Here is a 72,089-nt window from a genome sequence, read left to right as displayed (position 1 = left end):
CAGTGAGGTCAAGGGCTGATGTTGGATGATTTGTTCTGCCACTCCAAAGTTGTTGGATGGAGCTCCATCAATCCGGAAAACACAGTTCCACTGCTCCACAGCCCGATGCTGGTGGCTTTAAACCCCTGTAGCCGATGCTTGCCATTGGGCATGGTGACTTTACGGTCATGTGTGGCTTCTCCAGAGCATCTAATGATTTTTTTTCCAGATTCACTCTAGAAAACGTTCTTGTGAATGCTAAGCTGGACCACATTTGTGTATTATCCAGTGGCTGAGACTGACACTAATCAACATGGAGAGATATGGACCTTTTGTGGGATTTTTGATTGTTTATTTATTGATTTCTAGATTAAGCATAATTTCTTCAGGTCGAAATATCTGAGCCTTGCCACTCTAAACAATGAGGCACAGTTTATTTGGAGCATGGACTTTGGAACGGCTAAAAATCAAGACAGATCAGATACTTTGGTAAACAAGGACACCGACTTTGTTCAGACAGGCAGCTCAAATCCGATTTATTGGCGTATCTGATTTTGGGCAGGACTGGTTTCCTGCGGTCTGAACACCATAAGGCCTCATTAAAGATCGTTTCAAATCTGATTTGCATCAGATTGCTGGAAAAGCGACCCAGTTGGACCAGTCAGATCCTTAGTTGGACCAGTCAGATCCTCAATTGGACCAATCAGATCAGATGTTGTATTTTCTTCTTGTGGTTCTAGCTGGTGGTCAAAGTTCCTTAAGGAGCTTTTGGAGGTTTGTCAATTTAAAACTGTGGAGGAACCTCTTAAGGTGCTTTGAGGAACCTTCAAGAAAAGGTTTTTAGACGAAAAAGATTCCTTGAAGGTTCCTCAAAGCACTTTAAGAGGTTCCCTTACCGTTTCAAATAGAAGAACCTCTAAAGGTTCCTCAAAGAACTGACCATACAAATCAGATTTGGTCACTTGAAGGATTTGGCCTACAGTGTGAACAAAGCCACCATGTCATTGATGCATAGCACCACGTTTGAGTGGAAATAGCACCCCCTGGTGGAGAATCTTTAGCCTGATAAATATGAGAGTGAGTCAGTCAGTCAGTCAGTCAGTTAGTAAGTTAGATAGTTGCAAGCCAGGAGAGTGAGATGCTTTGTATCCCAGTGGCAATAGGCGGCCAGCGCCACCCTGTGCCACCCCTTCAGACACGCCTTTGATGACAACCATGTTTTAATCAAGTGTTTATTTTATGAATTGTGTTTATTTATGATTGCTGGATTCAGATTTCTTTCTTTTAAGGATAAGGCAAGGCTGGGTTTGTAATGGAACGGGCATTTCTGATTTGTTTGACTGTTTATTTATGAGTTCTGGAGTCGGCATCATTTCGTCCAGATTGAAGGCTTGACTGGTTCATTCATCAGTGCCAAGAAACACAACTGAGAGGCTCGGTTTCTGAGCGTTTGTTTATCTCATGAATCTAAAATTGTTCATTTATTATTTCTAGATTCAACATCATTTTCTTGCAAATGAAACTGTACATTTCATCAGAGCTGAAGAAGATGGGAACAGCAGGGATGCATTAAGAAGGCTGAGCCTGGGAATGGCTAAATAAATACACTATATGGACAAAAGTCTTGGGACACCTGCTTAATCCTTGTTTCTTCCAAAATCAAGGCTTATGTAAAGCGTTTATCCTGCTTTTGTTGGAGTAACTGTGTCTACTAGATTGTGGAGCAGTGCTGTGAGAATATTATTGCATTCAGCATCAGTGAGGTCAGGATGTTGGATGATGATCACCACCCTACCTCATCCCCAACTCCCCAGCTCATCCCAAAAGTACTGTATGGAGCACCATCCATCATTCCAGAGAACACAGTTCCACTGCTCCATAGCTCAGTGCCGGGGGTCTATACCCCTCTAGCCCTCACCCTGCACCTGGCCCATATGCTGCCAATGCTTCAGAGAGCCCTATTATAATGGCAGTGCTTCTCTACAGGGATGTACAGCTGTATGTGTGTACATTTGCACATCTGTTTTAGCAATGGGTGCAACTTACAGTAGCGGAATGCATTCATTAGAAGGGGTGTCCACAAACATTTGGACATATAGTGTGTGTGTGTATATATATATATATATATATATATATATTCATTCCCAGGTGTTTGCACAAGTATGATATATGTATGATATATGTTATGATAGTTTTTTATGATCTCTTATGGATGCATTTAAACTATGTTGTTGTTGAAAATAATCAAAATAGAGACACATAGACATGTACATTTCTGACAGACTGTTCATTTATGATTTCTGGATTCAGCACTCCTTATTATTTCTTGTACATGAAATATCTGGTTTGACTAGGTTGGAATTATTGGTAACACTTTATTTGAAAGCTGCCTACATAAGGACTTTATAACACTTTTATAAAGCAGTGCTTGAGGGTTTATGAACAGCTTATGCTAGTAATAGTAGAATTAAATGACATTGTACTAACATAGAGGGCCTCAATCTAAAGCAAAGGATATTTGTTCCATTCATAGCACTGTTATAAGGCATCATTGCCATTGTTATAAAATCCATAGAATTATATAATGTTATAAAATTATACTGACAATTTTCATACATATTTTCCAATATGAATGTGGGATTGACGTTCCTCAATAATAGAACTCAGAAGTTCTATTATTGGGCTCATTATTAGGCTCGCGCATCTCCGGGTGGGTAGATGCGATAGTGATATATAGAATCATATATATCACTATATTTAGGAACAATTTCACAATACACGATATGAACAAAATGCATCAATAGCGTCTTAAAGACCGCTTTTCAAAAACTCTTCTCACGTACTGAGCACAGTGATTTGTATTCAAAATCAGCTTCACTTCTTCATTTGTTAAACAGCACTATTTACGCTCTGTGTAATGAAGTGTGCAATTGCTATGTGTTCTTTAAGCTCTGACGATATCCATGATACACTTGCTTGTATCACAATAACAAAATTGATCAATATTGCCCACCCTTATGTTCAGCACACATTTAACCAGGTTTGTCCAAACGTTCGACTGGTAATGAATGTTGTTTTGTTATTGTTCACTGGAAATTCTTTTCAGGAAAAAGGAACAGACCAAATATAAACAAATAGAAATTTTGGGGACGGCCACATCCGATTTAAATTTTAATATAGATAGAGGAACAGATATTTTGAACTCTAGAGAGGAACAGATAGTGGCACTGTATTGCACTCTTATGGATGTATGCACAGAATATTTGCTTTATAAATGTGCTATTCCATGTTTATTACAGAGTCCCTATGTAGGCTGTATATGAAGTTCAGTGTGTATACTGTTTATACTGATTATGCACTTTCTGTGGTTGAAATGCAAACAGATTTTGATGCTGACAGGTTCACACATCTGACCAGTGTGGAAGTACACATACAAATTTCTGATAGACTGTTTATTTATGTTTTTTTAATGGGTGTAAATGACATTTAGCCTCAATTAGAGCAGGGGAATCTATGCAATACTCAAAGAATCTCTAGAGTATAGGCGCTGACTGTTTAATAGGTGGAGTTTATTGAGTTCCAGTGGGCATGGGAGAGGAATTTCTGTGTATTATGTATTATGTGTTGTGATGATACACAATCACGAACACTGGATGGACCCTGAAATTGTGCTCAGTCTGCAGTATTTGTGTTGTATGGTTTATGATTTATGCCAAAAAGGAACAAGGCTGGATTGTAAAGTGCTGTAATGTGCTAGCTGTGATTGGGTAATGGTTCCAGATCATGCTGAAGTAGCCTAATAAAGAGTATAACCAGCTAAAATGACTTTATTTGTGCATGAAATGACTACAACTGTTATTTCTGTTTAGTTTAAATTGGAAACTTTGCTCCCTTTTTCATCTTTAATCAACAAAATGGTCAGATGTCATTTTCTAGCTGTAATCTGATGTGTGTAAACTCCAGTCTTACACCACCCTGAATGTCATTCCTGTAACTGCTGTGCTGTGCCTGTGCTGATATGACTATGCAGTGACTATGCATGCACTCCTAGTATTCATAGTTTCCCCTCTGACCTGGGTGTGTCTCTGAGTCATTCCTCTAAGCTAAAGGGATGCAATGTGATGAGCGATCCGTGCTAACACTGCAATCCTTTTGTTTACCCTCAGACAACCCGTTCATTTACAGCACATTTTTCTGTCTCACCACATAAACACAGCATGCTTGACCCTGTTTACATCTGGGTACACGCCAGCTAAAAGACGCCCAAGATGGATAGCATTGTTCTATGTGATAGTGGGGGGAGAGGGAGGGCCATGCTACTTATCCAGAAAGAGGAAAGCAGGAAAAATGTATAAAAAATGTGATGTGATCCAAACTGTGCTGGCTAGACGACTGGGTCAGAACATCTCCAAAACATCAGGCAGGTCATGTATGATTTTTCTGGTATGCAGTGGGCAGTGCCTACCAAAACTGGTCAAAAAAAGGACAACCAGTGAACCAGTGGGACACCTTCAGAGGATTTGTGGAGTTACAAGAGGGGCCTACTCAATATTAGGCAGACGGTACTAATGTTACGGCTGATCCGTGTATATTAAAGGTTCTCCATAATGGAGAAGAACCATTAAACCATGCAAAGAACCACTTATTCGTCCCAATAGTTCTATACAAGCTTTCTAAATAGCCCATAAGAAAGCCTGTTTTTAAGGCAGTGGCTGTTTAAAAGGCCTTTTTTAATAGAAATAAGATGTGTGGTAGAAGAACCTTTTAATTAAAGAACCTCCACATAATCTTTGAATCTTAATTCATTGTCAGAGAAGAAGCATATATTAATAAACCACCATATAAACCAGCTGTGCAGCACAATGTGGCAGCCTGTCCAGCAAACTGGACAAGCGCATAGCTATTTATGGGTCAGATAAGTCGTGCACCGCTGTGTGCGGAGCTAAGTTGAATGAATCAAGGCTCCTCTGGGTTTTCTGGTGGAAAAGGAGTGACATTTGTGGCATTTCAGCCTGCTGAAATCAATGCGCTGGGCAGTGGCGTAGCTTGCCTATTATGGGCCTCAGGGCAGCAAGAATTAACGCCTATCCCCTATCCAAAGATTACCCTCAGTCAGTATAGAATGAGACCTAGATGAGCCAGAATAGGTCCAGGCTTTGCCCACTTTATATAACTGCTACATCAATCAACCATAACATTAAAACCACTGCCAGGTTACGTGAATGACATCATGATTATCTGGTTTTAATGATACCTGTCAAGACGTGAGGCAGCAAGTGCACAGCCAAATTGTGATGGCTAGAGGACTAGGCCTAAGCATCTCACAGCAAAACATCAGGCAGGTCTTGTGGGGTGTCCCTGGTAAACAGTGGTCACTTTCTACCAAAAGTGTCCCAAGGAAGGCTGTCAGGTGAACTGGGGATCACAGGCACCTGAATCTTATAGATGCCATCCATGGAGGCTCCACCTCAAGTCTTACAGGACTTAAAGGATCTGCAGCTTACATTAGTCTCTGTGCCAGACTCCACAGGACCCCTTCAGAGAGCTTGTGGAGTCCATGCCTCAATGGGTCAGAGCTGTTTTGGCAGCATGGGGGTGACCTACACAATGTTAGGTAGGTGATTCTAATGTTACGGCTGATTGGTGTGTTTTAAGCATTAACCTTATGTTTGCTTATGACTCAAGCTTTTTCCCAACCGAGCTGGTGACCAAACAGCCATCTGAGTCAGTAGTGTAAAATTGCGTAAGTAGAGATAAAGACAGTGTCCAGTAAAGACATTACAGTCTGCTACAGGGACAAGTTCCCCACCAGGCCTATTAGGCACATGACCAGGGGCTCCAGCCACTAGCTGGTAATTTGTCCATGCTGTTAATGCATCTAAGTGTGTTACCAGGGGGCTCCAGCCACTAGGGGGCCCACAACCTGCATGAATATAGCCTCATGATCTATGTTTACATCTTAACCTCTTGGATGTTTTTGTTTTAATTAAAACACCTAATGTTCAGTAATACTAATTATTCAGTATCTACTAATTTTGTACGTAGTATTTATTTAGTACTATCAATTATTCTAATCTACTGATTATTCAATATGAAGTAATTATTCAGTACCTACTAATTTTGTACCTACCCATCATTCATCACCTACTAATTATTCAATAAATCATAATTAATTCAGTATCTACTAATTAGCATGTCAATTGCTACTAATTATTTAGTAACTAATAATTATTCAGTATCTACTAATTATCCAAGTATTAATTACTTAGTACCTGCTAAATATTAATAAGTACTACTGCTTATCTACTAATTATTTAGTAATTACCACTATTATTTATCATGTATTATCTAATTATTCCGTATGTACTGTTTTCTCAAGAAGTATTATACAGGGTTTTCTAATTATTCATTAAGTACTAATTATTTTGTACATACTCATTTACTAATTATTCAGTACCTATGAACTATTCTGTATTCTGATTACTTAATTTGTGCTAACTCTTCAGTACCTACTAATTTAGCACCTACTGATTACTCAATAATACTCAATACTAGTAACTACTAATTATTTAATAAGAAATCATTATTCACTATTCACATCTTCTAATTATTCAGTACCTACTAATTTAGTACCTCATTTATTAAGAAATTCAATATCCAGTCCTCCTGTTCAAGTGATTGCCCCTTTTCTTTCAATAGCTAGTTATAACCCCCCCAACACCCACCCGCCCCAACTGCAATCAATTGCTTTAGTTGTAGCTGTAGTTAATTAGGGGATTTGTGCAGAACTGCTTCTGCTACTGTATGGCTCCAGTGTGACGACTGTATCTGCACTACTGGTAGCTCCACTGCTGCTGCTGCTGCCTGATGGTAAGATATTATACATACATACAGCAAACATTTCAGGAAATCTCACAGCACTTCAAACACATGTTCTGGTGCGCCTGCCCTAGCTGAAGGACAGGTATGGGCCGAAGTCACGTTCCAGGCCCAGCAGGACGTCTCGATGGGGAAACTTTCAATTAAATGTCATCCCGCCACGTCGCCGTGTCCAGTGCCTTATTACAGATGCTATCTGCGCCCGGTTTGACATCTGATCAAAGTCAGATTGCACTGCGTTCTCCTTACAGGCGTGCAGGATAGCACATGACAACATGAAGAAACAGGGGAGTGTGTTTGCCCTTTTAACCTGAGGACGATTCATTCTGTCCTCAATGTTTTTCCCGCTCCCACGCGGTTCAATCAGCCCATGATAACACAGGTCAGCAATACAGGCTTACATATACAATGATCCCGATATACAAGTTTCAGGACGGTTGTCCATTTGTTCCAATCAATGGAATACAAGGCCCCTATATTACTGTTCATTGACGTATTGCTGTCTCAGGAAAAGCTAAACTCTTAAAAAAACACCTGTATTTTAGGTTGGGATAACATTTCATGTGACAAATGAACCAAAAGTTACAATAGATACACCTTTAAACCCTGTATGTAGGTCCGGTCTTCATTACTACTACATTAAATACACTGTTCTCACTTGCTCTAAGTGCGAGAGTGGCCTACATGGTATAGTTGGAGCTGCTCATCCTTGCCTAGAATAAAAGCCTCAAAGAATCAAATCAGATTCTGTGCTGAAAAGCATGGCGGTAGGTACAATTAAAGGAGCAATATTACAATGTCAAGATCCCTGGTCAATCACACCATGAGTATACACCAGCACAATCCCCTGAACCAGTGACCTTCTATACAATAGGTAGCATTTCATATTTGTTAACTATCATGAAAGATTTTCATGCAGGCTCATTGTCTTGTTACAAGGCCCAACTGCGCTTTACATAGCAATCTAGCATTCTGGTGTGAATGACCAGAATCTTGACATTTTAATATCACTCCTTTAACTGTACTCACCGCTGTGCTTTTCAGCTCAGAATCAGTCTGTCAGTTTCAGGCTTCTCTGATTTGATTCGTTGCTGCTTTTGTTCTAGGCAAAAGTGAGCAACCATGTAGGGCCCTGTAAGCCAAGATCCCTGTGAAAAGAATTAAGATGTACCTGGTGTACCTGGTTTTGGCCATAATAATGAGAACATAGTCATGCAGTTAGCACAATGCTAACTGACGTAGCTCCCATTATTAGCTTCATTAGCCTCGCAGCTCTAGTGCAAAAATGAAGATGCAAACTTCGGTCTTCACACCTATCCTGGCTGAGCGACTGCACTTGCGGTAAAGGGTAAACTGTGTGTCTTGCGCTGAAGCAGTTTTGTATTAGGCCTGCAGGGTTCAAATAAATTGAATAATATGAAAACAATCATATTAATTTTCTGCTTTTTATAAAAAATAGCCCCCGGCGCTTGCCTGTGGGGCCTGCTACTCCGCGGCGCTTGGCAGAAACCAAGCATAGCTAATTAGCACCCCCTTCCCACCCTCACCACCACCTCCTCTAGCATCAGGAGCCGTCAGTGGCGCCACATGACCCACTCCGCACACTCCTGCCTCACTCCTCCTCACACACTGACTGACGCTCTCCCCTCAGTGTTTCTGAAGGGAAATTTCATGCACAAATTGTTCCCTCTGGAGCTTTGTAAAAATAGCCCTTTCTCCATTACACTGTACTGCTGCAATCTCCACGGAGCCGAATTCATTTCCAAAAACGTGATCTGGACAAATGGAAAAGTCATACAAATGTAACCCGTGGAATTCTTAGCCATTCTCAAATGATTGAACTGAAGAGAGTAGTGTCTGATTTCATGTCTGTGGCCGTACAGGCTGAGAGACTGGACAAAAAGGGCACTTCAAGGTCACGGTTCCTTCCTACCTGTACACCTGTACATTAGATTTGATAATCAAGTAGTATCTCAGCAGGCCTGGCCTTTAAACTACAGTCAGAGCACCCTGAAAATACTAATATACATACAAGGCTGCAGACAAATCTGATGGATTTTATTATGGCAAAATTCGAATGTATTTTTTGCAATAATTTCGCTAATATTTTCTTCTATTTTTAAATGTAGGAAAAGCTAAATGGGTTGTTTTATTGGCTATATTTATACCAATCACTATTCTAAATCATATAAAATATTTACATGGAATTATACATATATAGGTTATATTTATAGATTATATTTATATTTATATACAATTATATCTTGTTTTGGGACAAAAAAGACCCCTTTCCAACACAAAGCAAAATAATAAAACAAATATTTAAAAATATATTATTATAATATAATATTATATAATATTATAATTATTATTATTATTATTATAATAATAATATATATTATTATTATTATATTATTATATATAATATAATAATATAATATATATTATATTATTATTATTATTATAATATAAAAATATTATTTTAAATTATATATATATGACTTTTACAATTACATATGTATATATTACTATATTGTCATATATACATATATCAGGTTATCCTAAAAATACACATCTACATGAATCAGATGAAATTAAATGAATTTTGAGATACTGCAGTATCTGTTAATAAAGTATACAATAATTTCTCTGGGCCACATTTAAAGGAAATATATAAAGTGTGTGCTTTAGCATTAGCATTAGCCTCCTCCTCGGTTCTGAGTGCGCTGTTCAGAGCTGGTTTAGAACCAAAAAGAAAGGAGCGTGGTTCTCTCGCTGGTAGGACAGGGCCTTTCCACCATAGTTTGGTTTCTAACCAGCCTTGATTAAAAAGCAAGGACGGGATGGGAGGAACGTTAGATCTTCCTAAATGGATCTAATTTAACAATTAAATACATAAATAAATAAATAAGCGTGGACAAAAGCGGCAGAATATAGAGTAAGATTTTCTGGAAGGGTGACGATCTGTCCGATTAACCATCACACTCCTTACCTGCTGCTCTGTGAGCCGTCTGCTGTTGCTGCATCACGCTTACAAGGCTCACTCTAAGCTAAAGTCTTCCTCTTCCCCAAACTTTCCGCTCCACCTTAAATAAAGCAGCAAATAAAGCTACGCTGTGCTGTTGAAATGTACGTAATGTAACTGCGGCACTATTTAAGGTGGAATGGAGAGTTAGCATTAGAAGCCAACTTTAGATTCTGTTTTGGCTGCTAACTGGTAACGTCTCCAAGCTCATCAGCTCAAAAAAAGCTAGTGGACACTCTGCTACAGCAAACCTAACGATCAGAAATAGATCTGAACCTTAAAAGCCGATACTCAATCCATTAAAATGGCCTGGATCGGATCGGGACATCCCTAAAAAATACCATCAGATTCAGGATCAGCACAGTTAGCTAGCGTTAAACCAGCAGACAGGAGAGTTTTAGGGTTAGTATAAATACAGCTAGGGTTAAGGTTAGATGTACGGAGGGTTAGGTTTAGGTATAGGTCTTAAGGTTAAAGTAAAGATTACGATAAAGGTTAGCGGGGTTAAGGTTAGCGTCATGTTTAGGGTTAGACCAGTTATGGTCAGTATTGGGCGTAGCTGTAGCATTACTCGGCAACGCCTGTGTGTTTATACACTGATCACTACACATCTGCAGGCCCCGATGTGTCCATGTGTCCGCCGTCATGAAACCACAGCGGCAGCAGCACAGCTCATTAATCCGCATGCAGCTGAACTGCACACACAAGCACAAATTCACGCAGAAGTGGCAGGCCGCAGTGTGAGTGATTGATGGTGTTGTCTGGGTGCAGAACTACGTGTCATTTTCTGCACTAACTTTGTTAAATCACCTGTATAAAGGCTGCTTAAACAGACCATTAACACAACGCACACAGACAGTCTGTCCTGACAGGCGCAGGCAGGCCCAATACATTAATAATGCATTAATTATATATGTGTGTGTGTGTGTGGGGGGGGGGGGGGGTATGTCAAGGTGGTTCTGCAACTACGACACTTTCAAGTCCCAACAGTTTTGTTTTTTTGGATTCAACATGTTGGTGAGAACTCCAGCAGCACTGCTGTGTCTGGTCCACTCCTACCACCAGCACAGCACACACTACTAACACCCCACCACCATGTCAGTGTCACTGCAGTGCTGAGAATGACCCAGGATACCTGCTCTGTGGAAGGTGTTCATTATAGAGGTTAGCCGCTCCACAGTGGTGCATTGATTACTCTGCACTACTAACTGGAGTCATCGTTCCCTTTTGGCATCAATGACCTGTGGGGCACCACTGTCATGCCGTTGGAAGGCCCTCAATGTGTGAAAAGTCCATTCTCTGTCCACTATCACTAGAACATCCTGAGCATTTTGCCCTCTGCTGCAACTGCACGTATAAATAAGCAAGCACACCAGTCAGTCGTAGCAGTCGTAGAGTCCAAAACTACTGTCCTAGGCAAAGGATGTGATTTGACGGATGCCCAATAAGACATGGCAATAGGGTACTGGGCGAAAGGATGGTGGCATCTCGGAAACCGTGAACTTGGTGGGATGTTCTATAGCCATCGTAGTGAAGTATACTGAGAATGGAGTTCTAGCACTTTAAGGGGAATTATGACTCCAGCGAGTGGTACAAGAGCAATCGACATGCCGCTGTGGAGCAGTTAACCTCTATAAGAACACCTTCCATCATCTGATACGATCCATGCTACAACGCCTCGCTAGTGTCATCCGAGCCAAGGGTGGTGTCCAAGTTGCCTTTCCTGTGGTCTGGGTGAGGAGCCGGACCCCCGTTGGTGTGGTGAATGATGGAGAGATGGGGTGGAGGAGGGTGCGACGTTTGTTCAGCACGGAATTGGACTGAAAAGCATGGTTACATAAGGGGTTTGTGGACCAGGAGGAGGAGTTTGGGGCATAGTCCTTCTCCCAAAATTCAGTTATGTGTCAAACCTCACTATATATATTTATATATTGACCACAGAGGTGCAATCTGCATAGCTGTCACCCATCTGATGCTGCAGAATTTATGAGGCCCTCTGTAGTCCTTAAGGATCACCACAGAACCATGGCTGACAAGATATTATGATGGGCCATTCTCAACACAGCCATCACATCGAGCCCACAATCCTGTGGCCAATAATCCACTAACAGTAGTAGCCTAGTGGAAGCAAATTTGAGTATGGAACCCACAACCCTGTGATTAATATCCACCGACAGTGGTATTTTAGTGGATGGGGATTTGGTATCAAGCCCACAAACCTGTTATCAATAATAATCCAGTGCTGGTGCAGTGTTTTTGTCGCAAGCTTGTGGGTTCAATACCCCTATCCACTGGAATAGGGGTATCCAGCTCTAGCCCTTTACCAATGGTCAATTTCTGGTCACGCTCTTGGTTAAAAGTTTTTGTCATTTAGCAGTGACACTGACTACTGTAATTACTCCAGGAACACTATTGTTGCTTCTAGGTAACCCATTTAGTAACCCATTTAGTCACAAGGTTGTGAGTTTAATACCCCTATCCACTAAGCTGCTGGGCCCTTGAGCAAGGCCTTTACCTGTACCTTTATAACACCTTTGCTGCTTTTAGGAATCAAATCCCTTTTGTCTTTTTTGTCTTGTGAAATACTGAAAAGGGATCAAGGCCTTATAGAAGCTAATGGCAGTATTAAAGCATCTACTATGTCCTTCAGCAACCATTTGAAACCCCTGGTTGCAGCCTTCCTCACATGATGCAACTCCATTCTCATTTTACATCAAATCAAATAAATATGTAGGTTAATATAGAGTGCAGATACCCCTGAGTGTCATTAATCATACTACAGTGCAGTGAATTCAATCAGAAGAGTGTTTCTCAAGGCTACCCTCTGCTGACCAGCCGACAGAAGCACATGATCAACATGCACACATACTTAAAATCAGTACACTGTAAAGGTACAGAATTGCACCTTAATGGTACAAACACAGACCCTGGTGGTACCCTTATGGGTATGCCTTTAGTATATTTAGCTAGGGAGCATTATTCTACCACAGTCTGATCACAGGGCTGATGGCTGAGACCCAGGGCCAGGCCTATTGCAGGGATTTTGTTAATGATCCAGGAGCCACTGCGTGAAAGAAATTCTTGCACAAGGTTTGGCACTGGGTATCGAACCCACAACCCTGTGATCAATAATCCACTAACATGGGCAGCTTAGGGGATAAAGATGGGGGTATTGAGCCCACAACCTTGTGAATAATAATCATCTAACAGCAGTATCTTAGTAGATGTAGATGGGGGTATTGAGCCCACAACCTTGTGAATAATAATCCTCTAACAGCAGTATCTTAGTGGATGTAGATTTGGGTATCGAGCCCACAACCTTGTGAATAATAATCCTCTAACAGCAGTATTTTAGTGGATGTAGATTTGGGTATCGAGCAAACCTTGTGAATATTAATCCTCTAACAGCAGTATCTTTGTGGATGTAGATTTGGGTATCAAGCCCACAACCTTGTGAATAATAATCCTCTAACAGCAGTATCTTAGTGGATGTAGATTTGGGTATCGAGCCCACAACCTTGTGAATAATAATCCTCTAACAGCAGTATCCTAGTGGATGTAGATATTTGGGTTTGAACTCACAACCCAAACAACACCTGATCTGTGGTGGTCAGTCCAGTGTGGGGCCACAGGTGTGGGGAGAAACAGGTGGACTACAGTCCACCTCAGCGCTCCTATATGGGAAATGAAGCTGGTAAAATGGACAATGAGTGTAGAGCCAAGGAGGTGGTGTTAATATTTTGGCTGATTGGTGTACATCCACATCTCGTGTAGAAAAAAAGGTGAATCTACAATTAAAGCCATACATAATTTTACCAGCAGATGGCAGTAGAAGGCCAAAAAAGCACTCCTTATACATCTCATCAGGGGTTTGTTAGAGAGTGCCTACCTTATTTAAGACACACTTTACAGACCTCCACATGTTAATGAGTACCAGCTCACACTGTTGCTTCTCAAAGGTCTCAGATTCTGAGATGGGCTAAAAACTGACCAGAATGTCAGATCTGGAGGTTTAAAAATCAAGATCCTCCTACAACAACAACCGAGACATTTGCTGAAACAGCAGTAGGGTGGGCGGCAGTACAGCTGTGTGTATTCTGTGGACTGATTCAGTAAGCTTTAGATGTTTGTGGTACATGACTGATCCTTTATTTCTTCTGCGATGGATATGCCCTGTTAATCATGCATCATAGAGGACCCCTGAGTGTAGCAATGTTCTTCAGTTAGATGTTCAGCATGCTCGTGGGCAGGTGGGCATGGGCACTCAGAGTGGGTTTGTACATGGATTTTTACTAGGATCCAGTTGGGCGCCATTGTTACAGCCCATCGTCATCACACATGGGTCCTATCTAGGCCCCATTCGCTGTGTACCACCCAGATGGGGCCCATGTTTAACCCTGACCCTGGTGGGCAGGCATATGTGTGACCAATGTGGAAGCAGAGGACAGAACCCCACATGGACATGTTAGCAGGGTACAGACTTGAGTGAGGCACCTGTTTTTTTTTTTTTAGTTTAGATATGAATAATAAGTCTATGATATTATAAGATATGATATATAAAACATACATAAAGCACTGAAACGAAAACTTAAAATGATGATTCGCCAAAAAAAAAAAAAAAAAAAGGCTTCAGTGCTTAAGGAGCATACTTCACGTACCAAACAATATCTTGTCCGATCTCCTTAATCTGGAGCAGGGGAAAGCTGTGCGAATGCCCACTTTGGCTGAAGCATCACTTTAATGCTGTCCTAATCAATAAAGACGAAGAAATGAAAATTCTGCCACAGAATAAATAAACAAAGTATGACCTACAGACTTGGGGAAAGCGCCCACACCGAGCTACAACAGGTAGATCTTCAATCGACCTACTTTTACTGAGGCTAATGTCTCAATGAAGTCTACAGGAAGTGCAGTTTAGTAAGTAAGTCCCGTGCTCCCGCACACTTTCGGCCCTAAAGCTCACAGCCAAGGCGGGCGATCTCATCCAGGAGGAAGTCCACGTCTTCCTTCTGTGTGGCCGGATTGGAAAAAACGCAGCGGAAGAAATTCACCTTGTCTTCGAGAGGCTGGTAGCCAATCATTGTCACTCCTTCCTCCATCATCTTCGCCTTGATTTTTGGAGCCACCTTAAGCCAAAAAAAAAAAAAATGAGCAGATGTTATGGTAGTAATGAAAGAACAGCTGTTGGCAGTTGCCACCTCGGTCTAACTCATCTGGCTCTGGAAATCCCTCAGTAGATGAAGTGTGAAGTGTGTGCAGGGAAAATACTACAATGTCAATGTACTGGATAATAGATACTTTAGTATATACACTGTTAAAAGTGTAAGATCTTTGAGGAATATTTGGAGGTTCTTTAGTTTAACACTCTGAAGGAACCTTATAAGGGGCTTTGAGGAACCTTTAAGAAAAGGTTTTTAGAAGAAAAAGGTTCATTGAAGGTTCCTCAAATAGATTTCTCCATAGTTTCAAATGAAAGATCCTCCAAAACGTTCCTCAAAGATCTCACGGAAAATCCTTGATACATACACCTTTTCCTCATTATACTGGGTCTAGTATTGCATATGCAGAATATTGGCCAATATTAGATTTCTAAGAAATATAATTTACACCCAGCAGCCATAACACTGCACAAGTCCCCCTTGTGCCGTCACAACAGATCTGATCACTCGAGGCATGGATGTCAGAAGACCTCTAAAGATGTCCTCTGGTATATGGACACCTTAAAATGTTGGCAGCAGATTTTAATGAAATGTAGCTGCCACTGTTGGGCCCTTGAGCCTTAAGGCCCGTAACCCTCTCTGCTCCCCAGGCTGCCCACTGCTCCGGGCATGTGTGTGTTTGCTCACTGCTTTGTGTTTAAGTCCTGAAAGTTGTGAGGTGGAACCTTCATGGATCGCTGCAATGAGCCTGAGGTGCCTATGACCCTGGTTGGTCCTAGGACCACCCCACAAGACCTGCCTGATGTTCTGGAGATGTTCTGACCCAGTCGTTCCATTCACTTGTCAGTGTCCTCTGACATTGCTTACAGTTCCTCGCACTCTCTCTTTGTAGAGCATTTGGTGGGACGTCAAGTCAGGATGCAAGACTCTAGGAATTCTAACAGGACAGTTTGGTGATTCCCCTGCTCACACATGCCTGATTCAACTCACTTGATCACCAGGTTCAGAAGATGCAAGAAGATCACCAAACTGTGCTGTGGGACTAAAATACAGACGTGTGCACTGTCATCAAATCCGTTATCACACATAAGATCATGTTTGCACACAGGGCGAGGCTCATGTCTCTAAAACTTGGTGCCGTCGGTCACCAAACAGGTTGTGCAGGCTTTTGTTTAGGGTATTTTATAAATAGCAGGTTAAGTGGTCCTCACCATATGAAGCTCCCTGTCTCTCTCCGGACCTGCGGGCATGTTCCTCACACGGCTCGGAAGGTACCAGAAGCAGACGTTAGTGTGTTCCGGCTGGAGTGACATGGAGTGAAGTATTAGTTTAAGAAGTGTTATTAGAAAACCAAGAGTGATGAGGTTTGAAATGTGTAAGAGCAATAACATGAGTTCGCATTAGGGATGTCCCGATCCAATCCAGTGGATTCGAAATTTTGGCCGATCCTGGCATATTTGAATGGATCGGGTATTGGCTATTTTAATCCCAATCCAGAGTCTTTGTTTTAAACCGTGGTGTTCAGAGCGCCATCTGGTGTCCTCAAGGCGTCATTAACAGACACTATAACCTAGCCAGCTGCAGCAGTGCGGACGTTCTCAGAAGGCAAATAAAGGAGTTGAGGTTCTGCAGTGTGGAACTAATATCTGACCCTTTATAAAACTCTCACGCTCTGTTTTACCAGCGGGAGAACCGGAGAACCGCTTGCCTTTCTCTGTTTCTAAACCAGCACTGATTCACCTATTCAGAACCTCGTGCAGGCTAACGCTAATGCTAACACACACACACACACACACTCACACGCTATAAACCAGTATCACACCAGTAGACCAACAACCACAGATATCAGTCCAGAGTGTGTACCACTACACACACCCATAGGTAGTGATCAAACTGCAGTGTTGTAAAGGAGCTGGGAGCTGATTGGTCAGGGAGGAGAGTCAGACTGGATTATAAGATATTAAACACTATAAACAATCATTTTAAAGAAATTAGTAAAGAAAAGTCCTGACTAAACTAAATATATCAGTCCAGAAAGTCTGATTATATAAACTGATACTGAAAATAAAGGGAATTTCACTAAACGGATTAATCAGATGCTCATCTGATCTAAACTTTGGGGCTGGGTTATTATTTATACACACACAAAAATTGAACTTGGATCGGATCAGGGGCAAAATAACCTTGTTGGGAGGTCCCTAATTCCTACAGGTAGGGTTTTCTAATTAAAAAATCACCACTTCTTGGTAGTACAGGGTCCCTGGCCACTTTATTGGAAACATCTACCTTAGACGTCCACTAATTGACCACATTATTGCACCTTAAGGCAATGTTACCTTATGATACCCAATACTACCTTAAAGGCAAGGCTAAATGATGAAGTGGACATAGATGGTCAGGTTTCCAATAAAGTGGCCATAAAATGGCTATTCATTCATAGTGATCTGATCGAAAGCTGGTTGCTTACCTTGCTTTGGAAGATCAACTGAAAGTCCTTTCTGCTCTTCAGCTTGTGGTAAAGGTACTCTGCGTTGTCCAGGCAGTGGTTGACCTGAGACTCAAAGCCTTCTGAGCCCTGGAAAGCATTCGTTCAGATGTGGATAATTACATAATGTATTCAGTAATTCAGTGAAAGTAAGTAAAAGTACCCCTTAAGTACTGTTTATTAATAAACCTGATGTTGCTGATATTTGTTGGTATATATTAGTTAGGCGTTATTAGATACACCTCCCTTGTAGCTCCACCTGGCTGCTGCACAGTTAGAGACTGTAGCCCGTCTCTAACTGTAACTGTACATGTTCTTCATCAGTGGACCAGTTGCTGACCCCAGAGCTGTCTGGATATTTTTGGCAGGTGGACCAAACAGCAACACTGACTGACTGAATTTGTGCAGTTTTATGGAAAGCAGCTTGGGGTACTGTATGTAAAACACACATAACTGTATAACATTACAGGGGCTCTATGTAAAACATGGCTGTAGGCACTTTAGGTGTCAACACTGCAGTCAAACGCCCGAGGATGAGGAGCTTCTGTGTGAGAAGTTCAGCTCAGCCTTGATGACGACTGTACTTTCAGCCCAGTTCTAGACCCAGCTAGGGCTGTGACCACGGTGTAGAGCCCACTACTGTTATCAATGCAGTTAATATTTATTTACCAAATCAGTAATTCCAGCTCTAAGGCCTGATGGGCCGAACCATGTGTAGGGTTGGGTTGGAGCATTTATATTGGTCCGTTCTTCGTGAAACTTTGACACTTGAACTGCCAGATTTCAGAAAATTGCCAAAATTGAAAAACTGAAAATAAGGGATGAGGACTGTGGCAATATTTACGGTTGTTGTTGCCAAAAAAGTTGAATTATTGAATACGATATCTAAAGGTACCTTGTGTTGCTTTACGATATTTAAATCTGACAGATGTTATGACTGTAGATGAAACAACAAACAATACGAACATGACGGTAATAACAGTGGTAAGATCCTGGGATACCTTGGCCTTCCACATGAGCCACAGCTTAAAGACGTCCACATGCCTCCCGCACTGGATGCTCTTGTCGCCGGTGTCATAGGACACGTCGTAGTGTTTATCAGGCTGGAAAAGATACTCAGCACACAGCTGGTTGCACTCCTGCAGCAGACCCTGACAGCAGCACACACACATACACACAGCTGGGTATAGGTTGTGATTCATATGGGTGTTTGTTTTTTTTCAAGTCTGTGATCTGACCAACCTTCTTGCGCACGAGTATGGCTGAACACTGCAGTGGGACGCCCATCATCTTGTGGGGGTTCCAGGTGATAGATGAGGCCCTGTGGGTTGAATGGACAATAGCAGCTGCTTTGCATGATGGAATTTCTCAATTGAAAAGCACTAATTAAGCAAACAGTGAATGAAATCCAGCGCATTATGACTAACTGGCTCATTGTTAAGCTTCCCTCACTGCTGCCAATAGAGAGAACAATGCAAATGAGATTTTAGGCATTCTGGTAACTGACGTCATTACAACGCCATTTTTAACCGTCATTTCAGCGCTACCAACAGCTCTGGTCAACATCCAGGACACCAAATCTGGTTATTAACCTAGTTTAACTGCTTCATTGGCAGCTACATCGTCAATAACTGACCTTGCAATGCCCTGCAGTTTCATCCGGTGCCTCCTGGACAGGAGCAGGCCGCCTCCCCAAGCTGCCTGTAAGAGAAGTGAAAGCCTACCGTTAAACCTACATCTGCAGAACACTCTGCAGTCTTGCTATTTGAATTGTACAGGCATGATATATAGAGAATAACAAAGTGTATAGAGTGTGTAAATACATCCACGTGCATCCACAGGCCACATCTGGCACAGATGTCTGCTATGTCATTCAGAGGGTCAAATGCCCCGTACACAGTGGTCCCTGCAGTGGCGTTTACATAGAATGGAACCTGACCCTGTGGAGACAAATGGGACTATTACATACTGAACACTGAACACATTCCCATGGTTGACAATATTCATATTACTATAATTATGACATTGCCCTTGGACCCATTATGCACCCATTGCTGACACAGATGTGCACATGCACACACACACAAGGAAGTATTACCTGTGGAATAGACTAAACTCTCTGGAGCAGATGAACATTAACCTAGTGGCCCCATGCCTAATGCCAGGCGTGGGCTAGAGGGCTATAAAGCCCCCCAGCATTGAGCTGTGGAACAGTGGAACTGTGTTCTCTGATATGATGGTTGGTGGATGAGGTGGGGTGGTAATCATCCAACATTCTGACCTCACTAACTCTCTTGTTGCTGAAAGCAAACAAATTCTCACAGCAATGTGGCTCCGAAATCTAGAAGAAAGCCTTCTTCCCTGTACAGTAGAGACAGTAAATCCAACAAATCCAGGATAAACTCTTTTTTAATATCCTTGATTTCTGGAGAAACAATGAATGAGCAGGTGTCCCAATACTTTTGTCCATGTAATGTACTGGTAATCTTGTTGGATAAAGTTATAATAATCTACTTTTTTTTTTTAGCAATACTCAATCAATGCTCCAATGTGGCTCACGATGTACAGAAACTGGAAGTCAGCCAGCTAGCATTAGGCTATTAGCTACATGCTAATTAACACTTCAGATCCCTCCCCATTTTCGAGCTTTTTCCTGCTGTTTCAACTCATCAACTCTTTAATAAGCCCTTCTTGAGCGGGTGCACCTGTGAAGGACTGACGAGTAGTGTAGTCAAACTTGCAGATAAGGATTTTCAGAGGATTTGTAAATGTTTACCCAGAAGGATTTTTCTAATTAAACCAGTCACACCATTGTTTGCTATAGCTGAATAAGTGTTACCACATAACTAGCAATGTAGCGTACAGTTTGTTAGCACCTCTATCCATGTGCCAAACTTCTATCTGTGGACGTGTTTCCATGGTGTTTAAAAGCACAAGAGACCATATAATGTGTTGTTATCAACCTGGGACAATGCTAAATAACAATGCTAAAAAAAGGGACATATTTGGTTAGATTTCACCATAAAACATTGCCTCAAACTGTGTGGAGGTGTTCGGTAATCGCTAATGGACTTGCTCATGTGGTTATTATTATTATTTTTTTTTTTACCAATATTCTCCCCAATTTGGATCACCAATTACCCAGCCCCAATTTATTCTTCCCCTATTGCATGCAATGCTCCCGACACTAGTGATGGTGATGACCAACACACGCCCCCTCCAACCTTTTCGAACTGCCGCCAATGCAACCTCACCGGGCAACCAACGTGCATCGGCCAGCAGATGTAATGTAGTAATGTGGGGATAGAGCGCCACCCTGGAGAGAGGAAGGCCAATGGTGCTCTCTCAGGACCCCTGCTGATGATGGCTAGCAGGGTAAAATAGGGTACGATTTTCGGAACGTTTAACGGGAACCATTCCTAGCGCCGCCATCTGAGGTAAATGGAACGCAGCCTTAGTATGTGCAACAGTTAGCATATAGGTAATCACTTGCTTCCGTTGTTTTATTAGGAATAAGGGTGGTGGTGGTGGGGGGGGGGTTGGGGGGGGGGGGGGGGGGTTACAGTGCATACCACCCGAAAACCTTCCACCTCTTCAGTTTCCATTTACACTGCGATGTCATCATTTGCAGAGTTGGAAGTCCAAGTAGGAAATTTCAACTAGAACACCTTCACAAGTCGGATTTCCTACTCGGAAGGTCGGGAAAGCCTCACCGACCCCCAGTTTAAAATCCAAGATGGCCATCATCAACACGGAATGAAAGTAAAGTATATTAGAGATTATTTCACACCTCAAGATGCTTTGAGGTGAGATAGTGATAGTGTGGCCTAAACATATTGCACCCTGGAGAGAGAAAGGCCAATGCTGCTCTCTCAGGACCCCTGCTAATGATGGCTAGCAGCATGACCGGGATTCGAACCAGCGACCCTCTGGGCATAGTGACAGCGCCTTCTTCAGCTGGCGACCACTGGCGACTGACGTCTGTTAATACCATCCAATATGAAACTGTGAAATGAACATTTTACCCACCTTCGATTCTGCTGTCCGGATGCTGGATTCCAGCTCTCCAGGAATCATTTTGCCTCTTGGAAAACCACACACGCATGACAAGACGTTAGCATTCACAAAACGGACATAACCCGAAGGCACAGAACATTACAGCCACTGTCCTAATTCTTACCTTTCATCACACTTCACCAAAATAACATTTTCAGAGCCAATCCCAAGCACGGTGGCCGACTTTTTGATTGAATAATGACTCTGAAAGGGTAATTGGAAATAGGACAGACATCAAAAGTGTAATTCGCTGGGAAATACTATTAAAGCCCATTACTTGCTAGCACCTTTCACACCAGAGCCAGCGCACTAATGCAGGCTAATATTTGAATAAAAAGGCACGGAGACATAATATGCCTCATTTATAAGGTAATTGCATGAGAGCGATAGTGAGGGGCTGAGCTCACATGTGCGGAGGTGAAGAGGGCGAGAGGCGGCAGGGCGCGCATCCCTGCGGTTTTCACCTCTGGGAAGAAATGATATCTGGCCAGCAACAGGCTGTAAAGATTAGACATCGTGCCTCCTGGAGGGATAAAACAGTCACAAGTTACAGAACCCCACTTAAATTTACCACAAATGTGGTCAGCCAGCTAAGACATGCTTGCGTCTGAAGCTGGCCTCTTTTGGTTTTGTGCTGGAGCTATGGGGCTAATGTGGCTAACGGGGAATGTACGCTTAGATGCACGTCAGAATTTCTGAGTAGGACCAAGATGGACATTTCAACATTGAAAGTCTCACAAGTCGGATTTTTGGGATATTTGGGAGAGCCTCACCAACCCCCAGTTCAAAATCCAAGATGGCCACACTGCACATCAGTAGTAAAAGCAGTAATGCTGTACTTCCATCTATTTGTACCTCACTACATCAGTCGTGTACACTCAGTACTGTCCAACTTCTATCTGTGGACGTGTTTCCATGGTGTTTGGATGCGCAAAACACAATAAAATGCATTGTTATCAATTGATGTCGCTAACAATGCTAACCTGGGACAATGCTAACAATGCTAGGTTATAAAAAGTGGGACATATTTGGTTAGTTTTACCATAAAAGCACTGATAAAGAATTGTCAAAACAGTTGTGGTGAACTCTGAAGTCTTTAGCTAACTGTTTTTTGGAAACCAGGTAAAATAGGGTACGATTTTCGGAACGTTTAACTGGAACCATTCCCAGCTCCGCCATCTGAGGTAAAAGGAAAGCAGCATTAGTATGTGCAACAGTTAGCATATACTGCTAACTGCTTTCCTACATAATCGCACACTCGACTCAAACTGTGTGGAGGTGTTAGGTAATCGCTTGCTTATGTTGTTTTATTAGGAATAAGGTTGGGGGGTCATGGTTCGGTTCATGCAGTTGCCCAGAGAATACACCGTACGCGCTATTCAGGTAAATACTGTAATTTCACGATACCACCCGGGCATACCACCCGGAAAACTTCCACCCCTTCAGCTTCCATTTACACTGAGATGTCGTAATTTCCAGAGTTGGAAGTATTTCCAAGTAGGAAATTTCAACTAGAACGCCGGGTCGTATTTTCTACTCGGAAGGCCGGGAAAGCCTCACGACCCCCAGTTCAAAATCCAAGATGGCCAAGATGGACATCATCAACACGGAATGAAAGTAAAGTATATTAGAGATTTCTTCACACCTCAAGATGCTTTGAGGTGAGTGAGTGAGTGAGTGATGGTGTAAAATTAGCATAGCAGTTAGCATAGCAACATACTGAAAACAGTAAAGACGCTGGGGACCAAAAATTAAAAATATATTTAAAGTATTTATTTTTTCCTGTGTTCGAATGTTACGTTTTAATGTGTCGGTTGCAGGCGTACTGTTTTAATTCCAGTTAATCTGACAACGGTGTACGAAATTGAAAAATCAAGCTTTCCAACTTTTTTAAACACCATACACCACAGTTAGCACAGTGTTAGCCTGGCGTCTGTCAGATTACATTACCATACCTACATTAGCCTTGTAGCTCCAGTGCAAAACTAATGAAGCAAACTCCAGTCAGCATGTCTTGTAAAGTAGAGTAAGGGGGGAAATTATTCTCATGGATGAGATGGAGTGGATGGAGTACACTACCAGGGCAGAAGATCCCATCTCCGTCCTCCTCGGACCAACCGACAATGGACTGCATCTTCTTGAGGATGATGTCTTCCATGAGGATAAACACTGGCGCTATCTCATAGGTGAACCTGCCATGCAGTCAGACAGAGCGTTAAAGGAACACACAGAATCTAAGGGGTGATTTCACACCTGAACCTTGTAGTCTGGTTAAATCGGACTCTGGTTCTGGTTCGCTAACACAGTAATCACACTAGGGCGCGGACCAAAACAAGAGCACCAAGAGCCTTGAGAAGAGGTGGTCTCGGCCTGGTCCCAAGGGCTCTGGAGTGGTTTGTTTGTGGTGAGAGCGTGATCTAACCTCAATCCAACCCAACTATCAGACGTACTCCGCAAGTCTGAAGGCTAAACGGCTCCAGTAGCCGGGTGGTAACCTGGTATACTGCCCAGATAATTACCATTGCTACAGCTATGAACAAATGCCATCTCTGCCGTGGCTTCATGGTAACCTATACCTAGTCCAGAACACAGGACCTTCTTCCGGAATTTACTTTCTTGCTCCCACCTCAGATGGGTCTGACCAATAGGAGGGGGAACGAATTTTCCCCTGTGTGAAAACAAACCAAACCAAGAGGAAAGAGCTCTTTAACTGATTCGAACCCGAGCAAACCAAGACCTAAATTAGCGGAGTCGTTAGCTTGAGCCGTTCATGTACTGACATGTTGGTATTTGCAGTTGACGTGACCCATTCCCCGGCTAGTCCAACGATGTCCAGTCCAGTTGACAGCTGGTTGAAGAAGCGCGGGTGACCTGGGGATGGAACACAATAAGGTCAGGACAGGAGCCAGTGTGACTGTGCCGAGCTTTACCTAACACAGATGGAGTAGATCTCCATGATCTCCATGATCTCCATGACCTCCATGATCTTACATGACCGTCCTCCAGCCTGTCTGATCTGTCAGATTTGGTTGCTGGACCTTCGAGAATATTGTATGTAAATGATGACGCAAACCTGTTTTCACTCCATATTTCAGGGTGTCCCGGCAGTCCACCAACAGCTGCTCCAGGTTGTCTGGCTGGTCCGGCAGCTCCAGGCTGAAGCCCTCTAGACCGTCCTTCAGTTGGTGGGGGTGGTGGAAGTCCAACAGCTTGGAGCTGCGGCTTAGAGACTTATTGATGTACGCCAGGAGAATGTTCAGCAACTCCTGCAAGAAGTGTTTGGTCACCTCCTGGCCGTTCTCCGCAGGGAGGAGATCTAAGCAAAGACAAAGAATAGTGCAGAGAAGTTTAGGTTCCTTGTGTATCCCTTACGTGTACGAATATGTACCCCTGTAGCCCTCTATTGAGGTAGCGGTACCTTAATCTGTGTATGTACAGGAATACTTGGCCATGGAACTGGTTTACTACATGCTTATGGGTATTCCCACCATTTGCATTTAGGAGACACCAGCTGGAACTTTTGGATATGATAATGTTAGCAAGAGCGATGATGTTGAGGCCGACGGCCGGTGCGGTAACAATGCTAATGATGCAATAGCAATGTCACAGTGATGCTGGATGAGGCCAGCGATCGCCGTGGTAGCAATGTTACAGTTGGGATAAAGCTAACATCATGGCAGCAATGTGGAGCAAGGCTGACGAGCTAACAACACATGCTATGACTACGGACTTTGTGGCAAAAAGAAGTCCTCAGACTAACAGTACTAGCGTTTGCCGTGGTGGTGATGTTACCGCTGGAGTAGGGATGCTAACACTGCAGCAGTGATGCGGGGTGGGGCCGGCGGTTGGTGTGGTAGCAGTGCTAACATCACAGCAGCGATGCTGTGTGTGGCAGGCGGTCGCTGCGGTGTGGATGCTGGTGGCCGACGCGTTAACACTGTTGTAGTGATGCTGGGTTGCTAGGCAAACTAGAGGTGTGCAAGCACTTGCTGTGATGGCGATGTTACCGATGGGGGAGGGTCTAAGAGAACTTCTCTGTTTGAGTCTTGGTTCCTTACGATGGTTTTCCCTCTTGTCCCTAGGGATTCCGCTGCCTGGCTGTTCGTCAACTCTTAGGGAGTTTCCTGGTTCCTCTCAGTGGTTCTTCCACCTACTCTTACTGAGTTTCTCCTTTTTGTGTCTTAATTCCTGTCAGAGGTTCTTAGAAGTCATACTCTTAGAATACTCCTTCTTTTGAGTCTTGGTTTCTCCGTACTTCCTCCTCATTCTCTTAGGAATGGCTCCCTTTTGAGTCTTGATCTTCCTCAGAGGTTCTTCTTCACAGTTTTAAAAGGTTGCCTTTTTTTATTTCTTTCACCATCTCCCTCGGCAACACTCATTCTGGAAAGTTGCTTTCGGACAGTGCTGTACATTTGTAAATTGAAATTTAATTAAATTCAGAGTCAGAAGAGGTTAGAAAGTGCTGCCGCTCTTCACTGCACCCACACACTGCTCTGAAGGTCTATTCACCATGGTATTCCTTGTTCTTTACAAAAATCACTCATGATAAAAGCCTCTCAAGTGCATACTGGTAGTCGTGCATAAATGTATGCTTTTTATGAACCTTCATTTTGCATTAAACTAAGCTTTTCCTTCTATAGCCTCTTCAGTAAATGGCAGGAAGCAACCCGGGCAGGAACAGAGAATAAATCACGAGGGCCGATTCTCGCAGAATGATTGATTATGGAGAAAGCGGACCAGTGGGAGAAAAAGCATGTACTTCTCTCTCAAAGCCATGAAGTCGGAGTTTATATAGGGTGTCTAAATGATTTATATGAATCGTACGCCAGCCCTGCAACATACTGACTCTCTACTGGGATGTCTCTGTGTCTGTGCCACAGTAATTACAGTGGAGTAGAGGGATTTCCTGGCAGATGGGTGTTGTGTTGTGCTGCTGCTAAATGCTGACTGTGGGAAGGCTTTGAGATATCAGCACCTTTTCATCTCAGAGTTTGGCGCAGTGCCTCCCTCACCTTTGCAGTGGATGCTGCTGAAGTCATTGGCTGCGCAGTGTCTGTCAGGCTCCGCTGCGTTTCCGAATGAACCTCCGTCCTGTTTGCTCCAATTTATGAGCTGATTGACGTCCTGTTTGATTTCCATTGAGGTCTGCATACAAACACACACACATACACACACACACACACACACACACACACACAAACACACACACACTGTAGCAGAGAGCAGGGCAGGGGAACACACTGCATAACCAGGCTGCTTTCAGCATTTTACCATTTCAGCGTTTATACATTATTCTACAGTAATTTAATATCCTTTAAACAATTTCTGTAAAATCTTGAGAAGTCCAGTATTCAGGTCCTCAACTGTATATCCGAAGAAAAACTTCAGCAAGTGATCATTGTTTTCCATGTAATCCTGAAAGAATGATCATTAGAGTGTTATACCCCATGGCATAAGAACTGGAAAATATTTTAATGGTTGTAGAGCTTAAGTGGTTTCCACTTCCAGGCAGTTTCTAGGCTTTTCTACATGGCCACCAATTTCAGATTTGTGCTCGGTGGTTGCTATGGTATACTAGACAGTTGCTAAGTGGTTACATTGGTGTTGCTAAGTGGTTACAATTGTCTTGCTATGGCGTTGCTTAGATTGTTCTTGCCTGAAGTTGTTGCGAGGCAGTCGCTATGGTATCCCGGGTAGTCGCAATGAGTGCCTATGATAAAGGTCTATTGACCTATTCAGGCTCTGTCCACATTTTTTTCCAGAGAAACTGTTGCAACTGTACCACTGATGTCACAACATAATGGTGAGTTTCCAGTTTGCAATGCTAAGTTGGTAAGCCCTTGTAGCTGGTTGCACATAGTCCACCCATGTGGGCCACACATGAGCATGTTTAGGGTGAGAATATGAGCATGTTTAGGGTTCAGGGTGGCTTATAAGGCCTTTTAGATTTCAAATAAATGATTGTTCCCAACCTGTTTAAGGGCCCTCAGCAACAACGGCTTGCCAAGTTAGCATTGCAAACTGGAAACTCACCATTATGTTGTGACGTCAGTGGTACAGTTGCAACAGTTTCTCTGGAAAAAAAATGTGGACAGAGCCTGTGACAGTTTCTCTAAAAAAAAAAAAAAAACATGCTAGGACAGAAGGCATTTGTGGACATTTGGAGCACAAATGGGTCCATAGACCTTTATCCAAGGTACCCATTGCAACTACCCGGGATACCATAGCGTCTGCCTTGCAACAACCTAGCAAGAACAATCTAGCAGCTAGTAAGCAACACCATAGCAACCACATAGCAAGACTATTGTAACCAACTAGCAATCACCTAGCAACATCATAGCAACCACCGTAACCAGTCGCTATGGCATCCCAGGTAATTGCAAAAGGTGACTGGTATAAAGGTCTAGTGACTTGTTCAGCCTCCAAATGTCCACATATCCCTTCTATCCAAGCATTTTTTTCCCTGCAGGCAAAGCTTCTTAGCCTGGAGAGATTTTTGGTAGGAAACTGTATCACCGAAGTCATGACATAATGTTAATGACATAAGTCATGACATAACCTTTTGCAATGCTTAGGTGGCACGTCGTTGTTTAAAATCTAAAAGGCTTTATAAGTTACCCACCTATATCCTATTTCCTACACCTCCCACTACAGCTTTTAGAGCCCTGTTCAGTTTAAAAATCATAATAAAAAGTATCTTTCCACTTTAGAAATGGACTACAAAAGAGCTCTCCAGGGGAATCAACAGTCTCCAAGCCTTGACTTGAAAAGTACTAACATCCTGTTCTGTATATGCTTTTTTTATATAGCGTTAGGAGTCTTGTCCAAGGACTCTTATTCAGCGTAGTCACTCAGACCGGGAATCAAACCCCAGTCTCCCTCATGGTATGGGAGCTCAGTGGCAGGTAGTGGTGTTTTCTGTTGCGCCACACCAACCTCTCTGGACATAAGCTGTGTACTCTTCTCACTACCTGAGCAGTAGCTGCTACACTCGTTACAGCACTGTACACTTTGTTTATGTATGAGATGCTGTTAACAAAACCAGACTGGCCTACCTCAGTATACACTCCTGAACTCCCTGTCTTCCTTTTTACTATTAGTATAGTAACTTATTTTGGAAATTAATCACCCAGCCTCAGGCACATATTTGTATATTTTTGTATTTATTGTATTTATTGTCTCTGTACTTATTGTCTTTGCACCCTGTCTTGTATGTCCTACTTATTTAGCACCGGAGACTTACAGTACTTGGTTGTACTGCACAACCAAGCCTGTATTAGTATAATGACAGTAAATTTGAATTGAATTAAATTGGGCATATGAATTCTATGCGTTGCCATATATCAAATTTCCATATAAACAAAAGGAACATGAGCAACATACCGTGAGCATTTGCCCGTTTATCCTACCCCCTATAACACTACAAAGCTTATTACACACTAAGGTGTATTACTCAGCAACTACAGGGACGTCTGTAGAAACTGGTGGGGCTCTTCTCTGGTAATAGAAGTTTGTAACATTTCCGGCCCGTTTCGAGGCTCTCATTCAGTCGTGAGTAAGTGTCTCTCTAAATTCTGTAGCTACACATTAAAATCTGTTAATGGGGTTTCCACTTCCAGGTAATTCTCTTGGGTGTTTTTGTTAGATGGTTGACATCTAGCCATCTAACATGGGGCTACAGTGCTGTTAGATTGTTTCTTTAATGTTGCTAGGTTGTTGCTACTAAGCTGCTTAGTGGTTGCTTGGTTGTTGCTTAGTGGCTGCTCAGATGGTTCTTATGGGGTTGCTTAGTGGTTGCTAAGAACTCCAAGTTAAATGAATCCTAAGATCCTGACGTGGTCTGCATGACTGTCCTTCAGGTTTCATAACTCAGTAACAGTGTAACTTACACATATCACATCATATTGTTTTGTACACCATATGGACAAAAGTATTGGGACATCTGATTATTCATTGTTTCTTTATTGTCCGACCGCCAGGGTCAGGCAAGCTTTTGCTCCCATAGACCAAAGAGGGTTAAGTACCCAAACGTGGCAGCACTCTTACCACTAGAAATGCATGGTTAAGTGTACAACAAATCCAGAAGGTCATATAAGTCTGTGGCACATGTGAAAGGCCTCAAATATTGCACTGTTCAAATCTTAAAAATCTTTAAAAAAAAAGGACTGGGCAGCTTTAGTGAGAGGTTAGTCCCCTACACTCTCAGAAACTAAGATACTACTGTCACAGATTGTCATAGATGTTTGGAATGGAGGCATTCTCATACCTATTGAATGTTTTATCTCGTGAGAGTAAGTCATTACAGTTACAGACGTCCTGAAGGGAAATGACATTACCCCACTTCCCAGCAGGGAAAGCAAAGCCTGCCTGAATTGGGATTTAGTCTACAGTCGGGATTCAGGAGGATTCTTAGACATCAGAGGAACTGACACTGAGCGACGCTAAGCAATAAGGGTTCTCTGACAGCAGCGTAAAATAACCCTTTTTACTGCTATACAGAACTGCTACGAAGAGTTCACAGTAGAACCCGGTTTGGTTCCATAAAAAAACATGTTTGTAGAACAATAAGAATGCTTCACATGGTAAAGAACCATTATACTGACTTCTTCGAACCTTCAAACATTACATTATGTCCAAATGTTTGTGGACAATCCTTGTAATGACTGCATTCAGCTCTTTTAGGTTGCACCCGTTACTGACACAGATGTGCAAATGCGCGCGCACACACACACACACACACACACACACACACACACACACACAGATAAACAGATAAACAGATAAACATGAACCTACTGGCACCATGCCTAATGCCAGGCATGGGCTAGAGGAGTATAGCCCCCCCCCAGCATTGAGCTGTGGAGCAATGGAACAATGATGCTCTATTCAATACTGCTGGAATGAGTCGGACAGGACAAGACAAGATGAGACAAGACAAGACAACCGTGTTTACTATTAATGTTGGACGCAGATGGAATATGGCCTCAACACCTCCATACACACCTCCAAGTACACATGTGCACTGTAACACACAAACACACACACACACAGTCGACAATAAGCACAAGTGCCCAGGGAGGGTTAAAAGCCTTGCTCAAGGGCCCAACAGTGGCAGCTTGACGAGCCCAAGTACTGAACCCAGAACGCAGTAATTAACAGCCCGGTGCTCTAACCGCTAACAGTTGGCATAAGCTGGTGAGTTGGGGGGGGATGAGGTGGGGTGGGGATCATCATCCAACATCCTGACCTCACTAACGCTCATGTCGCTAAATGGAATCAAATCCTCACAGCAATGCTCCTTCTTCCCTGGTGATTGGAAACGGCAACTCCAACGAACTCCAAAAGCAGCAGAAGCTCTTTTTAAAAATACCCTTGATTTCGGAAGAAACACTGAACAGGAGCAGGTGTCCCAATACTTTTGCCAAGACCAAGACATTTTCCATCCTAGAAGAGAGAAGAGCTGCTCCACCACACCAACCATATAATCATTCAAATGCTTGCCATATTTCTACAGGGAACCACTGACTTTAGTAAAGAACCCTTCGAGAAGTGCCTTCACTTACCTTGCTACCTGAAAGCGTCGGCTGATGCTGATTGTACTGTTTGCAGTCAGGTGATACTGAAGGTAAACATGTCTGTCTGTCCGTGGCTGCTCATTTATGTGCTTTTATCTGGGACGAACCCGAGACCTGAGCTGCCTGCAGAATGGGGCGTGGCCTTCACCTGGTGTGTGCAGCTCAAACAGGTTCTGATGTAGGAGTGCATCTTTTTATCCCTTTGTTTGTGCGCTCGGCCTGTGTACCTATTCGGCCCGTCGTCACCCCGGACAGATGACTAAGAGCGACTGAAAAGGGGGCTTAGCTGAAAGTCAAAAGATGCTTTTGTCAGCTTTGTTGTTCCCTGATAGGATCAAAGTGTTCTCATCTATTCATCACAGTGAATCAGCTTGTGCATATTCTACAGTAGCGCTCATGTGTTCTGAGAAGAAGTTCAAAGAGCACTTGGAGATGTGAGCAGAAGCGCTAAGGAGCGGCGTATTGACTCTGGACGGCCAATCGGAAAGCACCAAAACACATTTTATATATATATATATATATATATAATGTGTATATACAGTTATGACATTGAGGTTATGACACTTTGCATAATGCATGCACTGCTGCGTGTGGTGTTATGACACTGGTTTATATCACCTGCCAAGTCATGGCATAGCAAGTGTTGTAACATCTGTCCTGACAGTTATGCCTTGTGACAGTGTTGCATTGCTGGATATCTGCCAAATTAAGCAACACAACAGGGGAGGGAGGGTCTTATTGGCTTTTTGCTTGAGGAGTGACCAAAATACTCCAAACTGAGAGTCAAATTAGTGCTCATGAACACGTCGGAACGTTCGGCTCAGTTTCCGGCGTGTTCTGGTTATGGCGTTTGCACGGATCTCCTGCCGAGGGGGGCTTTTCCCACTAGCATGTCGACCCTCCTTGGCTTGTGGTGTAAACAGAAAGCTGATATGTTCATTATAAGTTGAGGGGCGGGACTTTATCCATAAACAGACGCCATGTTGAGCACTACGCAATTTAGCGACTTGGTGTCGGAGCGGACGCCAGGTCCCCCCAGGGCCAAAGCAAAGAAACGGGAAGGCGCAGAGTGTCGGACGTGAGGGACGATGCCAGGTTTAGCATTAGCTATCCAGGTTGCTCAGACTCAGAGAGATGGCGGGGACATGTAACATTTACATTCACAATTAAGGCATTTAGCAGACACTCTTATCCAGAGCGACTTACAAAAGTGCTTTGCTATTTACCCAGGAAAAACCTCAGCTAGTTTGAATAGACTAATAATTCAAAGATCCTCTAAGTTTAGGTTCTACTTAAAACAAGTCAATAAGGAGACCATAGTACTCTGCTATTCGCCCAAGTACTCTCAGAAGAGAAGGGGCTTCAGTCTGGGTTTGAAGACAGCGAGCATTGGACTCGGCCGTCCGGTACCAGGACAGAAAAAAGCCTGGACGCTTGTCTTCCATGGAATTTTGAGGGATGGTGGGTCAAGCCGAGCCGTACTTGAAGCTCGAAGGGCTCTTGGTGCGGATCGGCTTTTGACCATTGCCATCAAGTACATGTTAGTCTTGTGATTGGTCAGGGTATACTGACGTATACCTCACCCACTTTTACAACGTTTTGGAGTAATCCTGGGGAAATCCAGCAGACGTTTATTAGACTTTGGGAAGATCTTCATCAAGACCTGTTTTCTACATTTACAGTGGGGGGCCCTAAGGAGCCACATTCAATTCGATGGCCTTCATTGGAAAGAAACTCAGATTAAGGTTCCCAGTGCTTTAAAACTACCATAAAAACTGGTGTTTATCTATCAAGGATTAGTACCTGAATCCTACCTGAATGTAGATAATGCTAAATTTGAATTTTCCGTTTATTTAACCACTGGCCCGTCTGCTTAGAGGTCGCCGGCTGTAGTCGCCCAGAGCTTCAACACTTGTAAATGTTCCTCATTTATAGGAGTATTACACTGTCCTTTTTGGGAAAATCAGAATAATTAAATGTTAAGATGTAAACAAAAGGCATTCAGAGTGTGAAATGCTTTGTTCTACAGAAACGTCCCGAGTCCTGATGCCTGGGGCATTGTTTTATGAGCTATTTGAACATGTACGATTGTGTTGATTCACTGGGGTAGAACTACAGTGAATAGTTACAGTTGCTACAGGTCCGTACAGTGTCGCAGCCAAGCCTCTGGCCTACAGGTTTTTTTGCAAGTATGAGCCTTTCATGCAAGTATGAGACAGTTATGAGGAAATGTTAAATATAAGATCAGACACAATGGATAACACTGTTAACTGTTGACTGAAACATACGGAAGCTACAAAGGTCCTGTAAACTGCAAGGATTGAGCACAGACTCGTCTCCAGATCTAACCTTACATCTCTGCAACACATAAGGTTCAGTGGTTTAAGGGTGGGCTAAAGCAGACTGAGCAAGCAGTGAAAGTGATGTGTGTGTATATTGGTGTGTGTGTGTGTGTGTGTGGAGTTATTACCTGTACAGGTCGATACTCTGAGTGACCTATATGGTCCTCCAGTGCTGAATCGGCAGCCATGGTAACTTCACAGAACAGAGAGGTGCATTCTGTGCACTTAACTCCATAAATTGATCCCCCAAACTGGCTCTGGATAATAGATGGGTTTATTACACAGATAGAGAGAGAGAGAGAGAGAGAGAGAGCCTATTCAGACATACAAAACCAGTATGGTCATTAACAGGAACGGATGAAATAGTGAATAAAAACAACAATTAAGAATATGGTTTATACGACTAAGAATACGGATCTGAATGAAGGTCCACATGACGGCACAGCTGAGGCAGATGTAGACCAGCAGAACTAGTTCATCCAGTACCTTCCCTGTGTTATAATCAGTACATTACAGAAATACACACTGCAGACGTCAGGAGCAACCTCAAGCAGCTTAACCTGTGTCCGACTGTAACCTTAACAAGCGTACTAACCAAATGGCTAACACACTAACCACAACAAACCTACAAACTACCATATTAACTAAATAACTGAATAACTTTTCAATCAACAAATTCACCAACTAACCAACCAACCAACCATACTTACAAATCTACTAACCAACTGATTAACTACCTAATTATTTATTACTATTAACTACTATTAACTAACCTTCCAATAAACCTCTAAAAACTATTTAACCAACATATTATCTAAACAAAACATACTATCTAACTAACCTACTGAATAACTACCTAATTATCTAACTACTGAACTAACCTTCCAATAAACCTCCAAAAACTATTTAACCAACATATTATCTAAACAAAAAAAAAACATACTATCTAACTAACCTACTGAATAACTACCTAATTATCTAACTACTGAACTAACCTTCCAATAAACCTCCAAAAACTATTTAACCAACATACTAAAGAAAAAAGCAAAAAATGTTTTCCTCCCATTATTTTTTTTTTTACTTTAAAACTTTAAGTAGTTTTGAAACCAGTACTTTTACACTTTTACTGGAGTAAAAAGCTTAAGTTGATAGTTCAACTTCTATAGAAGTCTTTTTAAACTCTAGTATCTCTGCTTCTACTTGAGTAATGAGTGTAAATTTTTTTGACGCATTTGCCTATCAGGTGAAGAACATTAAATGAACTGGCTGATCATTCCTGCGTTTATTTGATTAATTATTGAATGCCTTGGGTTGTGATGGCAAATCATTACCTAGCTCTAAATGAAGACAAGCCATCACCTACCCTAAAGCTCTAACGGCTGTTACAGGTTAACATTTACGCTTATGAAGGTGTTAATTCACTCTACACTGTTAAAAGTTTAAGATCCTTCGAGGAACGTTTGAAGGTTCTTCAATTTGAAGCTTTGAAGGAACCTTCAAGGAACCTTTTTCTTCCCCAAAGCATCTCCACTGTTTCAGATTGAAAAACCTCCAAATGTACATGAAGGCACTTTAACAGTGTAGTTATTGATTCATGAAGTAGGAATAAGTAGGCAGTTAATCACCAATTATTGGCTTGATTGGGCTTTATAAGGGTGTTATAACTGCATTATAATGTTCACCTATTTACTACTATTACTAATAATTATTATTAGTATTAATATTATCAGTAGTTTTAGTAGTCATGTAGAATTTTACTAATAAGCATTTTTCAGAGTCACTATATTGAGGAATTAAAAGAAAAACACACCGATCAGCCATAACATTAAAACCATCTTCCTAATTATATAGTTCCCCATTGTGTTGTCAAAACAGCTCAGACCCATTGAGGCATGGACTCCACAAGACCTCTTAGGTGTCCTGTTGTGGTTTTTGGCACCAAGACATAAGCAGCAGATCCTTTAAGTCCTGTAGGTTGTAAGGTTGGGCCTCAATGGATCACATGAATGAGCTTTAGTTAGTCAGCTATTTAGTTAGTCAGAAGGTTAGTTAGCATGTTTGTTGGTTAGCTTGTAGGTTTGTTGGCAGGTCAGTTGATTAGTTAGATAGTTTGGTTGGATAGTTAGAAGGTTAGTTAGTAGGTTAGTTAACTGGTTAGCTAGTTAGTCAGGTAGTTGCTGGGTGCTTAAATAATTAGTATGTTTGTTGGCTGGTAGGTTAGATAGTTAGTCAATAGGGCAGTTAGTTGATAGGCTAGTTAGTATGGTTTTATAGGTTAGTTGATTATTTAGATAATTAGGTAGTTACTATGCCTGTTAGTATATTTAATGGTTAGTTAGTAGACTTGTTGATTGGAAAGTTAGTCAGTTATTAAGGTAGTCAGATTGGTAGGTACTTGGTTGGTTGGTTAGTTTGTTAGATAGTTTGTCAGTTAGGCAGTAGGTTAGTTAGACATTTGTTGGAGTATGTTGGTTAAATAGTTTGTATCAACCTACTGACTAAATACCCAATTATCTAACGACTTAACTATCCATCCAATAAACCTACAAGCTATTTAACCAACATACTTCAACAAATATCTAACTAACCTACTGCTTAACCAACAAACTATCTAACAAACAAACCAACCAAACAAGTACCCACCAATCTGACTACCTTAATCTGACTACCTGAAAACAAAGGCCAAAAGCTTAGGCCGTGTCACAGGGGCCTATAGTGCACTACCCCACCTTCCCCTTTTTTTTTTCTTTTTTTTTTTAATGATGTCGGAATGAAAACAAATGGAAATGAAATAGAAGTAATGAGACTATTCTTAAAATGTAAGGAAAAGAAAGATGAATAAAAAGTAGTCTGAAAATGAATTACTACAGTAAAGTATAGATAACCAAAATTCTACATAAGTAAGATAACGAAGAATTTGTATTTTATTACTTGACACCTCTGAAGTCAGATACCAGCTCTTGGCTTAATCAGGGCATCATAGTGGACACTCAGAGAGTAATGCCTGATACAACACAACTGGAAGAGCTCTGGAAAACTGAGCAAGAGCACCCTAGTCATTGCTTAATAGGCTTGTAAGCAACAGCATTGTAAGGGCATAACAGGTTGCTGACTTACGGGTTTTCATTGTTTCCAAAGCACAATATGAACAGACTGTTAAGCTCAAAGAGTTTCTACTCTGTGTTTCCAAAGCACAGTGGGAGGAAGCGTCCGAATCTTGGCCCCACCTGTTAAATTACACAATGCAGGCCTGCTGTGAGTGCCTGGAAGGCAAATTCCAGTCACCTGTGAGACAATCTTTCATAGGGTGGAGTTACGAAATTACACAGACAGTAAATACTTCCTTGTATAAAATGTTACCTACAGTTCTCACACTGGTGGAATCCTTACTGCAAGCTAAGTACGTGAAGGATGAGGCTTGTCCAGTCTTTGTGCCAGCTCGAGCTGCTGCTCCAGCAGCGTCTTACTGCAGCTGAATGCACTTGTGGAACAGCAGGGACTCTCGGAATTGGCGGATCATTTGGCATATGTACTTTAACAGAGGCTTTCAGAGGCAGCAAGTCTGCAGTCTTCTGCAAAGGACACAAAAACGCATGCTAGTGAATAACAGCTTGCTACAATGCACAGAATTAACATGTGAATACTACGGAAAACGGGTGATCAGACAGGATACTTTCACTGAAGGGTAAAATTCTTACAAAGTCATTATAACCAGGTGCACAGGGCCACCTAATCTCATATTCCAGTATACGTAAAAGCATCTTTCCAACAGCAACAACAACCAAAAAGCAAAAAACTGAGTAGAAGTTGAAAAGTAGCAGCTCAGAAAATTGCTTAGTGCTGAGTAACAGTCGGGTTTCACAGTCATCCTATCGGGTGCAAGAGAAATGGTCAGGCGTGAAGACCTAAGTGACTTTCACATGGATCAAGTTGTTATGGTCCAGATGGCTGGTTCAGTTTCTCCACAACAGTAAGGCTTGTAGCCTGGGGCACCCCAGGGCAGTGTACTGAGTCCTCTGTTGTTCACCCTGCTGACTCATGACTGTGTTGCGAAACACAGTTCTAACAGCATCATAAAGTTCGCCGATGATACAACTGTGCTGGGTCTCATCAGCAAAGGCGCCGAACGTTGTTTCGTTTCACTGTGTACTCTGTATGTAGTTGAAATGACAATAAAACCCACTTGACTTGACTTGACTTGTGTTCCCTGTCAGTTGTGTTGGGAGGTTGGACAAATTGTTGGGTGCCCAAGACTCATCAATATGTGAGGGTAACAAAGGGCTATCCCATCAGACTTGTACCAACCTTGTGGTACAAGTCTTAGAAGATGTTTAAAGATGGTTACGAGAAGAACACCTCACAACACACAGTGCAGCGCCCCCTGCTATGTAGCTGCAGAGCTGTCAGAGTGCCCATGCTAACCCCTGTCCACCATTAAAGGTGCATACTAGGGACACACAGGCATTTGGACTAGAGCTTGGAGCAATAAAAGAAAAGTTGTCTGGTCTAAGGAGTCCTCTTTTTGTTGTTTTTTAACATTACTAGCATGGCCAGGTACCCATGCACCGTTTACCTGTGGAATGTGCTGGATCTACAGCATATCTGCAGTGGATACGCCTGGCAGCTGACAGGCCTTAAAGTATCAGCTAGAACTCAGTCAGGTGAGGTGTTTTTGGTGGCACACAGATGACCATCAGCATATTAGCCACATGGTCTTAATGTTTTGGCTCATTTTTGTAAGAAGCAGGACAGGACAGGAAGATGTTGGTGCAAAAATCCTTTGGTTGACTGTACTGCTTTTGCAGCGTTTACTGACACTAACGTCAAGTCAGGTGCTGCTCGTTGCCATGATAACAATGATGATGCTAGCTTGGCTAATCTGGATCACATATGAGAATGTCACATCTTATAAGATCTAATTTCAAATAATCAGATTTGCGTATCCACATTCAGTAACTCCAGAAACATCAGATCTGATGACTTGAACCACTGAGGACACTGGGGACACATGAGGGTTGTCGTGGTTAGGATGTTGTGGCTGGGGGGGCTTCAAGTAGACCTAAACTGTAAAACTGTGGCAGAGTGTTGGAGAGAGAGTCAAATACCTCTCAAATCAGGCAGCGATGTTAATGAGCGTTAATGCAGACACATTGACTCAATTACCAAAACTAATGAATAGACCTAACAGCCCATATTGTTAAATGATCTCCTTCCATTTCAACTCAAGGGTCTCACAATGCCAACATTAATATATATATATATATATATATATATATATATATATATATATATAATATGTATATATGTAGACTTTGTGTTTAGACATTTTTAGGCTGTGGTCAGTCAGCTGTGGTGGGCAGTGGGCAGGTGTCAAATAACGAAATACAAATACTTCGTTATCTTACTTAAATAGAAATGCTGGTTCGTTGCCTCATTACTCTTATTTAATTTCCGTTTGTTTTCATTCCAGTCATCCTTCAAAAAAAATAAAAATCCAGAAAGTGTGACACAGCAGACGTCTGTAGTCTAGTATGAAGACTGTGTCCGTGGCAGAGACTCAAGAGAACTGCAGTGAAACTGGAGTCCGGACTAAGCCCCACATTTACATTCCAATAAAGCTTATTGATCACACGCCTCTGAAGTTTGACTTTTTGCACCATTACAAAACTTCTAGACAACGACTCCTCATATTTTCCTCCATGAAGCTCATGTTAATGCTCAGTAGAGCACAGAGACGCTCCTTTAATAGAGCTGATATTACTGAAATGCTTCATTTTCAATGGGCAGATCTGCAGCTGAAACTGGAGCCTAGTGCAGCCCAACATTTTTAACATCAACATTTTAATAGAACATTCTCCTCATTATGGCTTTTAGAGAAATGTGTTTTTGGGGAGGAGGGGTAGTGCACTATAGACCCCTGTGGTGCGGCCTAAGCTTTTGGCCTTTGTTTTAAAAACCTTGACTTTTCTACTTTAAGTAGTTTTGAAACCAGTACTTTTACACTTTTACTGGAGTAAAAAGCTTAAGTTGATACTTCAGCTTCTATAGAAGTCTTTTTAAACCCTAGTATCTCCACTCACTTCAACCTGAGTAATGAAACCTTAGAACTCCCGGCCAGACACATTTTCTTTATTACATCCCAAACAGAGGACACGTCTGGGGAAAAATAGGACGTCTGGTCACCCTAACTTCTTATTACATCCAGCAATCAGCAGGATAGGAGCTAAGGTCTGTTTTACTGCACTCTTACCCTGCTTCAATCCCCTTTTCAACCATCCCTCATCAACGCTCCCCTCAGGGAATCCCCCCATCTTAAGGCATGTTCCGTTACTATATTGGCTCCAGTGATGTTTGTTAGATGAGCTCGCTCATAAAGGAGCACAGGGCTGAGTGAACTTCAGCAGCAGCACGTGAATGTATTCCGATGAGTCCACTTGTCACTGTCCCCTTTTCCATCTGTGCTGTGAGTACCCACCACATGAACACCCTCTGAAACTGGATGATGAATCAGGTACATAGGGAGTTTCAATGCAACACCAATTACCTGGGTATTGATGTCTGATGTCAGCACTATTTTCATCACGGCCAGGGAAAGAAGCACACAGTCCACCCGAGCACCAAAGAGCACCGATCAAATGCTACGTTCATGCAGACAGTGCACCACGTCCCCTGTTTGATTAAGTCTACTCAATGTGCCTGAAAACAGTCCACAGCACCCCCAAACACCATTCACTCGACTTGTGCTCTCAGATCTGAAGTTTTATCATCTAAATATGTGTGATTTGTTAGGCCTGCTAGCAAACTTGAAGATAGCCGGCTACGAGTCCAAACACGAAAGAAACAAATGCTACGTTCATGCAGATTGGGTGCGGAAAAAATGATATTTCTGTTTTTACATTTGTATTAAAAATCATCATAAAAGGCTGAAAACTGACAGATTTCAATAATAAAAAAAAAAAAAACGTGGTGTTTGTTTACTTCTGACGAGACCCATTGAAAGCAGCTTTACTGCTAGCACAGCATATAGCATTAAGTTAGCTGGATCATGTCAAGTGAAATAGACTGAAGTATATATAGCCCACTGCTAAACGCAGCTACACAACTGACCAGCAGGAGGGATGGGGGAACTGTATCAAAGAACTGTAATTGTTTGTAACACTGGGAGACACTGAGAGGCTAAATGTCAAAATCAGTGGCACTAAGAATTTCCATATTTCCATATCTAACAGATGCCCAACACTCTCCCCAGAACCTCTCAGAATGACCAGAGTGGAACTAAGCCTCCCTTCCCACTCGATTAGAGCAGCAGGGCCAGCTGTTCGCTCGCACACTAATGGCCAAACTAGGGACTCATTTCTTCTTATCTATTTGTGTCATTTATATTGAAAAAAATACGTTTGTGGACACCCCTTCTAATTAATGCTTTTATCTTCTTTAAGTTGCACTCATTGCTGACACAGATGTGCAAATGCACACACACACACACACACAGCTTGTCTAGTTTCTGTAGAGACGTACTGCCAATAGAAAGTTCAATAGGACTCTCTGGAGCAGATAAACATGAACCTATTGGCACCATGCCTAACACTAGATGGGCTAGAGGGGGATAAAGACACCCAGCATTGAGCTGTGGAGCAGTGGAACTGTGCTGCTGTCACTCGAATAAGAGATGGTGCTCCATTCATTACTTTTGGGATAAGTTGGTTAATTGGGGTTGAGGTGATCTTCCAACACGCTGACCTCACCAACGCTCTTACCGCTAAATGCAATCCTGTCCTCACAGCAGTGCTGAGAGCTCAGTGCATGACGTCCTGGGTTTGATTAAAAGGCAGAGCAATCGGTCTACTCGATGTGCCTGAAACAGTCGACAGCCCCCCCAACACCATGCACTCGACGTTGTGCTCTCAGGCCTGAGGCTTTATTTTCTTAATGTGTGTGATTTGAGCCTCAGTTTGCTGGAACACGGCCTGTGCTTTTAGCCTGCTAGAACTTGTGGAAAGCCGGCTACGAGTCCAAACACGAAAGAAACTGCCTAATTCGTACCTTCTGGTAGTTCTGTTGTGCTCTCAGATACGAGTTTTTATCAAACAAAGGCTTGTGTCAGTGCTCAGCCAACAGAAAACCTGAATACCACTCAAGCCTAGTCACTCTTTATTGTGAGTCTTGTGGTTAGCATTCATTTTTTTAGGGTTACACAGAATCTCATTTACCATAGAATTCCTTTGTATTTCTAGATACAGCGATCAGCCATAACATTACAACCAGCTGCCTAACTCCACAAGACATCTGAAGGTGGTCCTGTGGTATCTGGCACCAATAATTAAGGATTAGCAACAAACCCTTCAAGTCCTGTAAGTTGGGAGGTGAGACCTCTGTGGATCTGAGCCTTAGGCACCCCTAACCTTGTTCACCAGTTGTGCTTAGGTAGAGCACTTTTGGTAAGGACTGAACGCCCTACAAGACCTGCCTGACGTTTTGAAGACCATGCAGTCGTCTAGCCATCACTTTCCCATTTTCCCTGCTTCCAACACATCACTTTCAAGGCCTGACCTCTCGACAGGTGCCATTTTTACAAGATAATCAATGTTATTCACCTCAGTTTGTGCCACATTGCCGTAACCTCATGTCACTTTAGCCAAAGGTCTGTGACGTCAATGCAAAGTCATTTACTTCTTGATTTTCATAATTGTGGTACGTAAGCTGTTGAACATGAAAGCTAAAGGATGGCTTTGTGGGGAAAGGCGAGTAGCCTTCAACTGAACTTAACTGAAGTGCTAACAAAATAAATTATAGGGAGTTTGTCTTGAAATATATTCTGTAGATCTTCTCAACTGACATATCTAAGCTAGGGCCGTTGTAGGAACAGGTCAAAGCTGCTCAATTCGCCCCTTACCCTACATGTAGTGAACCAGCACAGAGGTGCTTGGTGTCTGAGGGTGGAGCTACGAGGCTAATGCAGCTACTAAAAAACAAAAATGACCTCATCAGCCTTGTTGACATAATAGTGGCATAAAACACAATGATACAGGCATTAGGTGTTTACACCATGCTAATTAGGCTAACTAGGTCCCATTAGCTTATGTGTCAGATACGCAGCCTTGTAGCCCCAGTGCAAAACTAAAGAAGCAAACTTAGACCCCTAATACAGAATATTGACGAAAGTATTTGGACATCCCCTTTTTGTCTTGTTTCTTGCCCAATGCCCAATGGGGAAATGGGCTTATTTGGGCGTGTACTAGATTCTCCCCTTACCCTATGTGTAGTAAACTGTGGCCCAGAGGTGCTCGGTGTCTGATGTTTTGCTTCTTTAGCTTTGCACTGGAGCTACGAGGCCAATGCAGCGAACAAGAAACCTCTAGCCTCACCAGTTAGCCTTGTTGACACAGTAATGTCATAAGCCACATCAGCAAGTCTTTTTCGGTTTGCTTAGCCACTGAATGCTGTTTGAGACAAGCGTGTAATGATATAGGCATTAGCCATTTATACCATGCTAATTAGCACACACATGCTTCCATTAGCTTATGTGTCAGATACGCAGCCTTGTAGCTCCAGTGCAAAACTTCAACCCCAAATACGGAATATGGACAAAAGTATTGGGACACTTGTCCCAATGTTTCTTGTTTTGTTGCAAAATCAAGGGTGTTAAACAGCACATGAATTTGACCCGTCGTAATCAGGCATATCGTAATTATGAAATACCGTCCCCAGTTCGAGATACCAGCGATATTGCTAAATACCGCGGTACATGGTAAAGCTCATTCGGAAACGTCCCGATGAGGTGAAGGCTCCAAATAATGTGTTCCATTTCATGTTGATGCTTTAAATCAAGTCTGCCCACGTACTTGGCTGAGGAGAGGGGACACTCGATGCATTGACAATGCCAAGTGATGATGCTGGCGTGGCGTACGACTTAGAGCTGCGTGATCAATGAGGCCGAGAGGGAGCCAGAGCGAGAGAGACAACGTCGGGACACGCGGCATTAAGCGGCATCGGTAACGAGGTTGTTTATCAAACGCAGAGGGACAAATTGACTCATGAATAAAAGCAGAAGACACAAAGTGGAGGGAACATCGTTCAAAGACGCAGGTAATCAGTGCACCCCCTCCGAGTCCACTACTGACATTAATATCACAGTGCGTAAGTTCTTATTCATATTTATGCCGTCTCCAGACCCATCTCTGAAAGATCCGTCCTCGATGGAAAGGAGCGTGCTTTCATCCCTCTCAAACTAGGCTCTGATTGGATGCAGGAGTTAGAGGAGGAGTCAGTGATCAGAGTGCAGAACCCTGGATAAGGGGGGGAAGTGAGTATTACATGCCAGAGTGTCAGGAGATGCTCTGGCAGTCTGCAGTTTGCCTTGGATTCTTGCATTCCTCAGTCCGTTTTTTCTGCTGGGTTCAGCGCTTTTGCTTTAACTCCGGCTACTGGGACCTAGGAGACTGCCTGCACAGCTCAGCTCTCACTCTGTCTGCCTCCTTCCTTCAGCCTCCGACTGCCTCATGTTGCTCCGTTGCTCTGTCACTTTGTCGCGAGAGAAGATGAAAGCTGGTCAGGGGTGGTGACACAGCCGTGGCTGAGGATTCAGAATGCGGGTTGTTTTCCCCTTCCGAAGGAAAGACTTCTTTACTCAACTGTCCTACAGGTGGGCTGAAGATGTCAGTATTTTAGGGAGTCCTCGGACTACATGCAGACAGACATTGTGAGGTGAGAAGATCAATGCCACCCACACTTTTGGTGCATCTGGGTGCTCTGGAGACTGCAAAGAAGATCATGCTTCTGTAATAATCGCAGTTCGCTATGCAGTAATTGAATGACCAGTTCCCTGCAGGACCCTTCTAGACCTTCCCTGGGCAACCTGTTAATCTCCAGCACTTGAACTTGAACCCTTCTTGAATCGCAGTTCCTCTAATGTGATTAGGGACTTTTTCCTTTCCTGGCTACCCCCGGTTTGCCCTTCAGGGGGCTTCAGGGGACTCCAGGCGATTCCATAAAGCTGCTGAGAAAGTTCTACAACTAAAATGGACTGACTGAACGAAATCGAAGATGAACATGACACAGCACCATGGGCTGCACCATTCCCACAGGAACCACAGTCTGGTTGCTCAGGCTGGAAGCAAGGCAGAAAGGGGATCCAGCTCAGGCTGCTATGAGCAACTGCTGGTCTCCACCGAAGTGTTCCTCATTCTGGGACTGGTCAGCCTGGTGGAGAACATCCTGGTGATTGCAGCCATTGTCAAGAACAAGAACTTCCACTCACCCATGTACTTCTTCATCTGCAGCCTGGCGGCAGCCGACCTGCTGGTCAGCGTCTCCAACTCCACAGAGACGGTGGTCATGGCGCTCATTACTGGTGGCAACCTGAGCATCTCCGGGAGTGTCGCCAAGACCATGGACAACGTTTTCGACTCTATGATCTGCAGCTCCCTCTTGGCCTCAATCTGGAACCTGCTGGCCATAGCCATTGACCGGTACATCACCATCTTTTATGGCCTTCGCTACCACAACATCATGACCCAAAAGCGGGCGGCCACCGTCATTGCCTGCATCTGGGCGTTCTGCACAGCTTCCGGTGTGCTCTTCATCATCTACTCAGAGTCCCCCACCGTCCTCATCTGCCTTATCAGCATGTTCTTCGCCATGCTGGCCCTCATGGCTTCGCTCTACGTCCACATGTTCCTCCTGGCCAGGCTCCACATGAAGCGAATTGCCGCCCTTCCCGGCAACGGACCCGTCCAGCAGGCGGCCAACATGAAGGGCGCCGTGACCCTCACCATCCTGCTGGGCGTGTTTGTGGTGTGCTGGGCGCCCTTCTTCCTGCACCTCATCCTCATGATCTCCTGCCCCAGAAACCCTTACTGCATCTGCTTCATGTCTCACTTCAACATGTACCTCATCCTCATCATGTGCAACTCAGTCATCGACCCGCTCATCTACGCATTCCGCAGTCAGGAGATGAGGAAGACCTTCAAGGAGATCTGCTGTGGCTGGGCCTCGGACCTGAGCTGCGGATGGACCTGTGGAGGCTACGGGCTGTCCTCTGATTGCGTGTGAGTGTGTGATGATGAGTAGCTTACGGTGGTTGTTCCCAACCCTGATCATGGAGAACCTTCTGCCCTGCACATTTTTAGGGCAGGGGGTTCTCCAGAACCAGAGTTAAGAACCACTGGTTTACACCATGCTAATTTCTGAGGTATCAGCTTTCCAAACATACATACATACACTATATGGACAAAAGTATTGGGACACCTGCTCATGTATTGTTTCTTCCGAAATCAAGGGAAGTTCATCCTGCTTTTGATGGAGTAACTGTCTCTAGGCTTCCTACTAGATTTTGGAGGAGCATTGCTGTGAGGATTTGATTGCGTTTGATGACAAGAGTGTCAGTGAATGTCAGGATCTTGGATGATCACCGCCCTACCTCATGATCCCCAACTCCCCAACACTCATCATTGGACCGAGCACCATCCATTATTCCAGAGAACGCAGTTCCACTGCTCCACAGCTCAATGCTCCCCTCTAGCCCACGTCTGACATTAGGCATGGTGCCAATAGGTTCATGCTTATCTGCTTCAGACAGTCCAATTCTATGGGCAATAGTTCTCTGCAGGGACAGCTGAATAGTGCATTCGTTAGAAGCGGTGTCTATAACTATTTGGACATAAAGTGCGTCAATTTTGGTTGATTGACTATATTTGGGCTATATTTGGGAGATTGGGGATTTTTCCATCAGCTGTAACCAGTGATGTGAAGTTATGGTTGCTACGTAACACGTTTGGCACGTTTCTGCACTGTATTGACAGACCATCGCAGGGTTATACTGAGCAGGCGGAATGTTAAATCAAGCTGTGGTTAATTAATTATGAGGTAATTAATGTTAATGACTGAGGTGTTCAGGAGCAAAAGAGGGTCATCTACACATCACATAGCAGACTCAGTGCCTGGATATGCAAACCTCGTTCACTCTCTGTCTCTGTGGATGAGAAGCTGTTTAGGGCCTTGTCGATTCAGTGTTGTTTGTTCACGTATTGCGATGTTTAAACTGTGGTGAGACATGTGTTGATATGACTGTATTGTGAACCTCGCAGTAGGCACTGTGCCTTCTTCTCCGTCAGTGTCCACGTCGTCAATGAAGTCAGTGAAGTAGCTGCTCGGACCATCTGCATTATTGAATTAGCTATTGTTTTTCTCTCTGTGGTCGTGGATCAGAAAAAAAGGAGAAATCAATACAGCATGACTGTCACAACCAGTCTGTCCCAGCATCTTGAATGTATGTATGTCCAGAAGGTCAGCTACAGCAGGCACCTATCGATCGATTTCAGACAGTGCAGTACTGGGGGGAGTTTGTTTATAATGTAAACACTCAGGCTGTGCCTTGGAGACCGGCCCTGTGTATTGTCTTGTGTTCTGTAACATAGAAAGAGATTATTAAAGCAGCATCAAAATAAAGTTTTTTTTATATTGATTTTCGTCTCAATTTAAAGAATTTAAAGAGATTTCAAACCGTGAATCAATTCAGTGGATTTAATTCAGTGTGATATTAATAAACCCTTGTGTTGTTTTTTTCTGTTTTAACTGATGTGTAACAATATTATAAACCTCTTTCTGTAACTGTATTTCTAGACATTTTTAAATTTGTCATACATCATTGTTGTTACCTACCTTGAAATTGGAACTATACAACTACAGATAACTGTATACATACATGCCGTTACATACTGCATATATATATATATATATATATATATATATATATATATATATATATATATATATATATATATGCAGTATGTAACAGTATATATATACAGTACCATATCGCTGCTGTCTGTCTTTCTGCATCATTTGAACCCAGTAGCTGCTCTGTACACTGTGTAAATTACTCTGGATGAATGGACCAATAGAAATACTCTAAATTACTTGGAATAAACAAAACATTGATCTCCATACAGAGTTTTCATTAGACAGATATACATGATATTGTGTGTATATATATATATATATATATATATATATATATATATATATATATATACACACACACACACACACACACATATGTCTAGATAATTTAATTGCATATATTTTAATTATATCAATGTCAATTATTAAATTAAATTAAAGTTCATTTTTGAAAGTTGTGGCTATATATATATATATATATATATATAGCCACATATATATATATGTGATATATATGTAAGTGTATATATATGTAAGTTCTCCTCATGGAGTCTAGTATTATTTAGAGTTCTCCTCAGATCAACACCTGGTTTGGTGGTAAATCAGTTCTTAATGATGGTAAATCAGGTGAGCTGTTGCAGCTGCTGATGATGATGGAGTTGAACACATCTTCCACGCTGTGCTGGCTGGACTGGGGGGCATCCAGGAGAAACCTGGAGGAACCGAGCTCTGTTCTTCAGACTAGCTCACGAGATCTCTACTACTCAGCACTGTTAAAAGTATAAGATCCTTGAAATCTGTTTGAAACTATAGAGGAACCTTCAAAGAACCTTTTTTCAACCTACAGAACGTTTTATACTTTTAACAGTGATAACAGTGAGATCTTGTTGCTCTACAGTTTTACTGTAACTCTCTTACTGCTGAGAGACACACATAAGGAGTGGTGCCACTCCATCAAATTTCATATGAAAGAGAAAGATCACACTTTAAATATTTAGGTTTGTTTCTGTAGGAGATTCAAGCCCTGCCGTCAGTCACGCTGCTCACTGAAGCTGAAGTTCCTGACCAGCAACAGCAACAGCCCATCGATCGGCCTGTTCAGTCCGTCATTCTCTGCATGACCCGAACTGACCTTACATCTTCACTCAACACATGCAGGGCCTGCGGTACATGAAGTAGTGGGGGGCGTGTGATGCTGCATTCACTGAGGCTATTGGATAAACATCCCCAGCAGACGGCCTGTTATAATGCTGGACTGTTTGTTCCAGCTTATCTCATTATGTAGTGATCATAATCATCTGTTATCTATGACTTATGACTTTGTATCATTCTAATTACAAACCGAACCTCGCCTCACGATGGGGAAAAAGAGCCACGCCACTGAAACATATGAATTTTAATGATTAACAAGGTTATAATTCAATAATAATGTTATTTTCGAGCTCATCTGAGGATCCATTTAAAGCTATGGCAGCTTTTAAAGCAACCAGTATGTTCACATGTATAGTAAATGTAATGAAATTGAACGACAAATATGACTTTTCATTAAAAGGGATTCATATTTAATTTATTTATTATTTAGAAAGTCAAATACCCAGCCCACTCGTTAGAACTCTCCCCCTAGCACATGCAATGCCCCCAACACTGGGAGGGTGAGGAGAGAGAGAGAGACAGACATCTACCCATTTGGAGAAAGCAAGGCTAATTGTGCTCTCTCAGGCTCCGGATGCTGATGGCAAAGCAGCATGACTGGCACTTTTAGTTCTCTAATAACATAATAAAAAATGTAACAATAATAACCGAGAATACATTTTTTAAATATTATTTTTTTAATAAAAGTTTTTTATTTTATTACTATTTATTCACGGTGGTATCTTTGTTTTTTTACAAGTTTACAAAGTTTAGTCAAATATAGTTAATAAAACAACAATCTGAACAATAGCATCTGCTGCAGCTGCAGGCCAAGATGGACAGTAAATGCACTGTTAAAAGTAGGAGATTCTTGAGGAGCTTTTGGAGGTTCTTCAGTTTGAAACTGTGGAGGAACCTCTTAAGGTGCTTTGAGGAACCAGCAAGGAACCTTTTTCCTTTTAAAAACCTGTTCTTGCTGGTTCCTCAAAGCACCTTAAGAGGTTCTTCCACAGTTTCAACCTGCAGAACCTCCAACACTTCCTCAAGGATCTTTTACTTTTAACACCTTTTGACCTTTATAGTGATTAGTAAAGTGTTTATAACCTAATTAATAACAATTAAGAAACACATCATAAACCATTAATAAGCCCTTTATAAGGGTAGCCTTATCATAAAGTGGTACTGAAATTATAATTACTGAATGAAGGAATGAAGGAATACCTGACTTGAAGGAATACCTGTCACTTGAAAGGAAATACAGGGAAATCTACAGCAGGACAGCACTCAGTACAACACCTAGCCTACACGTCAAGACGGACATGGTCATAATGTGCTTCAGAACTGGACATGCCTGGACATGACCGCCATTTATGCAGCACTACTGTATGATCTCCTCTCCCCTAACACCCACCCCACCCCAACTCCCACCCCACCACTATGCCACTACAACTGATTAGCTGTAAGTGCTGTAGATTGCATTGTTTCTGTGACGCATGGCAACCTTTTATGTGTTGGGGAAGCGGAGATGGCTCGTACTTATAGGGTGGAGAGGCTTCTACATGAAAAGCCACGTTGAGAGGACGATGGGAGGATGGGAGGGAGCTGCAATAATAGGAGGCTGTGTTTAAAAAGCTCAATTTGCTGATGGAGCTGTGTAATTGGCATGCGTGTGTTGTTTGCTGGGGCTCGCTCTTTTTGATCCTTCTTGTTTGATGAGGATTCCTAAATGACATTAATCACCAATCACCATGACAACTGCTCATACGTTGTCAGGGTCTCGCAAAAACCTTGTATCTTCAAAATGGCAACTGCACAGGAGAAGAAAAAAAACGTCTAAACTTGCAATGGAAGTCAAAGATTTTAATCCAAGGAGTTGAGAGTCTGCAGTGTTGAGCTACTTTACAGTGGACCCTGAAAACAGCCCATAACATCTGACCCATTATAAAACTCCCACTGAAATGCTCTGTTTTACCAGCGGGAGAACCGAAGAACCACTCACTCGCCTTTCTCTGTTTATAAACCAGCACTGAAGAGCCTATTTAGAACCTGAGTGGAAGAGTGGAGGCTAACGCTAATGCTAATACACACTCACACGCTATAGAAACCCAAATCACACACACAGCACATTTACCCACTATTAACCAGTATCACACCAGCAGACCGGATGGATTATTAATACAGAGATCAGATCAATAGAGGCGGATCCTCAGCATTAAGCAAAGGTGTCAAAAGTATTCACATTCATTTCTCAGGTTGAAGTGAGTGGAGATACAAGGGTTTAAAAAGACTTCTATAGAAGCTGAAGTATCAACTTAAGCTTTTTACTCCAGTAAAAGGACTGGTTTCAGAACGACTTCAAGTAAAAAAAGTAAAAGTAATGGAAGGAAAACAAAGGCCGAAAGCTTAGGCCGCACCACAGGGGTCTATAGTGCACTACCCCCCCCTTCCCAAAAAACTAATTTCTCTAAAAGCCATAATGAGGAGAATGATCTATTAAAATGTTGATGTTAAAAAATGTTGGGCTGCACTAGGCTCCTGTTTCAGCTGCAGATCTGCCCATTGAAAATGAAGCATTTCAGTAATATCAGCTCTATTAAAGGAGCGTCTCTGTGCTCTACTGAGCATTAACATGAGCTTCATGGAGGAAAATATAAGGAGTCGTTGTCTAGAAGTTTTGTAATGCTGCAAAAGTCAAACCTCAGAGGCGTGTGATCAATAAGCTTTATTGGAATGTAAATGTGGGGCTTAGTCTGGACTCCAGTTTCACTGCAGGTCTCTTGAGTCTCTGCCACGGACACAGTCTTCATACTAGACTACAGACGTCTGCTGTGTGCTTGCTGGAGAGTGACGGGACGTGTACAGGTGCGATGGATCGCTTACAGACCAATAGGGAGTCAGAATGGTATGAATGATAGGCGTGATTTATAGGTCTTTTTTTTTAATGATGAAAGGGAAATGAAATAGGATTATCGAGGCTATTTTTAAAATGTAAGGAGTAGAAAGTTCAGATACTTGGGTGAAAATGTAAGGAGTAGAAGTAAAAAGTCAGCTGAAATATGAATAATTACTACAGTAAAGTATAGATAGATCTGGCATTAAGAGACTCAGATCGGATCTGGGCACAAAAAATGACCTGATCTGGGCGTCGCTATATGCGACTTACCGATTTAAAGGCCCTTTACACTCACAGATCACCAGGACCAACGCTCTCCTCTTCAAAAGTGGGTCCTCACTCCTCGCTCCTGACTAGCCAATGTACACTGTTACAAGCAGCTCATATCAACCCATTCCAAGAAGTCAAAGTTCTTTAAAGGGATTTCTCCTCTATCATGTTGTGGAGCCCACAGGGAAAAGTGGCTTGTACTGTAGGGCTGAAGCCCTGTTATTCTGCACTTGAACAAGGTGCTTAACCCTGAGTGGCTCCAGGAGTACCACTAAAAGCTCATTTCCTCTCCCTGCAGCAGGCCTGTAAGTGAGACAGGAAAAAAAGAACAAGGTGGAGAACAAAGAAGAAAAACAAAGGTGCTACAAGTTCCTCGAGCGATGCCATAGTTCCGTAAATCTGGGGGGGCTGCATCGAGACCTCCCATCCGTCCCGGCACCTAGTCTAGTCGCTAAATACCACAGTGAAGCAGAGAGGTGTGGCTCAAGCTTTAGCTCAGCAGGTTCAGCTTTTAGCTTTAGCTCTCCAGGATGCTCAGCCTCAAAAAGAGGGCGGAGCCAGGATAGCTGGTTGATTAGGAGTACGCTGACGTAAACCTGACCCACTTTTAGAACCGCCCATTCCACCTGGAGAGGAGAGCAACACTGGTGAAATCCAGCAGATATTTAGACGCATTTAAACTTTGGGAAGATCTTCATAAGGCAAACGTTCTGCACTGAGGGCCCTGAGGGCCCTGAGGACCCTGATTACATTAACTTTATTAGAAGGAAGACTCAAGCAATGTCACGATGATCAGAGGATCGCTGGTTCGAACCCCCGTCATGCTGCTAGCCATCGGCAGCCGAGGTCCCGAGGGAGCACAATTGGCCTTGCTCTTTCCAGGGTGGGTAGATGGCGCTCTCCCCCCACATCGCTTCGCTGCGGTGCTGGCTGTCACCGGCGTCTGCAGGCTGGTGGGTTGGAGCCGGATATGTGACGCTTCCCTCAGGGCGAGTTAGTTGCCCGGTGATGCTAGTCCGGGGGGGTTATATATATTTTCTTAATAGAGCCTGGAAGGGTTCTTTTGTGGCTTTGCCCAAAGAACCCTTTGTAGGATCTTTATTATTAAGAGTGTAGAGGCCTGGACTTCATGTTGACCAATGTCAGAAAGGCACAAAATAATAATGATAAGCCAATAAGCCAACTGGTTTGTGGTTGCAATTAGAAAAATAGGTTCTCTTACCTTTCGAATATTTATCTAGAACAGTGTTTACAGTCCAAAAACTAACAATCTTAAAGGCACATTAACCTACAGTGCTTGTATGGCCAATGTTATTGGCTTGGCATTCACTGTTGGTCAAATGACCCCCCGTCCTGGAGTAGGAATAGGAAGCAATCTTCCCTGAACCCCAAGTTCCCAAGTCTTTAACTCCGGCTTCACCTAGGGATCGTTCTCAGATTTCCCCAGGACTAATGTGGGATTTTACTCATTGTATCTTCAGCGTTCAAGAGAGCAACAAAAGTAGAATGAACTCATTATGCCAGTTCCTCTAAACGCTGAAACCTCATTTCAATTATGCCCGGAAGATAACTCAGCTTCTGGGGTACAATGATATTCACAGTCACGTCGCGCCAGAAAGCAGGTGGTCCACTTCTATTTTCATCGCATGTGATTAATTAGCAGCCAATAGTGGGTGAGATTTGAATGAAATTCAGCCATTAGAGTGTGACAGACTCCGCAGAGAAACGGGAATGGAGTGTTCCCGGCCTTTATCAATTGCCTGCCTGCTTGCCTGCTTGTGTTTCATTGACACATACAGCAAATGAGCACGGTGATGCAACTTATTCGGTACAAGCGAGACCCACTTAGTGCAGTGGGCTGGTTGTGAACTTGCTGTACTGAACCAGGGCTGGCGTCATGTCGTTTCCCATTAGAAGGGAAAAAACCCCACAACCCCAAGGAACTCGAGTCACTTGCAGTGGAAACACATGAAACTGTTCTTCCAGAGATTCACTACGTTTGTTTCCCTACAAGAACTCGCAACAAGACTGATCCCGTTATCAAAAGTGACGGGTGGAAGAGTGCGTGTCCATGTGATTTGGAACAAAACCAGCGCAATAGCGGCTATGATCAGCTTACGAGCCAAGGAAATGTGAATAAGACATAGGCTTGTATGACCTGAAGTGTTCAGTAGGCCTTTTCAGTGGGTTTATCGGACTGCTTTCATAAAGAAGTGGTGATAATTGAGTACCCTTGTGTCTAAAAGAGGCTATTTCACTGACTGACCGACTTCGTTGAACTGTGTATGTGTGAGAACTGCCTCACGTTTGCTTAGAGGAGACATGTCCTGGGACTGAAGGTCTGAGGACTACCTTTAGCCACAGACACAGAAGGCACACTGCTTGTCAGTAGCGACAGCACGTCTACGCTGCCATTAGCCGCCGGCCTCGGCCAGCACAGGTACAGCTTCGCTAACATCGCCTCTATGCCGTTATCATCGCTACGGTGCCGGCCACCGGCCTCACCTAGCATCACAACCACTGCATTAGCATTGCAATCATGGAGTTAGCATCAATTTTGCAACTTTAGCATTGTTACTGTGGTGACTGCTGACCTCAGCTAACCCCAGCTGCTGTTAGTCACACGGCTCATGCATCGCTATAGTGTCGGCCACCGGCCTCACCCAGCATCACAACCACTGCATTAGCATTGCAATCATGGAGTTAGCATCAATTTTGCGACTTTAGCATTGTTACTGTGGTGACTGCTGACCTCAGCTAACCCCAGCTGCTGTTAGTCACACGCCTCATGTTCATGAGGCCCTGGGCCCCTTCACATCTAAAACTAGTAAGTATGTGGCCTACATCTTAAGGCTCTGAAGGACAGGATTGAGTCACAGGAAATGCTACAGAAACCATAATAGAGGTCATTTTACGTCACAGAATCATTTTCACAATAAAGAGCAGATATTTTGGGCCCAAACTTCCTGTTGTCGAAATTCCTAAACTATCTGAGGTCGGCTCATTTGGCGTTTGGTAGTTGCTTCCAGAAAGAATTTCTGAAGTGGTTTAACTGGACAGTCCACATTTTTGACCCAACCCACCTCACAACACATATAGAGAGCTGAGGCAGCTGCTCTGAGAAACACACACTGCCTCACTGGTGCAAAACGGATGATGCCTTAGAACTAGCCACTTTTGGTTCCTTAAAGAACCGGCTTTGCAAAAGAGACGTATGCGAGTGTGAAGTACCACCTAATAATGAGATACATGTCATTTTACATTTGATTTACACCAAGTGAAGGTTCCTGACACCTTTAAAAGGCTCGTCACACTCACACATCCTTAGAATCATGGTTCTTCATGGAACCAAAAATGGTTATTCTATACTAGAACTCTTTATAGGACTTTTTAATTTATTAAAAAAACAGTTGAAAGAACGTCTCCATGCTTTAAATGTTCTACAGCAATTACAGGTTTATCATGAGACCTTGTCACCATTTAGAATCCTTAATTTTTAATATGGTTAGGTTAGGCAGTCTGAGCCAAAGCGAAAAATGTGGACTCAATGTTGGCATCCTGCTCCCAGCAAGCTGGACTCATTATTCACATCCACAGGCATTTGTTGCATTGCTGTAAGACCACTGCCAAATTCACCCATGAGCTCATCAACATTGTTGAGCCGATTACTCCACACAGCCTTGGACTCCTCTGTGCATGCTGGGACTGATGGAAGGGCTCACAGATACAGAAGGGACTCTAGTATTGTGATATCTCTGGCAATAGATTATGGACTCTTGAGGGAATCAGGGTCTGCATTCAGAGGGATCTCTCTGCATTCAGAGACTCAACAAAATAGTGCAGTCAGGTGGAGGTCTCAAACACTGAGGACCATCTTCACATTCAGGAGGATGTCTCGGTGCCAGCGAAGTGATTATTACACAGCACAAGACGCAATCAGAGGAGGTCTTGGAACCAGTGTGGAGGTGATTAGCATCACTGTCACATTCAAAGGGTGGTCTAGGAACCAACAAGGTGATGACTAGGACCATGGTCACAGTCAGGGGGAATCAACAAGGTGACAGTTAGGACAATTCGCCAGTGATGGAGCGTATAAGCACCATGGATACATTCAGGGGGAGGTCTCTGAACCAACTCGGTTATGACCAGATTCATGGTCGCAGTCTCAGAGCCAAGAATGTGATGCTTAGAACAAATCCCCATCAGGAGGAGGTCTCAGAACTTGTTAGGGGGTGAACAGAAGAATGTTTGCAATCAGATGGAGGACTCGGAACCAACCAGGTGAAGGTTAGGACCATGGTCGCAGTCAGGGGTAGGTCTTGGAACCAACCAGGTGGCGATTAAAACAAGCTGCAGTTAGTGGGGAGATCTCAGACCCACCACTACGATAATGACTATGATCACGGTCACAGTCAGGGGAAGGTCTCAGGATCCAATGGTATTGATTTGAACCAATTGTAATCAGGGGGAGGTCTTGGGGGCCAACAATGTGAAGATTAGGACAAGTCACAGTCAGGGGAAGGTCTCAGAACCAACAAGGTGATGGTTAGGACCATGGATGCAGTCAGAGGGAGGTCTCAGAACCAAGGAGGTGAAGACTAGGACCATGGTTGCATTCAGGGGGTGATTGGGTCTGAAATCGACATGGTCTGAAATGGGAGTAAAAGAGTCGTAATTATCTTAATGAATACATTCCAAGTCAGAGTGAATCGCAGATTTAGAGGCAACTGAAGCTTTTTATTGTTTTTAATGAATATAACTAATAATAGCACATATATTTAACATATATGCTAAGTGTTTATAGCGGTTTACATCAGTAAGCCAAAACATTATGATATATGCTGTTGGTCCTCTGCATGCCACCAAACAGCCCCCACCTACCAAGGCACGGACTCTACAGGACCTCTTAAGGACTTATCAAGTCTTAAGGACTTATTCATGAGATTTGCATGAAGGCCTGGACCCAGGATTCCCAAGTAACACTGCCCAAAGCCCTAGCTGGTCAACTTCCCACAGCTATTCAGGAATGGCTAATGACTATCCTACAAGCCAAAATAGCCGTTTGACTAACACACATAAGATTGGTTAAGAGTATCTGACTGGAACCCATCAAGAGGTGGGATATACCTGTATCTTTATCCCACAGGGTATTTCGGTGACTACCAACGATGAGCAGGGAGGAGTCAGTATGGACACTCTGACCACATACTCTGGCTACATACTCTTCCTCCCCTTAACATTTGTTAAAAGTTGACTCACTTGTGCCACAGTAGGCCTTCTGTCGTTTCGGCCCCATTCGGGAAGGCCTTCATTGCCCTTGCCAGTTCGTAACCCTGACCACGTCACTGGTTTGTTCCTTCTCTGAATAAACGCCCAGTATGACATGCTTAGACACAATGATTACCTTTTGTTTCTTCTCCACCCAACAATGCTTGCCCAGTTTAATGCTTATATAATGACTAGAGTGGAGGGGGAGTCATGGAGTCACCTCCCAGAGGCAGTTCGTGGAAAAGCAAGGGCCAAGTCGATCTGGCATTTGATAATAAAGCGATCATGAAGTTGCTAGGCAACTGGACCGAACGTAACTTTCTTTAGATGGCTGTAACCATGGCCTTGGTTGGGTGTCATCAACTTGTACACAAGTGAAGACTGTGGGTTTATCCATCATGGCACGATTGAATTGAAAACAAGCGACAACCCCAGACACCTGCTGGCTTTCTCCCTTCCAGAGTCGATACACATCCAAACCCTGCTGAAAATTCTGCTGCTGAAACATGCCAGCGCCGATTCAGTACTGGCACAGGATTCCAACACGGTTGGTGGAGAACTGTAGGAAAGGCAAATTAAGAAAATTAAGCCCACAAACAGGATTCCTACCATTGCAAGCACTGCCTAGCTCCAAGGTGCAAAGTGTTGCTGGGAATGAAGAGCAAACCATGTAGAATCAATAAACCTTTCAGGCTTCAAAAACAGACAAGTGCTAAGCAAAGCACAGATGGGCCCAAGCACTGTCTATATTTTAACATATAGCATGGAGCACAGTCCTACACATGGTGAAATGCAACACAGAATTTTTCTTCATCTTCGCTTATTGTGGAAGAAACATTGTCTACCATTTCTGACGGCAATTGGATTTCAGAGATTACATGTGAACCATCTTATGCAGGTAGAGAAATGTACAACTGGGAGGTTTGCTCAACACGATGAATTTTTTTTTTACATGCCTCACAGACACCTTCATTACCAGTGAAATCAATGAGCAGTAGGCCTAAGGGCATTAGAGGAACTACTTCCAGTTTTCTCTGGAATTGCAATAATGGTGGAACATTTCCACGCTTATGGAACCTTCCCTATGTCCAATGGTAACTGATCCTAGTAAGCTCAATGGCAAAATACTCTAAAATAGTGTGGGCCCAGATATGTCATCCAATCCAATCCAGCCTAGCCCAGCCTAGCCCAGCCTAGCCCAGCCTAGCCCAGCATAGCCCAGCATAGCCCAGCATAGCCCAGCATAGCCCAGCATAGCCCAGCATAGCCCAGCTCAAAGCGCAAAGCTCAGCCCAGCATAGCCCAGCCCAAAGCCCAGCCTGAAGTGCAAAGCCCAGCCTAAATCCCAAAGCCCAGCCTAAATCCCAAAGCCCAGCCTAAATCCCAAAGCCCAGCCCAAAGCCCAGCCTAAATCCCAAAGCCCAGCCCAAAGCACAAAGCCCAGACCAGCGCAAAGCCCAGCCCAAAGCACAAAGCCCAGCCCAGCCCAAAGCTCAGCCCAGCATAGCCCAGCCTAAAGCGCAAAGCCCAGCCTAAAGCCCAAAGCCCAGCCCAAAGCCCAGCCTAAAGCGCTAAGCCAGCCCAAAGCGCAAAGCCCAACCCAAAGCACAAAGCCCAGTCCAAAGCCCAGCCCAAAGCCCAGTCTAAAGCCCAAAGCCCAGCCCAAAGTCCAGCCCAAAGCGCTAAGCCAGCCTAAAGCGCAAAGCCCAGCCCAAAGCGCAAAGTCCAACCCAAAGCGCAAAGCCCAACCCAAAGCGCAAAGCCCAGCCCAAAGCGCAAAGCCCAACCCAAAGCACAAAGCCCAGTCCAAAGCCCAGCCCAAAGCACAAAGCCCAGTCCAAAGCCCAGCCCAAAGCACAAAGCCCAGCCCAGCCCAAAGCACAAAGCCCAGCCCAGCCCAAAGCGCAAAGCTCAGCCCAGCATAGCCCAGCCCAAAGCCCAGCCTAAATCCCAAAGCCCAGTCCAAAGCCCAGCCTAAATCCCAAAGCCCAGCCCAAAGCACAAAGCCCAGACCAGCGCAAAGCCCAGCCCAAAGCACAAAGCCCAGCCCAGCCCAAAGCGCAAAGCTCAGCCCAGCATAGCCCAGCCTAAAGCGCAAAGCCCAGCCTAAAGCCCAAAGCCCAGCCTAAAGCCCAAAGCCCAGCCCAAAGCCCAGCCTAAAGCGCTAAGCCAGCCCAAAGCGCAAAGCCCAACCCAAAGCGCAAAGCCCAGTCCAAAGCCCAGTCCAAAGCACAAAGCCCAGCCCAGCCCAAAGCTCAAAGCTCAGCCCAGCATAGCCCAGCCCAAAGCCCAGCCTAAAGCGCAAAGCCCAGCCCAAAGCGCAAAGCCCAGTCCAAAGCGCAAAGCCCAGTCCAAAGCCCAGTCCAAAGCCCAGTCCAAAGCCCAGTCCAAAGCCCAGTCCAAAGCCCAGCTGTTTGACTAACCGCACTTAACCTACTATAAAATCGGTTGAGAGCACAAGGGACAAACTCATCATTCATTTTTAAGTGTAAGAATCTGAGCCACTTTCACAAGGGCCAGGTTGTGGTGGCTAGACAACTGGGAGCTTCAGAGCATCTCCAAAGCATCAGGCAGGTCTTGTGGGGAGTTGTGGGGACGTGGTCCAAGGAAACCGGTGACCGGTCAACAGGTTCAGAAACATAGTTTTAGTGGTTAATAAAAAACATGAGTCCGACTTTTACAAGAAAACAAATATTTAATAGACAGAATATACACACTCACGTTCTGGCACATTTTTTTGGACACAGATAAAGAACCATGTTCACATGTGAGAAATATTTTTCTTGGTTTGTTGGTTTGTTTGTGTTTTTAATCCATGCCCCTATCAGCATGACTCCCGTCTTACCCTAATAACCCATTCAGCAGCAGATATATGAACTCTAGCAGCTCCATTTACTTCAAACCACTCACTGAAATCCCCACCCCACTGCTCACTCACCTCCAGGGGGGCGGGGGGGGGGGGGGGGGGCTACTCTTATGAAAGTTGCCTAAAAATACGCTCTCACGCTATCAAACTCTCACACTCACGAGCACTCTGACATACTTTCCTTGGCAGCTGCTTCATACTCCTTATGAACGTCTAAAGAACCAAACAGGGTTTCAAGAATGTTCAGCGTGTCGCTCTGAATGGAGTCCACCTGTTCCGCAGGGCAGTACTCATCCAAACTGGATCTATGAGAAAGAGAGCGAGAGAGTGTGTGTGTGTGACAGTGAGAAAGAGAGCGCGAGAACACACAGCCTTTTGTAAGGTTTGACTCAAGCAGCGCTAATGGCGTCTGAGGCTGGTGATAAATAAGACCACCATCCATTTCCACCGCGGGGCTTTCAGGAGGAGACACTCTGTCAGGGTCTAAGGCAGCTGAGCAAGACGCACGCACATCATTAACCTAAAATGAGGCTCCGGTACTCAAAGCTAGATCCAGGCAAGCTGCTGAGAACTGTGGAAATGTGATACGCTGATGAAGAACTACAGATACAGGCATCGCCACAGGTGTCCCACCATGCTCAAAGTGATGCTCCTACCCGCAGAGTTTAGATCCAGTTAGGGTTGGGTGGCATCTACTGTTTTTATACTGTCGCACTGTCTCGAAGTATTAGCACGGTGTGCAGGGGTATTGCCGGGCGTTGTAAGCTGGCTTCTGTACCACCTCAACCTGCCTTATTTAAAAGCTGACAAATCAGGAGAGAGATGCAGGTTGGCATTAGCTTTGTTAGCATTAGCGTCTGCTCACCACAGGGCACATTCAAGTCTTGCTGCCAGAAAGGCCACTTATAAATATTGCTGTTAAGCTAACAAGACTTTCAGACCTCTTCAGATGAGGTATCTGATTTTCTGACCTATCTGATGAAGTAACTGCTTATGTAAAATTATGCATTATGCAAACGCAAACACGCCCAGTGAGAGTGGCGTGGGTTAAAGAGCTACCACTTATCGCCACTGTGGTCATGTTTGGAGCAAATATTCACTATTTTCAATATCAGCTTTCTCCTCCGTACTGGTCACCTGCAAGGTATGGCCACAGGAAACAGAAGGGAAACAAGGCTGTAGCATTGGTAAGGGCATAATGCCGTGCAAGATTCCCAGCTCCCAGCATTTCCACGAGACGTGCATCTACAGTACGTATGCCCGCTCGCTCAGAAGATGCCGCACTGCGACCCAACTACTGGCACGGCCGAAGCTAAGGCAGCTCTGTGGATCTGCAGATCTGGCAGTATCATCATCACTGCTTCTTTCAGATCTTGAAAAAGAATAAGCTGATAAGACTTTCTCTGAAGGCAACAACACAGCTAGTCTAGTCTGTAGAGAGGTATTTTCAATAGAACAGGACTCTCTGGAGCAGATCAACATGAACCAACTGAGACCATGCTGCCTAACGCCAGGTGTGGGCTAAAGGGGTGTAAAAGCCCCCCCAGCATTGAGCTGTGGAGCAGTGGAAGAACTGTGTTCTCCGGAATGATGGTTGGTGCTCTAGACAATACTTTTAGGATGAGTTGGGGAGTTGGGGATGAGGTGGGGGTGGTGATCATCCAACATCCTGACCTCACTGACGCTCCCCAATAAATCCCCAGTAGAGACAGTCACCCCAACAAAAGCAGGATGAACTCCTATTTAATACCCCTGGTTTTGGAAGAAACAATGACTGAGCAGGTGTCCCAAAACTTTTGTCTGTTTAGTGAGAGATATATACATATATATAATATACATAATAATATATATATATATATATATATTATTGGCTGGAACATGCAGAAGGTATTAAGGTTAATTGAGTTATAGAAAGCTAACTTTAGCATATAATGCCATTTGTAGAGCACAATTTCCATTAACATTTTGCAGACATGACAATTGGCCAAAGGTTTGCCCTTGGCTGTATGCAGTGGATTCCTACCTTGATATGGTGACTATAGTGGGTTTGGGCAAAGCCTTCAGCACAAGCTGCACAGCCAGCAGGAGCTGCCGGATCTCCTCTTCACTGCTAATGTGGTGTGGAAGCTCAGAATAATCACAGGTCAGCCCTGCCTGGTGCACCTACAGTAAAGAAATATTAGTGAGTCTACAGGAGCTGCGTGTGTACACTTTGCAAAAGTGGGTTTGCTGCTAGTGGGTTGTATATTCTATGAAGAGTTGATGATACTGTAAAAGTAATGCATTTTACTCATAGCTGCTGTTATAAGCCCCCCACAACCCCACAGCTCTAACACCAACTTATTAAAACAAACAAAAAAATAGAGTTTGACACTATTGGGAGTGTGAAATTTAATGTAAATATAATCAATTTTGTAAGCATGCGAGTAATCATGTGCACCTGCATAGAAATAATGACGTAACGTGATGTGAATGCGCTTGCAAACAGACTCTAATAACTTTACCCTTCTAGTAAGAGCCTAAAATAAATAAATAAATTAAAAAATGGAAGGTTTAGCTACCATTTCATAGTCTGGTGACTCGTTTCGCTCCTTCAGGCTTTGCACGAGCTTGGCCAGAGATTTCATCCTGCAAAGGCAAATTGGCATGTCGGCGTTACTGCCAATTCGTTTCCAAACCGGCTGTGTGTGAAGAAGCCTGTGGACACAGAGTTCTGGTAGATACGCAATCAGAAAGTGCACACAGGGAGCGTGTACCCAGGGTTTGCAGCCCAGCGGTCTATGGTGTTCTGCCCGTCGTCGTCCAGCAGGTCAGCAAAGGCGGCTTCTAGATCCTCCAGCTGCCGAGTGCGCCTCTCCACGCAGTCCGACAGCTCCTCCTAATAACAAGAGATGGAATCACAGACACGGTCATCTGTCAGGACCGGAGAGCAACAACAAGCTGGCGATGCACAGGAACACACACACACTTACAGACGTGCAAGAAAGCAACAAACAAACAAACAAACAAACAAACAAACAAATAAATATCCATGGACACCAAATGGTGCGGGTTAGAGCTGGGTGATGACCTCATTCGTCACCAAAAACATCACCACATTTATTCTATTGACAGCTGTGCTGGTAACTCACATAGTAGCTTTACCTGAAAATAGCAGCTCAGAAGTGGGTTGATGGTACACTGACTGTTTAGGGAGAATTGGGTGTTAACACTGCTGCCGCACCTTGAGGGGAGCTGTACGAAACCTCGTTCCAGAACGGCGGAACGCCGTGCATCAGTGGGGGATTTGTATTTACAACAGGGGAGTGAATTGAATTATTCTCCACAACTGTAGGGGGAGCCCAAAAGAAAAAATTCTGTTGCTCAATATTAATCCATTCATTTTGGACTCGCACAGGAGCGCCCTCTAGTGTCTGACAAACCTGGAAGACATTCTTAATTCTTTCTACAAGTCCTCTGGTGTTATGAAAAAAATTGGAGTTTCTTGCTACTGGGCTCCCCCTACAGTCGGGGAGTGTAACTCGTGCTTTGAGGCACCATTAAAGGACACTATAAAGTACTATAGGGTACTAAAGGGTTCTATGCACGTGCATTTCTGGACAAGCCAAAAGATACAGAACATAAAGTGAAGGCTGAGTAGCCTTGATAGAAACACTATTCTCCCTATTACAGGTCAGTAGAGCACCAACATGAAATTCTGCCTAGGACAAAACCTCTAACATATACTTCATAAGAACAAGCATGTACATGCCAGTGTGACGGGGTGGTGTGATCAGGGAGAAGGTGTTACTGTTAATATTACTGTTGTGCAAAAACAAATTTTACACTCAGGTAAAGTTTGTTAATTAAACTGGGAAAACCATTACAGCATATGCACTATATTGACATAAGTATTGGGACGTGCCTGCTTGTTCATTGTTTATTCTGAATTAAGGGTTTTCCTGCTTTTGTTGGAGTGACTGTCTCTTCTACTGTCCCGGGAAGAAGGCTTTCTATTAGATTTTGGAGGAGCATTGCTGTGAAGATCTGATTGCATTCAGCGACAAGAGCGTTAGTAAGACCCTGATGTTGGATGGTCACCACCCCACCTCACCCCCCAAAATGCCTCTCTACAGTGACTAGACAAGCTGTGTGTGGGTGTAACGTAAAGTAGCTGAATGCATTTATTAGAAGGGGTGTCCACAAACATTTGGACATACATTGTAGGTATAATGTTAAGTGCAAGACATCGTAAAATGCTTCACTTTTTGAGTGTATGGTATTCATCCATCATGGACAAACAGATACAAGCAGGTTCCAGTCATTTGTTGGTGTTTATGTAGCATGATTATTAAATGAAATTCAGAAGGCTACTCTTATTACTGAGTATGATATATATTCTATTATGATATTTGTTGAATTGTGTGGGTTCCTTCCTTCTATAATACAATACCCACATGAATACCAACAGATCCCCCTCTTGTAAAGAATCTTCAGCCTGATAAATGGAGCTTTACAAGCTGCGGAAGCTCTGTGTGTAATTCAAGCTGAAAACTCATCACTAAGCTTATTCAATAAGAGCATGAAGGTTCGTGAATCAATACCTTGTTCAACTGAGCAATCGATTTTAATCAAACAATTATAAGAACCAGGCACACAAGCACTGCTGCTATTGATTCTTCTTATTTACCAAAGCACTTATTTACTGTATGTCCTTTTTCTGTTTGTCTATATGCCTTCAGTGGTGGTAAAGAGGCAGGGAAGCCAGGGCCAAGGCTTCTCCACTACCTGGACCCCGCCCTGACGTTGCGCAACTGGTGCTGGTTAAGGCATTGCGCTCCTGTGCAGGGCTCAATGTAGCTCTGACAGGGAAGTGACACAAAGTGCATTTTCAAAGCCTAGGCTGCACCCAAGGTAGGGAGGGTCCTCGGTAGGACTGTCCGATGAAGACTCCGTCTTAGTAGCCTATTGGTCACACAAATGAAACAGTCTAACCGTCTAACCCTCCTGGGTAGTATGTGCGCAGAGAACTGGGCATATATCAGGATATACTTCTATGACATAGCGGCCGAGAAATGCCACCCACCTGGGCTGCGGCCTAGGCTGAGACTCAGAGGGGTAAAACCCTACCGGATTCAGTTGAAAGTTCCCTTTTAGCCATGCTTTGAGTTTTGTTTTGGTGCTGGTGATGGACACAGTGTAAATAAAGGTCCCTTTGGGGTTTCACTGAACCTATGTGTGTCTGTTGCCTGTGCTGAGCCAATTACCGGGTCGCCATGGACTAGACCCTTCCCCAGGGACGTGTCACTAGTCCTACTTCCCTAATCCAGGATTTTTTTGTCATCAATATTCCAATTGTTTTTGCCTATATCATTCAGCTCTGTGCAATATGCTGACCAAAAAGATCCTTCATCATGTCACTCCTGGCTTTGAAGTTGCTCTTAAAGGCAAGCATTCATGATTACTCCCTGGTTAATAATATCTATTTGATTAAAAGCTTCCATTACCTCGTCCGCATCCTCTTCTGGCCTCTTGAAACTGTACAATTCCTGCAGGATCGAGTACTCTTCCTGTAGAGAGGACAGACCAAAATAACCCAGGGGTTACTCACAATATTGAAGAGCACATAGTCACAAATATATATATAATTTTATTCGAAAAATAATATGTTCTAAGAAAAGACTAAACAGGTCATGTTCAAAGACATTTATCACAGCAATGTCAAGAAAATGGCCTTTCCTGGAATGAGGAATTTCGTTTCCAGAAAGCGAGAGGCCTATTAATTACCTGAGTGTAAAGATCCTTGAAGGGATTTTTACAGGAGAAGAAATCCAGGTCAATGTCAAGGATGTAGGCATCATTCTGCTCAATTAAACCCAACAAGCCGCTGCATACAACTGCTGCAGCAGAGCCCTCCGCAGGCTGCGTCTGGGCGTCTGCGCTGTGGCTGTCTCCCGATGTGCTGCTGCCATCTGGTGGCTGAGGTGTGCACGTGGAAGGCTCGTTCCTCCGGGGCTGATGATCCAGCTCGGTATCTACCTCACTGTCAGAACCTATCTTAGGTTTCTTCACGGCACTGCAGTCGTTCTGACTCTGGCTGCTGGGAGATGTGTCCACTGGATCCACCTGCACGACTCTTAAGTGCAAGGGCTTGGAGTCCTCCAGCTGGTCAGCGGGAACGTAGAGGGCGTCGCTCAGAAAATAATCATCAGATGAAGTGACTCTGAAGAAGAGGGGGATAATAATTAATAATACATATAAATATATTTTATATATAATAATAATATCTATATATAACAAAGAAACCTTTATGCGTTATATGGACAAAAGTATTTGGACACCTGCTCATTTATAGTTTCTTCCAAAATAAAGGGTAGTAAAAGGTCTCTGCTGTTCAGGGAAGGTTTTCTACTAGCATTGCTGTGGGAATTTGATTGATGCATTCCAGAGAGCTCCACTGCTCCACAGCTACCTCTCTAGCCCATGCCGTGCATTAGGCGGAAGGTGCCAAAAGGTTCATGTTTATTTATCTGCTGAGTCCTATTCTATTGGCAGTACTTCTCTACAGGGACTAGACAAGCTATATGTGTGTGTGCATTTGCACATCTGTGTCAGCAATGGGCTGAATGCATTCATTAGCAAGGGTGTCCACAAACATTTGGACATACAGCAATGCAGCTGCTCCTCACCTGATGGTGCCTGTTGACTTGTCTCTTCCGACACACATATTATGCTCGCCCTCTTTGATCTGCTGAGCCCAGTACGGATGCAGCCATGCCACGTGGGACACGTGTCCAGCGTAGACCATCGGCATGATCCAGTTCTCGATGCTCAGTTCGCTGGAGGATAAAGAAAAAAAAAAGAAAAGAAAAGAAATGCCTTTTTTTTCAGCCTAGGGTGGATGTCAAGTGAGTCAACAGTGGTCAGTTGAGTGAGGTATCACTCCATTTCACGTCAGCATCCTGTCACACATGCTGGAGCCACTGCATAGGGCTGGAGCAGCAGGATATAGCCTAGAAAAAAATATAAAATAAAATCACTGCTGCTGAGAGATACCCTGCAATGTAAAACCCAACAGTGAGCCCTTTATGAAATTTGAATTACTGCCTTATTAATTACATTATGCATGTACTGGGTCAACAGATACAGGTCTATTCGTTTTGCAGATGTCTGTCTGATATGGTCAGTACTGCAGAACGAATCTCACAATGAACAAATACAAGGATTAACATATGTAATATTGCGCAGCTCTAATTGAGAGTGTAAATGATGATGTGGAATTAGCTGCATCAGCCTTTTTTGATGGACATTATATTATATTGTAGAAAGAGGCAAAGATTTATATATAATCATATACTCATATAGGGGCTTTAATGTGGAAGAAAATCTGGAAATTGACATCTGACATCACTCTGTACATTCTGACACGAAGTCCTCTGACAGGCTGTGACAGCTTTCTCACTTCAGGAGACGCAAGATGGAATGTCCAGAGTGGAAAAGTTCCTGATGCCATGTATGACACTGACACTGACACACACACACACACACACACACACACACACACACACACACTGCAATCTGTCCTTCTCCACCAACCTCTGCAATGAGATATATATATATCTCCAACTGCATATTAGGCAAGTGTTCTTAATGTTTTGGCTCATATATACAGTTAAGGTCAAAATTATTAGTCCCCCTCATGAAATCAAACAAAATCATCCTCCTTCCAATGACATGGGCCATAGTCTTGAGTCTTTATAGGTTGTGTGCGTCCACAAGAACATTTGACAACATCTGCATGAGGTCAAATGGTCATTTTTATTATATTTTTTAAAAAAGGAAATGGTCAAAATGATGGTCAAGCCCTCTGACAACTAACAGTCAATAGTGTCGCCTTTCTGATTAAAAGCTGAACAACAACCACCTCTTCTGGTATTTTCTAGCTAAGTCAGCACATGTCTCCTGAGGGACTTTAGCCCATTCTTTCTCTGCAAATTGTTCAATTGTTCATCATGCAAATCGCTTGGTCTCCGAGTATGAGCCCGAACCTTGAGCTCCCTCCGCAGATTCTCAATAAGACTGAGATCAGGGCTCTGAGAGGGCCACTCCAGAACCTTGATTTTGGTGTCTTTCAAAAAACGTTTTTGACGGTCATTGTCTTGTTGCAGGACCCAGCGACAACCTAACCCTTGACCCTTGGCAGCTAGGGTCGTGATGTTATTCTGCAATGTAAAACCCAACGGAGAGCCCTTTATGAAATTTGACAGATTTTAGGAATTACTGCCTTATTAATTAGATTATGTATGTACTGGGTCAACAGATACAGGTCTATTCGTTTTGCAGATGTCTGTCTGATATGGTCAGTACTGCAGACGACCTAACCCTTGACCCTTGGCAGCTAGGGTCGTGATGTTATTCTTCTAAATATCCACATAATCCTCTGTTTTCATGGTCCCATGCACCCGAACAAGGTTTCCTGTCCCTGAAGCAGCAAAACCAGCATGCTTCAGTGTGGGGACAGTAATTGGGGTCCAGGGTTGAAGGCCTCGCCCTTCCTACGCAAACAAAAGCAGCGTCCATACACCCAAACAGCTCAAGTTTGGTTTCTTTAGACCAAAGGACAGACTTTAGACCAAAACTCAGCCTTACGTTTCAGACTGTCTCTGGAAAAGTTCAGTCGCCGCTGTAGGAGCAACCTGGTGACCACACAGTCCACCATGATGAAGAGCCCTCACAACAGCCTAGCGTGAAACATCAAGTCCAGAGGAAGACAGTTCAGCAGTTCCCGATTCTTGCTGACATCTCTGATTATTTTTCAGCTGCAAAGTGATGCTAGCTCTGCTAAGGTCCAGTGCTAACTGATTGCTCAGTTGTGTTTCCACAAACCCAGTTAATTTGCTTTGAAAGCACAAAATCACATGGGGGCTAATCTCAGTGACCATCTCAGGTTTCACCAGATTTTTCATAAAGAAATATTATTTATATCCTATATTTATTTTACATTCCAAAGTGATTTACTATATGCAATTTTATGAATATTGCAAACATTGGCCAGTATTTTAGGGGAATATTCAAAAGTTCCTATGGGGTTAATAATTTGTGTGTGTATATATATTGTATTATATATCGTATATAGATCATATTATATATATATATATGAGCCAAAACATTACGATCACCTGCCTAATATGCTAACAGTCATCTGTGTGCGAGTTGCTGATAGTGGACAGGAGTTAGCATGGGCAGTCTGACTGGTCTCCAGCTCTGCAGAGGGGGCTCTGCTCTGTGTTGTGAGGTATTCCTCTCGCAACCATTATTAAACGTGTCTGAGACTTTCTGTTGGTTCTTCCCTGCCCGGCAGTTTTCATTTGCCCCTCCTCGGACGACTGTCCACTTGCCCAGAATGACCTCCCGGAAACGCTCCACCACAACAACCCCAGATATTAGGTCCTGGCAAAGACAACTTTCCCCCTTAGGTCCTCAAAGTTATTCAGGCCTTCAGTGAATAACCCGGACGTTATCCACTTCATTCGAGCGTTACTGTTTTTGGCTCCTCTGAGAAGATATATGTGACAGAGAAAGTGATGCTGTAAATAAGTTGCTAACCCTTTACCTGAACAGCGCCTCTTTGTCGAACACTGTGTTGGCTGGCATGTTGACCGGAATCAGGAGGTCCGGGTGGGAATCCAAGTGAACCATTTTAACACCACTCAGGGGAACATGGCGAGAGGCGATGGCCCGGTAGATGTGGGGCACAACCTGCAGGGGAGTTGATATACGGCACGATCAGAGACCAGTAATGCTTTCATTATTCATTTCATTCATTGAATTTGAGGCCAAACTGGATTTTATCTGCCTTTTAACGCGATAACATCTGCTGTTCTGGGAAAGCTTTTTTCTAGATGTAGAATCTCTGCTGTGAAGTTTTGATTGCATTCAGCCATGACAGCAGTGGTGAGGCCAGGTTTGGATTCTGGATGATTAGTTCTGGCACAATCCAAAAGTACTGAAGGGTCCTCCTTTACTGCAGTGAATGCATGTAACTAGACTGGCCTAATGCTGGAGTGCTTTATACCCCTGTATCCAGCGTTAGGCAGCTATTAATAAGATTATACAAGGTGTATGTATATATAACTGAACACCTGTGTTAACTATGGATGCACCTTAAAGTTGTTTTACAATGGAGATACAAGTCTAATACCATTAAGTAATGAAGGTTTGTCATCACAGTTAGGTGTTTTTTTTTTTTTATTAAATATTTTATTATATTTTATATAAATCTTGTTATATAAAGCCCTGTTACGTGTTACTATATTTGAGGTATTATTAAATTTAGTAAAATGTATTACATTTATTATTATTTTTTTTCCATTAACTACATTTTAGGCCAATATTAAATTTAAAAATATATATTTTTTAATGGGTTTTAAGGGATAAACACAGGTGCAAATATTTTTGGTGCATAATTATTTTTTAAGAGACCGGAATGTATTTCAGACGTTTAGGTTTGATCATTTTAATGTTCCATGTCATGCTGTTTAGATCAGTGCTGTCCACACTCGCTTCAATAACTGATATAACACTACATTACTATTATTATCCGATTATTGATAATTAATTGTTACTAATTATGCAAAGCTTGAGTACTAAACTCAAACTGTGGTGAGGCTTTCTTTTAGCCAAGCCAAGTTAGCTTAGCATAGCCAGTGCTAGCTAAGAGGACTCACTTCGTGGTGGTCTTCCACAATCCACACGGGCAGTTTGGAGTACGTCCGTTTCACTGGTGCTGTTTTCATTTCGGCGGCTTTTGTAAAAACTGTGTTTGTCTTTTAAGCGCAGTCTGTCAAAAAGACATCGCTGCGATGAGCTAGCAAGCTAGCTGCTAACAACAACAGAGGGAAGAGTATCAGTGAAACACCGTGTAGCACTGTTTAAACACCGGGCGGGAACAGCGCTGGGAGTGAGGCTGCTAATCAGAAGAGTGGAGAAGCAGACTGCAGATGTTACTGTAGTGAAATAATGACCACAGAGGAAGGAAAGTAGCTCAATAACATGAATGTAATTTTATATATATATATATATATATATATGTTTTATATATACCTATACAAACACACTCTGCACCCTGCACTTACTTACTGGACCTCCTATGCTATTTTGTAAATGTGTGTTCTGTTTTTTTTTTTTTTACTACTAATATCCCCCCTCACCTTTACACCTGGGTAATGTGATGTGACAATAAACCTGATTTGATTAAAAACCATATATATATATATATATATATATGAGAGACAAGACATTACGATCACCTGCCTAATATAACAGTCATTTGTGGGCAAGGTGGATTCGCTGACAGTGGACAGGGGTTAGCATAGGCACTGTGACTGGTCTGCAGGGGGCTCTGCCCTGTGTGTTGTGAGGTATTCCTCTTGTAACAATCAATATACTTTTCTTAGACTTTCTGTTTTTTATTCATTTATTTTCATTCATTTATTTATTTAATTACATTGCATGTTTTTTATTTTGTTTTATGTATGTTTATTTGTATTTTATATGTATTTCTTTTTTTTCTTCTTCATTTCCATGGTCTAAATCCCTGTGGGCCTGTGTTATCACGCCTCTACCCCATACAAACACACTCTGCACCCTGCACTTACTTACTGGACACTACCCCTGAATTCACACCCATCCAGTGTCATTTGTAAATAATGTAAAACATTCAGATTATATCAAACCAGTGCAATATTGTAAACAGAGAGTGTGTATAGTGTATAATGTGTGTATATGTGTAGTATAAGTTGTGTAAATACTCAGTATTTCTATTTTGTAAATGTGTGTTCTTTTTTACTAGTAAGATTCCCCCTCACCTTTACACCTGGGTAATGTGACGTGACAATAAACCTGATTTGATTAAAAACCATACTGTGTCAATAAAAGCTAATGAGTCATGGCCCACTTCTGGCCCACACTTCCTGCTTTCCTCTGGTCCTCACGCTGCAGCGGAGGGACAACAATGGTTTTGTCTCAGTCTGCTTATGAGGAAAATCTGATATATGTAATTATATAGATTTCAAAAATATGACAAATTAGCGTAAAGAGAATTCTCTTATGTTCAACATACATTTGTCACATGTTGGCATGTACATATTTGTGCATTCTCAAACATGGGACATACCAGCTGTATGCCAACATATACACTGTATAGACAAAAGTATTGGGACATGCTTATTCATTGTTTCTTCTGAAATCAAGGGTATTAAAAGAGTTTATTATGCTTTTGTCGGACTAACTGTCTCCACTGTCCAGGGAAGAAGGCTTTCTACTAGATTTTGGAGAAGGTCTCCGACAAGAGTTGTTAGTGGGGTCAGGACTCATCCCAAAAGTACTGCTTGGAGCACCGTCCATTATTCCAGAGTTTTTCCACTGCTCCACAGCTCAACATTGGGGGGCTTTATACCCCTCTAGCCCACGTCTGGCATTATCCATGGTGCGGATAGGTTAA

At 43.1% G+C, this 72,089-nt stretch overlaps 4 protein-coding genes across 4 annotated transcripts in view; 2 read left to right on the top strand and 2 right to left on the bottom strand.

The window, feature by feature from the left end:
- rnf152 (ring finger protein 152) overlaps window positions 1-768 on the top strand; it is a 15,461-nt gene extending 14,693 nt beyond the window's left edge. The window contains exon 3 of the mRNA XM_072668896.1: window positions 1-768. This exon is cut by the window's left edge and continues 506 nt beyond it. The gene's annotated coding sequence lies outside the window, so the exon portion shown is untranslated.
- Window positions 769-13,755: 12,987 nt separating this feature from the next.
- gad3 (glutamate decarboxylase 3) lies at window positions 13,756-31,321 on the bottom strand. The gene is made up of 15 exons (XM_072668822.1): window positions 31,147-31,321; window positions 26,596-26,728; window positions 24,657-24,899; window positions 24,364-24,454; window positions 23,663-23,775; window positions 21,991-22,106; window positions 21,708-21,787; window positions 21,557-21,611; window positions 19,351-19,467; window positions 19,164-19,228; window positions 18,770-18,848; window positions 18,529-18,678; window positions 17,510-17,617; window positions 16,254-16,343; window positions 13,756-15,009 (listed from the first exon to the last, which is right to left on the bottom strand). The coding sequence occupies exons 2-15, from the start codon at window positions 26,720-26,722 to the stop codon at window positions 14,836-14,838; spliced, it is 1,608 nt and encodes a 535-aa protein (XP_072524923.1). The 5' UTR covers window positions 26,723-26,728; window positions 31,147-31,321; the 3' UTR covers window positions 13,756-14,835.
- Window positions 31,322-43,835: 12,514 nt separating this feature from the next.
- mc4r (melanocortin 4 receptor) lies at window positions 43,836-47,202 on the top strand. Its single transcript, XM_072669093.1, has one exon. The coding sequence runs from the start codon at window positions 44,544-44,546 to the stop codon at window positions 45,549-45,551; it is 1,008 nt and encodes a 335-aa protein (XP_072525194.1). The 5' UTR covers window positions 43,836-44,543; the 3' UTR covers window positions 45,552-47,202.
- A 12,215-nt stretch (window positions 47,203-59,417) lies between these two features.
- On the bottom strand, window positions 59,418-70,501 carry c23h5orf22 (chromosome 23 C5orf22 homolog). Its single transcript, XM_072669384.1, has 9 exons — window positions 70,315-70,501; window positions 69,201-69,346; window positions 66,277-66,426; window positions 65,375-65,810; window positions 65,095-65,157; window positions 62,365-62,486; window positions 62,170-62,236; window positions 61,632-61,771; window positions 59,418-59,913 (listed from the first exon to the last, which is right to left on the bottom strand). Exons 1-9 carry the CDS (start codon window positions 70,381-70,383, stop codon window positions 59,766-59,768), a joined length of 1,341 nt encoding a protein of 446 aa, XP_072525485.1. The 5' UTR covers window positions 70,384-70,501; the 3' UTR covers window positions 59,418-59,765.
- Window positions 70,502-72,089: the final 1,588 nt, after the last annotated feature.

This window comes from Salminus brasiliensis, chromosome 23 (genome assembly GCF_030463535.1).
Source record: "Salminus brasiliensis chromosome 23, fSalBra1.hap2, whole genome shotgun sequence".
Taxonomy (NCBI): domain Eukaryota; kingdom Metazoa; phylum Chordata; class Actinopteri; order Characiformes; family Bryconidae; genus Salminus; species Salminus brasiliensis.
Note: the sequence above shows the minus strand (reverse complement) of the source record. Positions and strands in the feature narration are given on the sequence as shown.

Coding starts and splice junctions, on each gene's coding strand:
- gad3 (XM_072668822.1), bottom strand. CDS start 26,722: ATGGAAATCAAACAGGACGTCAATCAGCTCATAAATTGGAGCAAACAG. Junction 23,776..24,363: donor TCAACTGCAAATACCAACAT/GTCAGTACATGA, acceptor ACTGCATGGCAG/GTTCACCTATGAGATAGCGC. Junction 18,849..19,163: donor AAACTGCAGGGCATTGCAAG/GTCAGTTATTGA, acceptor TTCAACCCACAG/GGCCTCATCTATCACCTGGA.
- mc4r (XM_072669093.1), top strand. CDS start 44,544: ATGAACATGACACAGCACCATGGGCTGCACCATTCCCACAGGAACCAC.
- c23h5orf22 (XM_072669384.1), bottom strand. CDS start 70,383: ATGAAAACAGCACCAGTGAAACGGACGTACTCCAAACTGCCCGTGTGG. Junction 62,237..62,364: donor CGCTGGGCTGCAAACCCTGG/GTACACGCTCCC, acceptor TTGCCTTTGCAG/GATGAAATCTCTGGCCAAGC. Junction 61,772..62,169: donor AGTCACCAGACTATGAAATG/GTAGCTAAACCT, acceptor TCTTTACTGTAG/GTGCACCAGGCAGGGCTGAC.